At 36.9% G+C, this 67,598-nt stretch overlaps 2 protein-coding genes across 2 annotated transcripts; both read right to left on the reverse strand.

Annotated features, from left to right (window-relative positions):
* Nucleotides 1–12,945: 12,945 nt before the first annotated feature.
* On the reverse strand, nt 12,946–15,470 carry sox17 (SRY-box transcription factor 17). Its single transcript, XM_038297866.1, has 2 exons — nt 14,965–15,470; nt 12,946–14,148 (listed from the first exon to the last, which is right to left on the reverse strand). The coding sequence occupies exons 1-2, from the start codon at nt 15,266–15,268 to the stop codon at nt 13,259–13,261; spliced, it is 1,194 nt and encodes a 397-aa protein (XP_038153794.1). The 5' UTR covers nt 15,269–15,470; the 3' UTR covers nt 12,946–13,258.
* A 47,013-nt stretch (nt 15,471–62,483) lies between these two features.
* Nucleotides 62,484–64,910, reverse strand: sox32 (SRY-box transcription factor 32). Its single transcript, XM_038297978.1, has 2 exons — nt 64,569–64,910; nt 62,484–63,397 (listed from the first exon to the last, which is right to left on the reverse strand). The coding sequence occupies exons 1-2, from the start codon at nt 64,840–64,842 to the stop codon at nt 62,733–62,735; spliced, it is 939 nt and encodes a 312-aa protein (XP_038153906.1). The 5' UTR covers nt 64,843–64,910; the 3' UTR covers nt 62,484–62,732.
* Nucleotides 64,911–67,598: the final 2,688 nt, after the last annotated feature.

Below are 67,598 nucleotides of genomic sequence, written 5' to 3' on the forward strand. Positions count from 1 at the left end.
CCAAGATAAAGACTTATTGAGCTGGCCTTGACTTTCCCTGAACCTGACAACAAAAGGAAGTGGTAGATCTGAGTCGCCCACTGTTTGACGTGTCTCTGAGGGCTTTTAAAGATCAGACTTCTTAATGTTCAGGGTTCAAAAACGGGTTACTGCCTCCATCCATTTCTCATGGAAATGGTATCTATTGTAAGCATGAAAGGGAGTTCTGCAGGGGTGAAAAGTACTCCTGCTTCCTCACTTCTCCTATCAATCTGAAGTGATATTTAAAGTTGTGTATGTGTAAAGAACTGCATCTTAGAGGTCTTCAGATTATAAAACAACAGTTTTAACTAGTTCATTTTCATCATCCTGCCATGAGTGTTGATGGCCCTGCTTTTATGTAGATCTCATCATTAGTGGTGCTTAATGCGTATTTTGTTATTTTGTACCAATATACTTTGCTTTAGCCTTTTATCAAAATTGTTAATGTTTGTTTTTGTAAGGAGAAATTATTTATATTAACTTAAAATAGGGATGATTATAATGGCTTTTATCTTCCCTTGAAGTGCTCTTATTGTAATGAAAAATAGAAAAAGTATTGTCCCTACTATTCTGGATTCTTTTATAAGTCGAGTGTCTTTAATCCTTTTTAAAAAAAATATATAATATAAGCTTGTAAAACATTTTGGATTCTATCTGAATTAAAGAGTTGATTTATAAGTTAAAGTCTGGCTCCAGACTGCTGTAAAACAGTTGCTGTTCCTGCACTTTCTAAACTTTATAAGTATGTAAAAGTAAATGCTGATATCACAGTATATATCTTTAACTTGGAAAAGTTAACTTTTTAAAGAGAGTAAACTTATCAGTTATGTTTTTTTAAGATAACAATTGGAAGAAAAAAAAGTAGCAGCTACTGCCAACAGGCCTATACAGATATAAAATATGATTTTTTTTTTAATTATAAAAGCTTTTTTTCAAATAAATTTCTAACATCTGTTGTTTTGGTTAAAGTGGAGACCCCTTTTTTTTGTTCTAATCCCCAGAATATCCCAAAGAGCAATTCCTTGAAACATTGGATTAGAATAAATATTCAAAGAGACTAGCTATGGTTTTACAGTAAGAGGCACAGAGTGAAACTTCCTTTACTGGCCTACTTCTAATTAAAAAAGTTTTTTTTCTTACAGCTAATGGAAGATCATTTGAAAAACTTTTTCAAAATTAAAATATTATATAAAACCAAATTCAAAAATGGATCACAACACAAAATATGCAATTTATGGAAGAGTGCTGACAGTAGTTCAGCACCATGGATGCAAAGGGTAGTGAATAGCATAGGGAACCAGAGATCTCTTATTTATCTTATTTTGTCCTTTGTCATATGTGCTTTTTTTCATCCTCATCTCATTTATTAGCTGTAAACCTTAATCATCAAAATCAAACTAAACAGATGCTTAATATCAGTCACTCCATGTTTAATAAACTCATTAATGAGTTTGAGTTTTTGATTTGACTCGACTGAAAAGAAGTCTGGGGCCACTTTATTACAGTTAACCTATATGTCTAAAACTGGCAAATTAGCAAAAATCACACAGAAATATTATATTTTCTTTCAAATCCCAAATTTGACATTTGAAAGAAAATAAAATTGTTCACATTTTTTTCGAGCAAGAAAAAATTCCACATTACATAATACGTGCTTTAAAAATGACTAGTACCTTGTTTAAATGCACCCCCCACCCAAAAGAATTTTACATGTGTTTAAATATTTTTTTCTCTATTTTTTTCCTAGATTTATCAAAAAAACGTCTTATTTACTTCCAACTTTTTTATCTCCCTGGGGTGTAGAAATTACACATAGGTCAATTTCTCTTCAAAATGGGGAAGACAAGGAAAATATAATAATGAAAAAATAAGGTTATCGTGTGTTCTTTATTTATAAGTATGAAAAAGGCTGCAGGGAATAACCTATATAAAACATTTGTAATTGTTCCCAGCAGGATGGTAAATCTCCATAGCTCATTGTTTGCAAAGAATAGTATCTTTGGGTATCCATTGAAACCAGTTCTTTTGAATTTTTTTACACATTTCTATCAGAGATGCAAGTATGCATGACTAAGGCAGTAGATTTCTTCTTTAACATCATTTAAAAGGATTTCCATGGGATGTAGCTCAAATTTTCATCCATCCAGACAGAAAACCACCGCTGGGGAAAACTAAAATGGTTATCAGCACCGATTGAAATCGGAACAATACTCTATACAACAATCCTCTGTCTGTCCATATTTTTATGGCCTACATCTGATTTTCTGCAACACTCACGGAAACCAGACAAAACCAGGAAATGATGATGTCAGATGTAAAATAATTCAACATTTGTATTTTCTCTATTTCTATCAACTATAACATTGACCCCTAACCTCTCCTCCCCAAAAGGCTACCATTTTTACTACTGACCTCAGTTTTTTATCAAATAAAAAACCCTTCAATGACACGTACTGTTTTCTTAGGAACACTTTTTAACCACAGGAAAACAAATAAAATAAAAGCCATGCATTTTACAATGCAGTACCGCATGAACACAAGCTTAAAATACTCTGCTGTGCGTCACCGTTGCAAGATTTATGTCAGGGATTACTAACTCACCTGTATCTGGGCTCCAAGTGGACTCACGTGCCTTTTACTCTTTCATGCTGAATGACTGCAAGGATCACTATCCATGGAGTAAAAGGTACTGCTCAGAACATCAGGACAGGGTCTCAACCTACCTGACATGCATCCACTTACAGTGTAAGCCTTAAAATAATTTCATGCTACTGAGGCAGCTGCACAGCGCAGGTCACAACAATAAAACGTGAACTACTGGTGAACAGTTCACTCTTATTTAAGATGGTTAAAAACAAATCAATGTTTTTCAATAAAAAAACAGATCATTATCTCTAAAGTTAAGGGATACTTGCTCAAAAAGTATATTCTTCATCAAATTAAGATCTTTTTTATTTATTTAATATCATTTCCATTTTCTCTCTTAACCAGTATGGCATGAAGAAACAATTTTAATTGATTGATTAATAACTTCCTTAAAATAATTTGAAGCATGCATCAAAAAAGATTGTTGCAATAAATTATTTTGTACGAAGTCCAAAAATAATCTGTTCCCTTTAAAAAACGAGAAACTTTAGATTTTTTGTTTTGTTTTTTAAGTCAGCTGGTTTCCAGATTGTTTAACATTTGTTCAAAGGGTTTTAATTGAACACTACAAGGTGCAATTCCTACTGGGGCAAAGCTGACCCCTGGTGGCTACAATTGTCATTACAAATAAAACTTTACTCTTTTTAACAAATGTCCCTTTCAGAAAAAGTTAAAAGTAGCCAACTTTTATTTAATTTTTGTAAAAATAATTCCCTTTTAAAATGACTTGTGTCTGTTATTTCTGAAGAAATGGATTGCTTCCAGATCAGAGAGGCAGGAGGAAATCACTGTCTGTTACTGAGGAACACGAGGTAAGTGGTTTGCTATTTTAGTAAAAAAAAATGTGTTTGATATTTCTTTGAAGTTTATAATCCAGGGTCATGAGTGGAAATACTCTTCCTGTGGAAGAGACAGCCTTTTAAATCAAAAGTGTTTCTGTAAGAAGGGAAACATCAAAGAGCCTCAGGACATTGTTGTCCTGATTTTTAGCAAAACATGTATACAAAAAATTCATGTTTGGACTTTAAAAAAGAATTGCACATCAGTGTTGCTGTATTTTGGCTGTAAATTATCATTTTAAAGCTTTAACACAAATTCCAGCAGTATTTCTGAAGTTGTAACTATTATAAGAAGCAAAATGCCGGTTTAAGTGGAATTTAAGTCATAGTTTATCTATTTGGTTGACATCACAGCATAAGCTGAATGTGTTGATTTTTATCAAAGTTCTGCAAATAATATATTTTATTGAGTTTAAAATGGTGGACATTTGGATTTCTATTTAATACAAAAGATAGTACCTAAATATTAATGTCAACTTTCAAGCTTTACACAATCAAAAGTTTGGATAAAGTGGTGGCAAATCAAAATTTTGCCCCAATGATAAAAAGAGACATTGTGATGATCCCCTAAAGAGCAGAGAAAAGAGTTTTATCAGCAAAAAAAACCTAACATGTCAGCTGCTAAAGAAACGCATGCACACAGAGACACATTAATTCACAAAGAGGTACAATGAGACAACAAAAGCTGTTGACCCAGGTCATGACATGCTGCCCTCTCCCTGCTTTATTTAGAACATATATTTATGTATTTTTATTTTTTAGGAAGTCCTACCGGTGATTCCCAAAATGGGGCTGAGTGGCGTGAATTTCACAGAGCATGACTTCCTGTCGGATAGAGGATGTTCCCAGCCAATCTTTCATGGATGTAGCAAACAGGAGTCATCCGAACAAGGAAGTGGAGACAGGTGCTCTCTGGAAGATTCAGAGATTGACAGAAAGAGAAAAACAACAACAGACAATGGTCCACATTTATCTCTGGCTGAGCTGCAGCTGAGCTTTCTGCTGTTATATCATATGACCTCAGGGGTAGCTATTACATGCAAACTCTTTGACAGGATCCCTGTTTTCAAGAGCTTTTGCACGTCAACTTAGTACCCATTTCTATTCCAATGGCTTCTGCTTTTACTGTTTATCATTACTTTCTTTCATTATCTAATCCATATCTGTTGTTTGCTTGTGTTTACAATCAGCTGTGTTTAAGTCATAGCTAAGTTAACTTAAATTTTGTTTATTCATTGAATTTTTATCTAAAGTGATTCATATGACCTTCCTAATCATTCGATTTATAAGATATTTAGAATCCAACTATCTCTCTTTTGTTTAGAAGCCTTTTGCAAAATATTTAGCTTGATATAACTATTCCCAAAAGTACTAGCTAAATCTTTTTTAACATCCTTGAGAAGTTAAGTCAGATAAGAGAAGTTTTAATCGTATATTTATACCTATTTTCATGTATGATATAAAATCAAACTTATTTGCTTGTAGCTATTTCAAAGGCTAAACATTGAAGCTACCATTTTAGTCTTTGTGGCATTAGAAAAAGAACAGAAATATCCCTTTATTCACCCACAGTGGGAAAATACAGGCGTACGTAAATTAACATTTACAACATATGAAAAATAATAACGTACAGCTATTAAAACAACAAACTCAGATCAAAGAAATGTGCAGCTTTGTAGGGTGATTCAACCCTTTGTCGCCCATTGTTGCAGATATGTAACAGACCCTTTGTATGATGTACAAACCCAGAAAGCATTTGCATTCCCTATGTGCCAGTTTTAACACATTCAGTGTGGAACTAGGAACCTTTGGCAAGCTCTCGTTTCGATTAGAACTAGTTCCTAATGGTTATAATTTACCATTATTAATTTTGTCACAAATTAGTAAAATAACTACTTTTCTATTTATGTTCAAAGTAGATAGAAAGTTTAGAAATTTCAAATTGTAGGCTAGCTTAAGGCAAAAAAACAAACAAACAAAAAATATAGATATTTATATACAATTATTTACAGCATGGGCTGTGCAAAAACAGCAATGAGATAAACATTGTGAGTGGTGGTGTTTAAAAAGTTCTGGTGAGGAAGGATCTGTGATACTGCTCCTTTGTGCACCTGGGATGAATTAGCCCGTTACTAAAGAAGCTATCCAGCACTGAGCACGGTGAAGCAGATATGTCTAACAGCTCCCCTACTGGTTAGGAGGCATCCTAGCACACCACTGACCTTTCTGATTATCTCATCTGTCATATGAGCTTATATCCCAGTTACATTTAGCTAGTTTTAAAAAGCTGTCTTCCTATTAACAAACATTCTTAAGAAAACATTACGTACTAATCAACTAGGTATTAACTTGTTAAACAAGATTTTTCTATTTTTTTTTATTTCATTGCTACTTATTTCACCACAATAGGGTAGAAACATATTTGCATATTTAACTTTTTTTCATATATCATATATTACAGGATAAATCATCTGTATATGTTGGCTAGTTCTAGATATATCAACAATCGGGCACCAGGTTGCTCATCATGAATACATGTAAGCTATTTTAAGCTGTTAATCATTTATATTTTAATATATTTTAGAGAGCATTTAAAAGTTTTACCCACTCTAACTTGGTGGTCGATATATGCTTCTCTAAATAAACGTTATGAATGTGATATCTTCAGTGATTTAGTTTAAACCCCTTTTTGTAGGTCTTTACTTAGCTTTTGGTTATTTCAGAAGACAATTTCTTTGCTTTAATCACATAATCTTTATATACTTTATGATTTTAACATCCATTATAGCGAAGTGTAGTCATGTATTGTAATTGTCTATCGATTGTCTTTGAGGAAGCACTTACTAGATATTTTTATCTACACCACTTTGCTGGCTTTTGAACAATTTTGCATTCTATACCTGCACTTTGTTTATTGTTTATTTCAGCTGTATGACTGTATCTTATAACAGCTGTGTAATAAGGTGATGAATTCCTGTGGATTTTTTTCTGACTGAGGTTTTCGGTGATGTTAGTGATTAATGCTGCCAAGTTAGTCATTGGGTAATGCTCTGCATTGCTTTGAATTGCTCACTTTCCTTCCTTGGCTCTTAGGAAGGGAGGTCCAAAGGTGACTGGGAATCTTGAAAGAAGATTTTAGGACCTAAAGAGAGCAAAGTTTGGGCACAGTCTGCCAACATACTTTAGCCTCCTGAAGAAAAGCATAGCAAAGAGGAAGCTGTCTGCTGATGTAATCATCTTATACCCACTACCCGCTTGAGTACGAGCTAAAAATTGTCCCAAGTACCACTGGGGGATTCAAACAAAAGAACAGAGAGTGCAGAACTGATCAGGAGTGGCCCGGAGTTGATTCAGCTCTGTGTGTCAATTCCTGACTGAAACAAATGTACCAGTCGGCTGAAACAATGTACTCCAGCCTCAAACCAACACCTTTTATTCTGCTTTGGTGCTCAAAACTTCCTTTTCATCTAAGGGTGCAAATTTCTTCCGCACTATTGCACAATTGTATTTTTAGTGGCTAATGCATATTTGTACCTATTTCTCCTTTCAGTTACAAGTTTATACAATTTTATATTAGTTTAAAGAAATATTGCTTTAAGTGCTACAAATGAGTGTCTTAAAAATAAGTTTACTTTCCATGTATCAGGAAATCGAAATGTCTGGCAGGCAAACAATATGAAATAGTCTATAATTATATGGGAAAGGTTCACCTTATGTTACACCTTGTTCACTGTATCAGCTTTAGCAATAAAAAAAATCATTTGTGAAAATTCTTGTGTGAATTCTGACACATATGCTCACATCTTGCAAAAAAGAAAAAAAAGAAAGAGAAACAGACACATGTTAAATTGACAAATCTTTTCAGTTCATCAGCTCGCTGGTAAAACAATTATGACTTCTATGTTACAAAAAAGGAATGCAAGTATTTTTAAAACAAAACAAAACAATCTCTATCAGGGTATCTATATTTAGTGGGGGCACAAATGGACTCTGGTGAGCAGAACAGAGACCATAAAAGCGATCGGGCCGGAGGGGAACAGCATTTGCCCGGGATTATGAGCAACCAGCCCTTGCTTTAGACCAGGGACACACCCTCTCCTGCAGCTGTCTCACAGGCTGTATTTGCAATCTACTATCAATGACTTAATCAGCTGGGTGTCTGCAACCTTTTCTCGCCTCCTGTTCTCTCTGAAATATTTACAATGATTATTAGTTCAATGTTTCTAATAAAAAAACAAAAAACAAATACACAATCTTCAGTAAGATTTCTTTGCATGTGCATAATATTTTTAAAGGTACAAGTGTCCTTATGTGACACAAAACTGCTATCATACATCTATTTGCAGCTAAATAATGGTTTGGATAAAAAAATACCAGGCTTCGCTAAATAAATGTTTTAAATGTGCACAGATAAATGCAAGTTACCTTAACTTTTTTTAAAATAAACAATGTATTGCTATTTAAAATATTTTACAACATGAAGACAATAAAAAAGTTTTTAGCAAAGCCTTTCCTATATTTCCAAATGATGACATGAATCAAGTGCTTCTTGATTGTATTTATTCAGCAAATCTATGCTATCATGACGGAATTTTATGAAATGCTAAACCCTCTGGAAAACTTTCCTGTTTTGTGCCACAGATGGTCAAATCCGGCAGGTCCTGTAAGGTTAGACTGCAGGCCATGCACGGTGTGGGTCGATGCATCTGTGTTTGTCAGCGAGTATTTGTGAAAGGCAGCTACCTGAGATGAGATTAGGGCAGTGCAGTGATTAAGAGCTGCTGTGTTAATGTAGACGCCCGTGTTGCTGTAATCTCCTGAGCACAAACTGCCGGCAGCGAAGCCCCGGGACACACAAACACAGGCACACATTCACACACACAAAGACAAACATACAGTAGTGTTAAGGAAGTAGGTACACCTTCTAAATCCTGATTTCCTCTGAGAAGCACTTCTTTTGGTGCAGGTTATTTATTTATTTTTCCTTTAAAACATCTTATTTGCTTTAAAGAAATCAGCCTTAAACTAAACAACCAATATGAAAGAAGTACACCTTTCCCCCTTTTCCTGATACCCAAAAAAATCTATAATCTGAAAGTGGAAATAGTTTGGAACAAGTGAAAACATACCAAGACGTGGATGTTGTTCAAACCGAGAGGTCAGGTAAGGAGAGCTGCAGATGCAGCTCAGGTGAGAGTATGTTAAAAGCAAAATTATTTGTGATACACTCCATAATTAGTGGTCAGCAGAAAGCTTTGCTGAAAAAACAAAACAATGTAAGATTTTTTTGCCACAATTCTCTCTCTATCATAAAAGAAGATTCTCTTTTCAGATTTAAACTGAAACCAACCATAAATACAAAAATGGCAGCACCATGAACGCTCAGTGAAACATAGTGGGGGCAGCATCATCCTGCGGAGAGGCAGCAGAGATGAGTAAGTTTGTTCAAAACTGTTGGAAGATTGATCATACGGCTTGAACTAAATTAAAATGATTTAAATTAAAGCATGTGGTAAAACGGTCCAATCAAACTCTAAATCACAATCTAGTGGAGAATCTGTGGCAAAACGTTATAATTGATGTTCACAGATGCTCTGGAATTAACCATGACTGAGAATGGGAGTAACATCCATGTCTCTCATGTGTTTTTTTAAACTGTTGATTTATGGGAGCTGAATATAAATATTAAACACTCTTTTCCAAGTTCAACTGAAAAAAAAACAAACAAAAACAAAACCGTATATAATTTGTAGTTTGTGCCGGTCTGTCAAATAAGATTACAGTTTTGGAAATAAAAGGACGATGTGCTGAAAAAAGTAAAAGAACTGAATATGTGCTTTTAGAAAGATAAAATGGTTGTAATAATTGACAGATATATTAAAATAAATACATTGAAAACAAAATTTGTTTATCTTATCCTCACGGTGAGTTATTACTAGTCGATCCTCGTCATGAATTGGCCCAGATTGGGTAGCGGTAGGGGGATAATATCATGGCTGAAGGTGGGGGGTCTGTAAATGGCAGGTGACCCCCACACCCCACCCCACCCACTTTGCTTAAAGCCTCGGGGGATCGAGGCCTGAGCCTGTCGTTATGCACCCATTAGCTGTAACAACAGCGAGGATAAACCTGCCTCTCAGCTGTAGACTGATTTTAAACACATTCACGCCAATTACAGCAGAATCTGCAGCACACCCTGAGGAAGAATAAAGTCCATTTAGGGAAGTCAAATCACATCAGAACATCTATTACAGATTTAATCAAGAAGGTATGCTTTAATTAAAAAATAACACAAAAACACAACCAAACAATAACAGCTTGTTTGTAAAGCACTGCTTTTTTCCAGCTAAAGGATATAAATATTTAAAGATACTGTTCTTTTAAGAATTGACACTATTTAACCTGAGAGAATACTTTAAAACCCTCAGCATGAACAAAGCACATAAACATATACACCTCTGGAACATATTTCCTCTGAAGTGCTAAAAATGGATCTCTGGGTCAGGGTGATTGACCCCTGTGAGAAGAAGCTCTTCCTTTTGAAATAGGGGGAAAATCTCTATTTATAAAGCAAGTGCTCTTATGTGATTATAAATACACTGACTTATCCCTCAAGGTTTGGTCTGATGGCGTAAAGATTTTTCCCTAATAAGTTTGATTGATGTCAAAGCAACGTGCAGGCTTTAGTGGGTAAATATATCGCAGCCGTTCAGGAATACCCACGGAAATAAATCCTGATGTCACCGCCGGGTTAATAAGCACAACTGTGGAAAAGACGAGGTTAACTTTATCTCTGTAAAGGTGTAGTCAACTTTGGTTGTTTTTTTTTTTTTTTTTAATGACCCCCTGGAGCATTAATCAGATGAGACCAAATCATCTACAGGCAGGATATCCGCAGAATAAAACGCACTCTCTTGCTGGGAAAACAAGGCGCCGTGTGTAAAGCAGACATTGGGATTACCTCCATTCCCTGTAGGCCAGGAAGCCAGGTCACAGGAACTCTGTCCGCTGCCCGGCTTCCAGATGAGTAACTGTAGCTTTATGTGGAAGTGAATAAGTAAAATAAAGCAGCTGAATGAAGTGTCAGGGTTAATGCGTCTCAACATGCCTTGGTTGATATGAGATTCTTTTTTTATTTCAGAAGATGAACCAAAAATGCCTGGCCTTAAATCAACACCAAGACCCCCCAGATCACTTAGCCTAAACAACAATATTGAAATATCTATTTGGTGTATGAATGATGGCTAAACGTAGTCATTGGCAATAATGGCAGGAATATTTTTTTTATTTATTTGGCTGCATAGAGGCTTAGGCCAACCCTGGGGTAGAGAGAGAGCTGCACCATGCCTCACACTCTGCTACGTCATCCTGGCAATATAGCATAATGGAATAGAATACCAATGAGAACATTACGGTATTAATACAATAATTTTCACAAATATTTATAAGCAACCAGAATCTTATGCCTTTTATTAAAATAAAAAAAAACAACAATAAAATATTCAAACTATGTTTGCAGATTTTATATAAGATATACTGAGTATCCATTTATTTTGTTTGTTTTTGCAATAGAAAAATGTGTCACTAATGTTGTAAATGAGGAGCAAATCAAACCAGAATTATTAGTAAACCTTGCAGCTACTTGGCTCCCCAAGAAAGACTAAAAAGAGTGTTCACATCAGGAAAGTCCACTGGTCTTCTTTTTGGTCTGGACCAAATTCAGTTGGCATTTATTTTTGTTTTCTGCTGGTTAGCTTTCGCATTGCACTTTTTGTAAGCGAACTGTAGCTTGTTAAGAAAGCTACATGTGTAATGAACATTGCTCCCCTTGGAGATAAATGATTAGGAGCACCGAGGGTGGATCAGGTATGGCTGCCATATACTGACAAAGACTACAGACCTGGAAGGCTCATTATATCCTAAAAGTTGTATGTTTACTGTATTTGGGTCAGATTAAAGCCAGTTCATATTTACACCAAAAATTAAGCAAATCAGAGTCAATTTGGAAGATGAGCAAAGCCAAATAAAAAAAAATGGTTCTGTACATTTGTTTCAACCAGTGTGTATCACCAGGGTGTGTTAAGTGTATTAGCACCTCCACAAAAGGTCTGGACAAGGAGAATGACATTCAATTTTCACCGTAAAATTATTACATGAATTGTTGACAACTGCACCAGTTGAAAAACAAAAAAAGATGCCTCTTGACAAATTAGAAAGTTATCAAAAAGGAATTGGCATCAACAATTCAACTTCAAAAGAGCACCAAGCATTAATTCATGACATAGTGACGTAATATTCAAGGGCACATGATAATATTTTTTGAGTTTTCATTTCAGGTTATTAAAATCATAATGAGTTACAGCCTGTATCCTAAACAAAATCGTCACCCAAAATGATCACATTTTTTTTAACTGTTTTGTTCTTTTACAGTTTTCCCTCCACCTAGCTTTCTAGCAGTAGCTCTATAAAATATTTTATATTTTATAAGTCCAAAAGAAAAAATATGTTTATGTAGAAATGTCTTACTGAACAGTATATCATTATAATTTACAGCATATAATGATTATTTGATCCTGCCACCTCTTGCATGAATTATCACATCAATGTGGCACAGCATCCAATTAATCTGCCTGTGGCACTGTTGAGATGTTGAGGAGGTTCACGTTTTCTTGGTTCAATATTTTCCCATTTCCTCTCAGCAGTAACTTATGATGCTCTAATGATTGTGGGTCTGGTGAGTTAGCTGGGCAGTCAAGTGTATTTAACCAAACAGGGGCGCTTTTGGAAAAGTGGGTAGATGCCGAGTTTTTTTTATTTGAAATTAAACAAGTAAAATTATGCTCACTTTTTCCTTCCACCCAACTTTCCATTATTATTATCTGATAATACTCGTCTATTCTAAGTTACTTTCTTCGCAGATTATTGAAATAATTTCAGTACAATTATCAGCTGTCTTTAAAAGTATTTCTGTATTAAAATTGTGTTATTTAGCTCTTATGTAATGTCCTACGTATCAGAGAAACCCCATGATGAGTTTATATGTGTGGTAATTCATAATCTTCAAAATCCACAGAAAGAAATTAAAGCAAAACTTTCGCTTTGGTTTTTAAGAATTTCTTAAATGAGTTTCAGAATTGTGATCTGATTGTCAAACATGAGAATGCATCAGGAAGGGAAAAATGTTGCAGCCGTTTTTTTAGCCAGCTGAGTGGCAGTTTGCAGCAACACTTGGGAGTGGGGACGCCAGGGAGTATTTAAACTGTAAGTTTGAAAAGTTACAATTTTAAAACTTTTCAAATCTATGCTTAATTAGTAGCTTTAGTATAAGAAGAGGCAAAATTATTTGTGGAGTAAACACGCATAATTTTTATGTCCTCCTCTACATGCAAGCTTTAGATAATGTCACAGATTTATAACAAATACGAACAATGGAAGGTATTTTTGCAGCCATTTATTTCCTAAAAGTGCAAAAGTATAAAAAAAACAACTCAGTATATACATACATTTAAAAATAGTGACTGTACAATATTTATATACAAATTATCCCTGCAAGAGAACAAGAGAAATGTTAAAACCAGTGTTAAGATTAAAATATTTCATGGCTTTTAAACAGTTTTTTTTTATGCAGATACAGTACAAAATTCTAGGAGCTTCATTGTGCCAGGAGTAAAAAATAAAAAATACAATATTTCTATTTATTTTTTCTGTAAAGTTCTAAGATCAGGTTGTGTGTCCTTTGCAGCAAGAGAAGGTTAGGAGCTGTTGTAGCTGCAGTAATACACGGCCGTGCTGGCGTCTGATAGCACAGAGGAAATGAGGCTCTCGGGTCCCTGCATGCCGGTCTCATGCGGCCCGTACGGCATGCCCGTCATGTCCGTGCGGGCCGCTGAATGGCTCAGGTACTGCTCAAACTCACTGCGGTCTACCTCAGCCAGCAGGTCCGAGTGGTGCATCTGATCCATGCTGTCCGCTGAATGAGAGTGGGAATCAGGGGGTGGGGAGAGCTGTCCTGCCCCGCCAGGGTGCCTTTTAGGCTGACTGGGGCTGCAGTGCTGGGTGTAGTACATGGCCAAAGGGTTTGGGCAGCTCATGTAGGCGGGAGGGGGCTGCTCTGAAGCTGAGCCTGGGTGGCGGTGCATGATGGTTGGGCTGCTCTGGTGGCTGGAGAGGGGTTCATGAGGTTGAAAGTCAGCCACCTGAGAGTGGTAAGGGTATGCCGGCATCATGTGACAATCCTCCTGAGAATGTTGGGGGAAGAACATGGAGTCTGACTCTACGGCGTCCAGAGGTGACGTATCAGGCGTGGGGAGGCTGTATGGTTCGTAAGAGGGGCCCCCAAGCACCTGAGTGTCCCTGTAGTGGCTCAGGGGCTGCGGAGGAACCTGGAAGCCATGCTCATGGTAGCCCAGGCCAAGGGTATCCATGCATACCCTGCCGTCCCTGGGCATCGATTGGGCCTGGTGATCAGACACACCATGGACCAGAAATCCTGAGTCCAGCCTCTTGATCCTCTTTACCTGCTTCCGTCGTCTGGGCCTGTACTTGTAGTTGGGATGGTCCTGCATGTGCTGGACCCGCAGCCGCTCAGCCTCCTCCACAAAGGGCTGCTTTTCTGTAATAGGAAGAGCTTTCCAGGATTTCCCTGCAGGTCAAGAGGAGAAGAACGCATCACTGATATGTCAGCAGATAAATTACATGGCTCTGCTGATGCACATAAAAATAGCCTGTTGCCATTTTAGGGGGAATAGGGATGGGATTTTGAGCTGATACCTGTGTCTTAAATGACACAAAAATTTAAAAACACATCAGTGACATTTCAAAATACAACACCCACACAGTCTTATAGTTTAGTTTGTTAACGATAAGAGAGCGTGTTTCCAACAAGTCTCATAACTTATTTCAAAATATTATATATATTCTAACATTCTTTATTAATTTCCCTGTATTATTTTAGTAGATCTATGACCAAATTACATTTCTTTAATGCTAAGGCTTTAAATTTATCAGGATCTTTTTTCGTAAAGTCTATTTAGAAGAGTTTTGAAAATAAATATTTCATTAAAAACAAGCTATAGTGGGATTTTATTTTTATTCAGACCTCGTACCCTGGAACATTTTTACCTTTTATAAGATCTATAGCTCAAAGAGATGGAACTGAACCAAAAAAACAACTTAGATTGAGTTCTTGATCTGTTTTTTTTTTTTTTTTTTTTTGCTGTACCCTCTACAAGGTTATAGGACCCTCTACCCCCCCATACACACACACCCAACCCCACTAAGTAAACCGACTTAAATTAGTTTAGAGTGATAAAATTATGTGATTTTGTTTAATTCAATAAAACTAAAATTAATAATATATGTTTTAAGTTTCCAAAGTTTGATATTAGAGGAAATGTAAAGTCTAAATAATTTGTCACTAATAAGGTTTTATTTAAATAGATAAATAAATTGCACTAACCTAACATTTTGCTGAGCTCGGCGTTGTGCAGGTCCGGGTTCTGCTGCGCCAGCCTCTTGCGCTCATCCTTGGCCCAGACCATGAAGGCGTTCATCGGCCGCCGGATCCGCGGCTCGCTCTTACCGCGTCCCTGACCACCGGAGCCTCCGCCGGACGCGCACGTTTCATTTTTCATCTTGCTGTCCGCGAGAGGACTGAGCGGGTCGGCCCACTGGCAGTGTCCCATTCCAGGCATCATGACTGACATCGCGCACCTTGCCTGGGTCTGATCGTCACTGGCGTAACCCGCATCGGGACTACTCATTTCTGTCCAAACTGGTTCTGGAGGGTTTTTGGAGAGGCGCCCGGACAGCACGCACGGCAAAGATACACCAACGAGATCAAACTGGGGGGGAAAAAAATGATAACAAAAAATAAAGGCTTTGACCCTCAGAGAGTAAAGTTGGAAAGGAAAAAGTCAAATCCAGATGCAGCAAGAAGTGATAAGTTGGAGAGAAGTCAGCAGTGAAAATGAACTGTGGTGCGCTATATCCCCACAGGCAGCCAATCACCAGGAGGAGGGAGGGCCCACTACTGCAAAGGTGTAAAAAAATCTCATCAGCCCGCCTCCTACCCTTTTTGGAGCTGCAAAGCTCAGTGAAGGAACAGGCTGCCAGATTTTAAATCAAATAGAAGTATCCATTATTACCCAACAGGATGGATATTGAGATGTATCCATGACTTGTACTCAGCAAGTCTTTAGGACTTAATTAGGAATCAAACACAAGATGATCCACTTTTACATCAAACTGAGGGGGAACTCCTCCCCCCTATAAGACACTTTTCCAGTTTAAATATGCAAGACACATTAAGAAACCAACTGAGCTAATTAGCAGTCTGTGTATTGGCATGTTAACCACATTAGAGGCTTGAATCAATGGACCCAGAGGAATAAGACAGCTCTGTAGCTGCATTATACCAACGGTAAACCCTATCCCTATAAAATCAGTGGAAACTTTTACTTTAACACCTTTAAGCCTTAGATTGTAGCTGTCCTAACCATGAGGAGGTAATATGTGGACAGAGGCTGACTGATGCTTTTGGCCTTTCTATCCAAAGCTCTGGTTTCCAGATTGGATAGGGGGGCGTACTAAACATAGACATCATTTACCTAACCTCCAGAAAGAGGGAGTTTTCAAAGGGCAGATGGATGAAATATCACTTTAAGCATGATGTTAATGAATGATTAGCATTATAACATAGTTAAAAGGGCTAAAAGTTGATTTTGCAGGCATCCCCAAAGTAGAAGGAGGCCATATGTGATATATATCGCTTTAATTCAATTGGAAAAAAAGCTCAGATAAAGTAATTCAGGACAAATCACAGCATATGACATGGCTGCTAAATTGACTACAACATTTATTGTTAACAAAATTTATGGGATTTTTTTTCACTAAACAAAAGGGAGACAAACTGACAGTTCTGCTCTGTTTTTGGGGGGAGTTGATGGAATCACAAGATCCACAAGAATCAAGCTGATCAGCTGCTGCAAAGAGTGAAAGAAATGGCAACAATAGCTGCAATGCCATTGACAAGCAAATTGTAATAAAAAAAATAACTTTGCTTGATTGAAAAAATAAAAAATAGGTAGTTTTTTAAAAAGTAAAACTTTTTAGGAGCAGTGCCTCCAAATCTGAGACCATGGTCTTGACCCGGTAAAGGGTTGCGTGCCTTCTCCGGGTTGGGGAGGATGTACTGCCCCCAGTGGACGAGAATCGAATGTGGGGATGATGGAGCGGGAGGAGACATGTGGATTTCTGTGAAGCGTACACTATACCGGCCTGTTGTGGTGAAGAGAGAGCTGAGCCAAAAGGCAAAGCTCTCGATTGACCGGTTGATCTACGTTCCTACCCTCATCTATGGTCATGAGCTTTGGGTCATGACTGAAAGAAAGAGATTCCGGATAAAAGCGGCTGAAGTGAGTTTTCTCCGTGGTGTCTCTGGGTTCTCCCTTAGAGATAGGGTGAGGAGCTCAGTCATCCCTCCGACCCCGACACTGGATAAGTGGAAGAGGTTGGATGAATGGATGAACTTAAGGAACTAAGATGAGGATGTTTTTTTCCTTCATATTGAAATTGGTATATTTCTCAAAACTGTAAGGAAACACCTTTTTTAGCATTACACAAGTTATGTTATCAACAACAGGCTGCATGGTAGTGCAGTGGATAGCACTGTTGCCTTGCAGCAAGAAAGTTCTGTGTCCATTTTGTTGGACTTAAACAAAATATTCCACAGTTTGTTTAGGCTTCTTCAAAACCTCCACTTTGTTCCCTTTAAGCCATAGTCTGCAGCCCCAGACATCACGCCTCCAACACCATGTTTGACTGTGTATGTCATAGTCGATTTCATTAACGGTCAGTCCAGGAAAGCCACTGACTTGTGTTTTCTACATTGGCGAATAAATAGTGGATCCTTATAATATTTAGGGTTAAGATTAATCCCAAAATCCGAAACAAAACCCTAAAAAATGCCTTGTTTGCCTCTCAATTATTGTCAGTGACTTTGTTTCTGGTTTATTTTAATTTCTGTATTGCATTTAGGTTTTTTAAAAGTCTACTTTGTGTAGTTGGGCGGGTTCACGTCTTCACATCTGTTTTCATTCAGATTATTTTTGTTCTACATTAAAATGAGTTTCATGATCTGAACAATTTAAAAATAAGTCTTAATAAGGAAACCAAAAAAGTTCAACCTCTAAGAGGGTTCTTATACCCTTTCTGATCACTGCAGTGGTTATTCATTCCCCACAGCCACTTTCCAAAAGGACAGAATTTGAAACAAAGAATGAAATTCTGCTCAACAGACATTTAAGTGCAACTGGGTTAGTGCAATTAAATTTAGCTAAGCTTCAAAATTGAACTAACAATAAGCAGTCAGGCCTACAATACTTAGGATTATAATAAATGCAGTTTCTGGTATATTCTATTAATTTATCAGCAGTATCCATTTGGAATAAAAACAATTAAGCCATTTTCTACTTTTTTTGTTAATGTGTGCTATTTTCATTTAAGGTTATCATAGCAGGAGAATCTCATAGCCAGCAATACCTGTTTATTGTTTCCTATTGTTTCCCCTGTATTTGTTCTGAATGTTTCATTAGGTTAGGATTAATGAAGGAAAGCTTTTGTTATGCTTCTCTTTTAAATTCCAAGATGATCTAAGCCATTAGTAAAACACTTTTTTACCTTCAGTTGCACATGCTGATGCCTAAACTGTGACTGTTAGTCTAAAGCCTAAAACTCCTGTTAGTCTAAAGCACTTTCCCTACGCTAAGATAACACCAAAAGCGTAGGGCAACCTGTTGCACCTGAAATGTCTAGACTTGGAGCTATTTATGCTGCAGAGAATGAAGAGCTTGTTCGCGGGCAGAAATCCAAACATCACCCACAGGCAGTCGAGCTTCTTATCAGGGCCTGCAGACCCGGACCTGTCAGCTTCATCTTTTCTCGGACCATTCCCATCTTGTTGTGGTCTGCAGTCGTGTCAAAAGGGGCTGACAGAAATATGAGAGATGCTTATGCAACCTTTGCGTGCCCTCCAAGCAGACAACAGCATGGGACTCCGGAGTATTCCCTCTAGGGGTTAGTGGGAGGGTGTTTTAACCAACAGAGGTCCCGATAGGCGTTGAATGGGACAGGATCTTGACCATAATGCTGTCATCATCTATTTTATCAACCATGACCTGATACGGTTTCCCCCCTTCGCTCTTAAGAGAGAAGAGAAAGAGGGACCCCTTTGTGTGTGTCTGTGCGTGTGTTGACATGGGCGTGGGTATGAGTGTGCCCCGGCCTCTTCTTGCTCCGTGTGGGAGTGAAAAATCCTGGCGTATGATGGGAAAAGTCATAAAGTCTGGAGTCGAAAACTAGCTTCCGCTGCAAGGTGAGGTTTAGACTCCAGCCAAAGGAGGGGAGGAATCAGTGAGAGGCGCTGGGGGTGACGAGAGGTGACACGCCTCAGATTTCTGCTCCTCTTCCCTCCATTCCTCCCCCTTCGGCCAACTTGTACCTCCACCAAGTCCCCCACCCCGTGCCTGGGGAGTCTGGGGCTGGGTGGGGGCCAGGGCTCCCGACGCCAGCCTCTGGACTCCGCGCTGAGGGAGAGGTCACTTGGCTTGCTTACACAATGGCATTATCTCAGTTCCAGCCTCGGCTACTGCAGCGGTGAGCACTTCCTGTCACTCTGCAAGCACTTCCTGTCCTTGGCGCAGCAGCACAAATTGTGCGCCTTCCAAGCGAGCTCTGAAACATAAGTTGAGCGGCCGGTCGCCAGTCCTGCTGTATAAATGTCTGTGGGTGGCTTTCTTGGGAATTGCTGGCTCCTTTTTGCTGGGCTGCAGAGGAGGAGCAGTGTTAGTTTAAATCATAGTAACGGAAAGTGTATATATGTTAGCACTCTGCGCCAATCCCCTGAGCTGCTCCAGTTGGACAAAGACCCAGAGTTCAAACAGTGCTCAGCTCATTAGCGGCACACACAGAAGATAATGTTGCTTTATAAGAGGATCAGGCATTTAATTAATATCATGTTGATAATTTGGTAAAAAATAAAATCCATTTACTAGTCCCAAATGGTAAAGTGTACATGTTATTTGCAGTCAGCATCTAAAGCATGCACAGCCCTCTTTTAATGTCAGGCTCTTTGGCAATTGTACAAAATAAGACAGTCATAAATCATTTAATCATTTTTTTCAGTATTTTATGTCATATTCATCCTTCAGAACAAATGTGGCACAAAGTTCATCATTTCTATTATCAAACTGTAACTCATTCACCGACATGATAGGAGACTTTTTTCCCGTGTAGAAAAGAGAGGATTCTACCAAGGAACCTCAGCAGATCCTTTAGTGTTTCAACCTTGGAGAAACAAACAACGTCGTAGTAATCTCCTAATTTCATCTAATTACTCAATATTTTGTCTTTGTGTGTCAGGGTGTATATATACTATTCTCCTGATGGATATCTTTATACTTTAAGATGCTTTTAAATCTATGTAATCTCTCTACAAACTGCGTTTACAAAAGACACTAAATGCAAGAAAGACCAATCTACCCTAATTGATGATAAAGGGGAACTAAACTGAATGCTCTGACAAAATAACCTCACGTTTCGGATTATGCATACTTATCTACCCATGTGGTTGCAGCTTTTGTCTCTTTTATATTTTCCCATTTCAAACAGTTATGTCAGGTGGTTAAACTGTACAAAAAGATTGAATTGAAACTTAAATGTGTAAATCTTTTAGACACACAATATCTGTTAGTTGAATATTGGTTTCAAACCGAAACATATCACATAGAATGTTCCAAAGGGACCTTTTCACTTTATCGGATTCATCACATATGCATATTCAAAGTAGTATGAAGTAAAATAAAACTGATGTAGATGGTAAAATACTGAATAAAATACAGTTCTACAGGAGGTTTTCTTAAAATTTTTTCAGGTTACATAGAAAGTTTCCTTTAAAAAAACAGTTGTATCCATTTGCTTCTCCATAGTGCATTTAGATTAACTATAAAGCTAGATAATCATTTCAATAATAATAAAAATAATAAATAAATGAAAAAAAAAATTCTAATACTTTTTCATTTAATTGTATTGGTTTGTCAAGCATCGCCATGACAGATAAGCAGTTTAATGTTTGAAAAGTAGGGCACAAAACAGCCCAAACTGTTGAATATTTAAATCTAGAGAAGGGCGACAAGGTATCAGGTTAGACTGCAGAGAAACTCTGGTACCTTCGATCCATTGAAACACAATTTCTAGTTCTTTCACTTTTTTTTTTTGTTTTTATAAAATTGGTCAACATATTTCCCCCTGCCATTAACACATATATCCATATATGACACTTACATTTTTGACACTTTGTTCTTCTCTATTCATTTCATGTATATGCTTGTACTGTAGCTAAAGGTACCTTAAAAGGCAATCAGATCCAATTCCTGTCCCAGCAGTCTAATTTCATCCAGTTCTTCCACAGTGATATTGAATCACCTATGGAGAATTTAAAGAAGCCATTTAACCTAACAGTCATGTTTTTGGACTGTGGGAGGAAGACGGAGTACCCGGAGAGAACCCAGGCATTCTCAGGGAGAACATGCAAACTCCATACTACTCACCGCGCCACTGAGCAGCCTACTAGTGAATTTATCCCACAATGCTGATTATTTAAAAAAACGGATCAGATTACATTGGCTATCCAGCTTCATTCAGTCTCACAACTTTTTTGTGGCACTGGACGGTGAGGAGAAAGAAACCAGAGTTGAATATCCACTGAACTACAGAGGGTCAAGAAGACAGGTAGCAGTAAAACCCTTAGACAAAAAAACAAAAAAACATAGTCTTTTATCATACAATGAATTCTGCATACCAGAACAAACAATAAATAAGAAATAATTAAAAAGGGTCTTTAATAGCCCTATATTAGGGGACAGTAAAATATTTTTTGCAGTGTTCTTGTCAAGCCTTTACATTACTTTTGCAATAATAATGAAAGAACAATTAAAAAGCATTCCTCTGCAATCTTTGTGTAAACCAAGCACCAATTTTTTCATATCTATTTTAAGTTAGAGGAGTTGTTTTAAGTTCCAACCAGATCTCCAACAGGCAGTCATTGACACCCTAAACAAGCAGTTAAATGGAAGAGAAAAGTGATGCAGAAAAGGTGCATAATCCAACAAGAATAACTAGTCTTTTTTAAGAACAAATGTAATGTTTTCCTTTCTATCAATTTTACTAATCAAAATAAACACTGATGAATACTTATATTGTTTCACTTTTTGAAACTAATTACTAAAAATGTACTTTTCTGCACCCTGTCCTTCAGCCTGGCCCTGCTTTGAGTCACTGACTGCCTGCTTTACCAGGTGAAGATTGTAAGGTATTTTTTGTATTCCAATGGAAATATGGTTGTTGGAGTTGACTGAGTTTTTCCCATATCTAAATTTGGTTTGATCGTTGGTCATAATGCCTCTCATTTCACCCTCATTTACAAACCTAGAATGAAAAATGATACTTCCCCCCGTCGGCATTACATCTTTGTGTTATGATAACTTCTCCTTTCAGTCCAAGAAACAGAAGTAATTGATACTCCTGGTTTCCAGAATAGTTGAAAGAAAATGTTTACGCTGGCCAGTAGGTGGTACAAAAAAAGCTCTGACCTTTTGGGAAACAGTCTTTGCGTCATCTTGACACAGCAAACAAAGGTTACTCTGGGTTCTTTCACACTGAAAGGTTGGGGTGAGTTTATCATGACTGTTCCACTGCATCCTGAAAATACCTGATGTAATGGATGCCTGTTGCGTTCAAAAGCTGGCCTAATCAGTGTCTTAGTCTCACACTCCTCTAGCCGCTCCTGAGCTTCTGTTGCTTTCTGTGGGCAGGAACCTTGCTGGTGTACCTGAAATTAGTGTACTTCTATCAAGTTGATGCATTAGATCACTTAACAGTGGTCATTACTTTCTTTTTCTGGTTTCAATTTTTTCAATTAAACTCTCTTTTTTAATGTTTATTCTGAGCTTTACAGCTATACAGTAATAAAAAAATCTGTGTTGCAAATGAATGTTTAATCATATCTTAGATAGGCTATAGATGTAAGCATTTAAAGAACCTTCAGCTCTGAAAATAAGTCTGAAAGTGGATATATTCACACCGATGACAAGATTTTTTAAACTTTTCATTTTGGCCATTATTAGGGTTTCCAACCGTCCCTTGAAAAACAGAATAATTCTGCATTTAGAAATAGAAGTACCTGTCCCATATTTATTGGAAAAGGAACACACTTTGTCCCGTACCTTTAGCTTAGCATTTGGTCTCAGCTTCAACATTCAAATTCTACAATGACTTGGTTGGTCAGAAAATGTACTTACTTTTCCTTCCCCCCAGCAGATCCTTTGTAATGTGATTCAAAACCTTTTTTCTATTCATATAATTGTATAAAATAAATAAATAAATAAACACACCTTTACATCTATTTTGGCTTTGTGATACATTGAGATGGGATACATCTTGAAAACTGCATTAGGCCTACCTGACAACATCAAACTAGGACTGACTTAATTCAAACTGCTTGGAAATTTTTAAATAGATGATTAAAAAAGGTTATCTGTACGGTAATCTTTTATTTTACTACCTTCTAAAACATAAAGATTTTTATTAATTTGTATACATTGCTAAAACAAGCATGTGATGTGAAGGATTTAAAAAAAAAATCTTAATCCTTAGGTCAAAATCAAACTTTTGCCTCATTATACCAGTTATAGCTGAATTTAATTATTTCACTCCAACCTGATATCCTTTTAAACAGAGTTTGGCATAACCTATATTGTAAATATAAATGCAAAAGAAAGATGATTAAAATGACCTTGACCTGGATGAAAACTGCAGCAATTAGAGAAGTAATTCCTTGTATAAACTTTTCTAGACAGTTTAAACTGTTTATTGCTTGTTAAACCTTTGATCTGAGTGAAAGCACAAATAAAGGATACAATAAAGGTACGTTTTTTTAGTTAGTTGATATAGCGCAAAGGTAAGCCTGTGATACCGGTACTTGATAAAGTGCTCATAATGCATAATATCACTGAATTAATCAAATTCTTCAGTGATATTATGCAATTCAATCTATCTCTGTCAAAATAATTTGACAGAGATAGATTTGTTAAAATAATTTAGAATGTGATTAAACTTTTTTCCATGTTTGTGAATTTACAAAATAATAATAACTTTAGTGTGTAGAAAGAACCCACCAAAGTCAACATGGCGCTAGGTAAAAGTGTTGAAGGAATTCAGAATTCAGAATATTTTTTACATTTACTGTTCAAACATCTTCAATCAAACAAAAGTGAACTTGATTTGTCTACTTTGAACTGGAAAAAACTAAAACACTACTTGTGTTCTGTAGATAAATTAGACCCCATGCAATTCTGTGAACAAACAATCAAAAACAGTTATTTTACTATTATTGGTGGCATTATGATCATGCAGAGTGTCGAGGACGGCAACTGAAGAAAGCTGCTTTGGTCAATCTTGTGCTGATATTCACTGCTAATCATTCATTTGGAGCCATTGCATATTTGTAGTGAAAATTTATTTATGCAAAAATCAGCATTGGATGAGTCAGATAAAGCCACAAGTTTGGGCTCTCAGAAACTTTTAAGATATATTTAGGATCCTGCTTGAACCCAGCTGTACCTAGCTGAACCTAGCTGTGTCAAACAAACTGAATATTTCAAAAATTCTTAGTTCATATTTAAAGTGGTGTTGGAATATTGACATACATTGAATATCCCATTATTTCCTTTTTTAAAAGAAAGTTTTCATTCTGTATTAGTTATTTTAATTCAAAGTGTTTCTTGTTTTTAAATAAATCTGAAAATAAAATGGTTTTATCCTCCAAGGAACTGCAGTGCAAATCGCCTTAAAACCTCTTTAAAATAATAAAGAAATCTTAAAATCGTATGTTGTTTGACCTCTTCAGAAGCGAGTAGACACCTGTGATTATCAGCTGTTAGATAGCAGTGATTTAGATTGCCTGATAAGCCGCTGACTTCCTCTAACACCTGCTGCGGAGGTGTTCCAGGATGGGGGGATGGTGCTTTGCTGCTCCCCATTGAAGAGATTTAGGAGAAGGGAGAACAGAGCAGGTGTGTTGTTAGATGCTGATTCTTGGAATAGAAGTGACACCTTTTCCTTGAGTTTTCACACTACTTAAGTCACCTAGGATACATTTCTTTGTCTGCCATCAGCTGTCAAATCAAACTTTGCTTGGATAATCAGTTTGAGAGCTTTAACTCTAAAATATCAGAAAGACGTAGAGTTTCTACCTTAATGAATCATTACTGGTGTTAAATTTTAAGTTACCTAAAAATCACCTCACTTGAGAAATTGCAGATATGAGAGAGCTCCCACTGCCTGAAGTGGTTATATTAAGCATTAATGTAGGATATGAGACTTTGGTTGAGGGTTATGTTATTTCCAGAGGTCACAATGTAAACCTATGGCCATAAAACAATTTGGGGACTTGAAATGAGTACAGATGACAAATAAAAAAGGAGTTAACAAAAAAAAAAAACCTGTCACACTGTGTGAAACTTTGCGTCCTGCTCACATGCACACACAGATGTTTTCATGTGTTACTGCTGGTATAGCATTCCCCCTCCCTCAGGGGATTTCTGGGAAAGTTTGCTGACCCGAGAGCACACACACTAACCTTGCAAAAAGGGTAGCACTGAGATGTTGTCTGCCGTGGACGAGTGGGGACACAAAGGAAGCTGTCTCCACTCTTGTCTCATTGTTCTGGAGGCGTTAATCTGTCAGGGATCTGCTGGGAATCAGGTGGGAATCTACTCAGCCCTGTGGTGTTTATTGAACGAGTCATTCCTCGTTTAGCAATGTGGACCTTTCGATACATTCACCTCCTCGCCCTTTTGCAGCCACCATCCTGCCCCCACCTCGTGAAGATGCTCTGATGATAAAACTATTTCTTGTTTAGTTCTGCTGCTCAGTTTGGGAATGAGCACATCCGCCCTATCTTCTCCTCTTTGCATGCTTAACAAAATCTCGAGCTTGCGTCCAAGACAAATCTTAAATATTCCTTTAGTCATGCTAACATGAGGATGTTTAGAAACTATTCACTACAAGTTGTGGCGACCTCTGGGTTTGAGCATTGCCAGGGGTCAGCCAACAATACAGCGGAAGCAACAAGTAAAATAATCAAAGTCCCTTTCCTGAGTACATCTATTGAACTGTGGTTTCTACTGATATGTATAAGAAGGTGACAGAATGTATGCGTAAGATCCAAACGCTAGGATTTGTTGAACTACTGAAATTAAGACATTTTGCAGAAAATGTATTTGGAACTAAACCCATATATTTAGATACACTAAGATAACTAAGCCTTTCAACATTTTTTGAAGCCTTAATGATGATTTCATAGTTTTGTAAGCTCCTGAAAGATTAATTCATTATATAAGAGTTAAATGGAAGCATAACTGTGAATAAAGTTTTTTGGCAATGCCTAAACACCCTAAAAAACACCTAAATAAATGATTTAAGATATCAAGAAATGAAATTGTAGACCTCCAAAACTCTAGTTCCTTCTTGGAGACAATTTCCAGCTCCATTAAAATTATGTTAATCTTTTCAGATTGTATTTTCAACAATAAATATAGCAGGAACACAATTTAGAAAGAAAAAGCATCCAAAAGATGAAAATCTTTTGGCATGTAAACTACGAACGAAGCGTAAAAGAAAATCAGGAGAGCTTAAAAGATCCTGGCTGAACAGCATTAGTTCAACTTGGTCTGACAACTAAGAGAGCAGATGACTTTAAATGTGATTACGGACAAAAAGCTGAATATTTGAAGACATTTCCTGTTGTCTCATGAAAGTGAAATTATTTATTTTTTATTTTCTCTCCATAATGACCGTTAAAATATCAGTCAGGACAAATGGATCTTAAAAACGAACGTAGGAAAAAAACTACAAGCATTAGAATATGGCGACAAGTCAGATGTTTACAAACGAAGATCCTGATCCTAATCTTCTGGAAAAACTTGTAGGTTGAGCTGAAAAGGTTAAGCATGCAGGCAACAAATCACACTTAGTTATTCTACATTTCAACTTGGACAAACTCACACAGAGAAAATCTGGGGTTAGAAAAGGTTTTATTGACACGAAAAAAGTTCTTTGGAGCTCAGGCCAAGGCAGAAGACTGTGATGCTGTGAATCGACATTTGCTTGGATGAGTAACCTAGAAAAGGATTAACATAGTCTTTGGGGGCCTGGGCAATGGTAGTGGAATAAGTCGGAGGATGATTGTGACTGAGAATAGCCGGAGACTGAGGGAGGAGTTGGATGAAGGTTTGGTGGTTTGCTGGAGGGAAGCTGAGCCAGGAGCTAAATGAAGGGGACCTTGAAAGATGGTTGGCTTCAGAGGAGGTGCAGTCCTGATGTTGATTGGCTGGTGCTTGATCCTTGGACATTAGCAAGTGCTCCAGAGAAGGCTGATAAAAGTCTTCCAGATTAAATTTTTATTTATGCTACATTTATCAGGAGAAAAAGGCAAAGATACCAACACAAACCTTTAAGCCAATCAAGTTTAAAAAGTTATACCTTAAACGTCTTGATGTGGAAAAAATATCCTTAATCCCACTTGACCCAAACAGAAAACATTTTATTTAATTACAGAAAAGATTTTTATTATTTATTTTTATACATTTTAAATCTGTCTTACTGTTAAATATATGTTATATTTGTAAATCAATGACTTAACATTTTGCTGATTTTTAAACAAAAACTACATGGTTAAGATTAGTAAAAATGATCAACTCTGTGAAATTTGACATGTCTAATTTGTTTTCCAATGAAAATAACTTTCCTTTTAAAGCGTATTGGCTGACTGATAAGCACCCAAAAATAATTTAGGAGAAGGGAAAACCCAGGTTTCCTACATTAGTGAGGTCAGCCACAGCGGAGGGCAGACTCTTTTCATGTCTTCACTCTTACTTGGCCGACTTTAATCCTCCCAGCCCAGCAGAGCATCATTGTCCTGTCGGGGGCTAATTGAAGCCTGTGTTTATCATTTTTATGACTTTATCCAAGAAGACAGAGGTATGTTAGACTTCCTCTTCTCCAGGTTTCTTGACAGACCAGTGGCATTATTAGGGTCAAGCTCAGCCCCCCTCTTGCCTCGGCATTGTTTCCAGTGGTGCTATGACCATTCCCAAACTGATAAGGTCTGCCTATTCTGGGTCTTTCTTTCTTCTTTTTGTCCTTGGCACATAAGTGTAATCCCAGAATAACCACTCTGGTTGTCAAAAACTGGAGCTAAATGTCATAATTAAGAATTAGATTTTATAATTTTTTTAGCAAATAGTGACCAACTTTAAAACAATGACAGGTTGGGCTCAAGCTGCATTATTGGTTTCCTGACCACCAACAACAATATCAACTGGTCTCCACAGCCTGACCTGCTTCTGACCTTTGAGTCAAAGTCCCTCAGTACAACAATTCTGTGCTGTAGCACCATCGTCTCATTTGAAGTGTAATTAAGTTTATTTTAAACAGTAAAACTAGATATTTAAAAGTCTTATATGTTTTCACTGAATTGAAGCTGGTGCATTGCAAGGAGTTTGAAATCCTCCCCAAATAGTTTATCATGGATTGATTAAAAAACAGAAAACACATAATATAGATTTATTATTTTTAGAGTGAATGTTGAGCATTTGTTTCTGCTTATTTGATACATAACGTTTGTAACACATAAGAACTAAACTTTTGTTTCCAAAAGAAAGAAGATTATAAGACAAAATCAAATAAAAACAGCGGCTGTAAAACTTTTCCTGCCATGTTTTCCTTCCGCGTAACTTTCCATTGACATGCTTGGATTTTGTAGATGCATTATATTGCCCTAAAAATATTTCTGTAATTTAAAATCACTTTCTTTACTGACCTTATAAACTCCATGTATCTTGCCATTGTCTAGTCATGCTGACCACTAAAAGCATCCAAAAGCCACATTAATTTAGACCCATTCAGCAATATTCAGGTGGGGAAGCAACTCGGGTTAAGTGCCTTGCCCAGGGACACATGAGCGAAAAACACAACATTTCTCATTTTTAATGTCCCAATCTTAAAATGACTTGAATTTCTTCTGAGCCACTATTGCATGGAATATAAATGGAAACATTTTAACTTCTGAGGCTTTACATTCTCACTTTCAGTTTTAATTAATCAGATGAAATTAGCATTTAAAATATGATATGGATTAATGTTTTAATGAGATTATAATTGATTATGTTGCACTCCGTATGAACAACTCAAATATCTGTCAAATGTGCTTTAAAGTTGTAGGGAAGTCATATTTAAATTTCAAATCATTCTGGCTTAAACACATATATATATATATATATATATATATATATATATATATATATATATATATATATATATATATATATATATATATATATATATATATATATATATATATATAAATATATAATAATCTGTGTTTTTTTTTTTCCTGTTATTTTATGCAGGCCAGTTTTTTATATGTCAGCTTGTACACCTAAATTCGGCCAATCATATATCAACGGTCTTCTGTCAATCACATTTTTTCGATCATAGCATCTTGAATCATATGTCGCAGCTAATATGGTGGAAATAAGAAATAAGAACAACTTCCTTTGCCATCGAGTTAAGTCCCAGTGTTTACGGGGATGGACGTCTGTGTCTTTGGCAGGCCTAGAACTGCCAGCGTTGTGAGGCAAAGGCTCAAACATGTACGGCTGTAAGCCTTCTACACCAAACCAAGCTTCTGCCGCCCTGTTGTCCCCTTCCGCAGCAACCTTGTTCTGCTTTCCTCCTCTAAATAAAAAATGTATGATGTAGGAGACTCATCCACGACCTCCGACACAAAACTCTCCTCCTCTTGCATGTTTCTGCTGTCCATAGCGTTCCTTGACAGTCTCGTTTCTAAGTGCTACTTGGTCACAGTGTAATTTCCCATTGGGAACCTTCTAGCACTAAGTTGTTAAATGGGTAGCAAAATGCTTCCGAGTCGTGAACCACTCGAGAGAATTCGGAACTGCGGCCGTTGGAACAGCCGTTTCCCTGCGACTTTAAGAAATGTTTTCTCTCCTGGAACCTCCAATACCACTTTGTTTTAGAAGCTGCTTCTGAGTTTTTATTTTACAAAAAATTTTCTATAAAATAAAACTTAAAAGTGTTTAATAAAGTCAATAAATTTAGAAATACCTGCAATCTGGAAAACAGTCAAGAGCTTAGGAGAAACTCCCAAGATGTTGACTGCTGATCACATTGGTTCTTTAAGGATCCATGAGACTCAAACTAATTACTTTGCCAAAAGTACCAATATCAGGTTAAATGACCAGGCTTTCACTGCAATCTGAACTAAACCAGTAGGAATGGTCAACTTCAGGCTTCCACAATAGGCGTCCTGAAACTTTTAAATATGTCCTGCCTCAACATCCATCCATCCATCCATCCATCCATCCATCCATCCATCCATCCATCCATCCATCCATCCATCCATCCATCCATCCATCCATCCATCCATCCATCCATCCATCCATCCATCCATCCATCCAGTTTTTGCCTAACTTCATCCCTACTGGGGTCGTGAGGGGTGCTGGTGCCCCCCAGCTGTCAGTGGGCGAGATGAAGGGTACACCTGGGCAGCCAAACACTGATCATCTTCATGCCACACATTGTTGATGCAATTATTCATGTAATAGGAATCATGACCAAATATTAAATGTGCACGCTGTGTAAAACATAAATATCCAATTCAATATGCTGACACTTCAATATCAAAAGTCCTCAATCATGGTATGGCTATATGGTTTTCCCTGTTGATTTTTCTGCTACACTTTATCCTTCCATCAAACTTTTCATTAGTGCACTGTGGGAACAGGATTGAACATTTGTCAGTTTGGTAATTTTTCCCAGGACATTTAGTTCATAAGGTTTCTATAAAATAAAGCTGTATTTCTAAAAAAAAAAAAAAAAAGGGAAAAAAGATTAATGGACAAAAATACACAACTGAAATTCCTCCCTCTTTGTGTAACAAATCCTCAAAATTCATATGAAATTCACTTCCTAAAACACATTAGTGAAATGAATTAGTTTTTGAAACACTGAGATGTGCCAGTGCTTCCCTTCTTAAAGAAAATCAGTTCATTATAAAAGCATATTGGTTAATTATTTATCAAACTTTCTCAGCTTGGATCTGGTAAAGACAGACAGTGAGGCCTTTGTGTATGACGGAGTGTGAATTGATCCTGCGGTTCATTTTTTTGTGTGCAGAACCCTTTCATGTGTGGCCTTTGCCTTGTCAAGGTGCTAAAGCGTCACAGCAGAGCAAACCGCTGATACCACTGAGGGTGCTAAGAGGGCAACGCGTTGGTCTGGGGTGGCCAGTGTCGATCAATAGCGGCGAGTGTGACCAGTGGCATCGCAGCCAGCAGGAATCCGGATCAATAGAGGTGACTAAGGAAGTTTCAGAAGCACAAGATAAGAGAAAAAAAAAATCCTGAAACTCATCCTGAGGTGTGCTGGGGGGGCGGCGATCATAAGACCAGTTAGATATTGGACTTTTTACAGTTTGTCCCTCTTGCTGTGAAATAGTGCACCATGATTTCTGGAGATTACAGAACAAATACTCCCAAACTCATGGTTGGAACTTCCTCATAGGTGCTGCAACTTCTCCTTTAATGCAATGCGGTTAAAAGCTCCTTAAAACTGTTATCCCACATCAGCTTTGATCTCTAAGCATCTTTTCAAGAAGCAAAGTTTTACTGAGCAAAACTACAGCTGAAACTGCAGAGATTTTAAATGCACACACTGGATTTTGTACTTAACTGGGTTTATTTTGCATTAAAGGCTGTCGATTATTGCGCTGAAGTGAAAGATATCACTAAGGAATGCACCTTTTTGTTGTTTTCACACAGCTGTGGTTTTATTGAGGAAATGCACTGTGTGTGTGAGTGCTTCCTCCCTGAGTTGTTCCTTTTACAACAGTACAGGAACAAGAACCAACCTATCATAATTTAGATTCATACATATTTTCTTTATTTTTTTTAGGTTGAATACAAACCTTTTCAGACTCTAATCTCTGTTTTATTTGTCTCCTTGCAACGATTCACTCAAAAATGACTCTCAGGCAGATGGAAGGGTGTTGAGTTTGCAGCTCAGTTAAATTGAAGAGAAAAATTGTACTCAGGTGTGAAGATTTAGCTTTCACCTTTTAAAAAAAATAGGAACAAGATAAGGGCTGACAACTGCAGGTTTTACTCTAGAATATCTAGCGTGAAAGGGTATAGTGCTGAGAAAAACAGCTTGCCCTCTAACAGACTGTTTCAGTTTTAGGCAGGCTGAAAGGTTTTACATCAGAATTCAATATCAGACAAGGATAACCTGAATAAATCTTAAAAGATGTTTTTTAAATAATGATATAATTTATTAAAGGAAAAAAAATACATTCAAACCAATTTGATCCTACACCAAAAATATATTTTCCTCAAAATGATTTTAATTGATTAATTAATTAAATTTACAAAAGAAGCTCCAAAGCCTTTATTATGTTATTTCAAGCTTTTGTTTTTTATCCATTCAGGGTTAGATATGTTGTGGTGCTTTAGATCATTATTTCCTTAAGGATTTCTGGTAAATGGGAGATCTTATAGAAAATATCCCCTTATTTCTTGGGGATCAACAAGGTGTTTGTTAATGGAAAGCTCTATATTTATACCTTGAAGCTTTCTCTCTCTGGTTCTTTTTCCTGAAAAGAGATCACTCAGGACAAACTCTTTAAATAACACTTAGTAATGTATATGTATTAGATAACCATGAGACATGACAACAAATTTTGATAGAAATTCTAATTTTACTCAGATCAGAGAAGTTGCATAGGGTTACAGAAGGGAGCTGCTAACCAGGTGCTTTCCAACATCTCATGAAGTGGCTATGATTATCAGTTAGACAACAATTTTATATAATTCTAGTCTGACACATCATTACATCATACACATTTGCAAATGAGGAGACATCCATGGGTCATATGTTTTTCCCCCTGAAACTCTCCCTTAGATAAACATCTTTAACCCTGTCTCTAACTTGTCATCTTTAACCATGTCTCTAACTTGGGTCCATCTTTAAACCTGTCTCTAACATGGATACCATCTTTAACCCTGTCTCTAACTTGTCATCTTTAACCATGTCTCTAACTTGGGTCCATCTTTAAACCTGTCTCTAACTAAGTTATCTTTAACCATGTCTCTAACTTGAATACCATCTTTAACCATGTCTCTAACATGGATACCATCTTTAACCATGTCTCTAACTTGAATACCATCTTTAACCATGTCTCTAACATGGATACCATCTTTAACCATGTCTCTAACTTGAATACCATCTTTAACCATGTCTCTAACATGGATACCATCTTTAACCATGTCTCTAACTTGGGTCCATCTTTAAACCTGTCTCTAACTAAGTTATCTTTAACCATGTCTCTAACTTGGATACCATCTTTAACTCTGTCTCAAACTGATTCATCTTTAACCATGTCTCTAACTTGGATACCATCTTTAAACCTGTCTCTTACTGAGTTATCTTTAACCATGTCTCTAACTTGGGTCCATCTTTAAACCTGTCTCTAACTGAGTTATCGTTAACCATGTCTCTAACTTGGATACCATCTTTAACCATGTCTCTAAATTGAATACCATCTTTAACCATGTCTCTAACTTGAATACCATCTTTAACCATGTCTCTAAGTTGGGAACCATTTTACATGTTGTCTCTAACTTGGATACCATCTTTATCCGTGTCTCTAGTGATGTCTGGGATACTTTAGATGTGATTCAGGTGCTTTAACCTCCTTACTTTTTTATGATGTTCTGTAGTAATTTTGGTAAGTAAGCTTCTGCTGGAAAGAATATTTCTTGTTCTATGTCTTCTCTATTGCCTAGTGTCTGATAGTGACTTTGCAACCCTTTTCCAGACTGATTATTAGCTACACTGGTTCCTATAGCAATAATGAGGTAGTGAAACTGAACTCAGTGGTTAATCACAGTTAGATGATGATTTAACAGGCAAGTCTATAATTCTAATACAGAGCAGAGTTGGTTTGGACAGACGCTTTCCCTGAAAAAGTTTAATTAGAACGTGAAAACTTCATTTTTGTATTTACTCAGTTAACTTGTCTGATATGGAGCTGAAACATTAATGTATAACAAGAAAGGTAAAAAACAGATGAAGGGGGAAAATCTTTTTTTTTTTTTATAGCACTGCATTATTTGACGCCTTAACTTATAATTTTGTATTTGTGGCTTATAAACCTTAAGAAGTTTCTGTGTTTGTCTAAACCCCCAGGTGCCAGAGTTCACCTGATGAGATTATCTCCTCCGTTTTCATTCATTTACACACAAAGCCCTGTGTAAATGAACTATTGATAATGCTCATCAATATCTCCTCACTCCTTACCTGAGGTTATAGTGCAACGGAGGGGCAGGTTAATGGAACTTTTGACATTTTGGGAAATGTGTTTATTTGCTTTTTCACTGATGGAAAGATGAAGGAGTTGACACTCTTGTAATCGGTGAAGTAATGCTGACGCAGTGACAAACGTTTTAGTTTCGTGACAATGGAAAACAGCTCCACTGCCTCGGTCCAAAGGTAACAAAAGGAGCCCATCAGACCTTCCAAGAGCCGTTGAAATGTGGGTTATCTGTACAGTTTGGAGTGGGGGTTTGTACTGATAAAAACAAGGAGAATTTCTGTATTTAGCAGGAAATAATGTTAGTATTGTGTTCTCTTTTCAGACTTAAGTAGCTAATTAGTTACCCCACCTCTAAGAAACATCTGATCCTTTGTCAATACTTAATAATCACTTTTCCAGGCTATAAAAATGCCCACTTTTGAGTACAGTTCACGAATCACTTACAGTAGCCTGTAAAAAGCTGCCACGGATTTTGTGGACAGGCTGAAAAACTCAATGAACTGAGCGTTTCTGCGCCAAGGATCTGTCTATACTGCTACTAAATTTTATCTGTCCTTTACAGGTTTCTTGGTTGTGTTTATAATGTCATTTAAATCTTTAAGGTATACAAAATGTCCTGCAAAGATAACATAAGAAATATCAAACATCAAAATAATAGAAATGAAACATAAATAAGACATAAATAAAAGATTTTCAATGAAAATCATGTTAGTTGCATACTTTTTTTACTACCATATAGTGAGTTTTTTCTCTCTACTGATGCTGCATGGATGCTCGTTGTGAAGGATAGCTGCAAACATGCTCCTGGAGCATGCTGACCCAGGAGTAAATTCTAATGTTGATAGTTGATCAGTACATTTATATGGCAATAAAATTGGAATAAATGACCGATCGGAGTCAAAATGATTAATGTAAACATGCCACTCAAAAAAATCCTGATTGGATTCAGCAGGATTGTAATGAAACTATTATCTAAATGTAAGGGGTAATTGATGTTGATTGATAATTTAGTTTGCATGTATGCAGGTTATCCTGAATAAGCTAACCTGAGTGCACATGTTCAAACCACAACCTGCAGCTCTAGAGCCACAAGTGGCTCTTTGTTACCTTTACAATCGCTCCTAGTGGTGGCCTAAATTGATATAAATTTAGGCCACCAGCAATTTATGCAGTCTAATATAAAACACCGGTGTTAGAATCTTTTCTTTGTTTTAAAAGAACACATTATTTGATTTTCAGCTGGAGATAGGCACCAGCACCCCCTGCGACCCCAGCTGGGATAAGTGTGATGGAAAATGAATGGATGGATGGATGGACATTATTTAATTTTTGCAACAAACTTGATTAATAGTTAATAATTAATAATTAAATTATGTGTTTTTATTGTCTTTTTACATCAAATAATATCTTATGGAAGAAAATCCATGCTTCATCTTTATGAAACATTTTGTGTTCTTCCTTATTTTAAAAGCTATAAATTCAAAGTAACAGTTGGTTATTGGAAATTGCAAGATATTACCTATACCAGAATATACTGACTTAATTATTCATATGGGCCTTTTTGTTGTGATCATTTATTTTAATATAAACAGTACAATCTGTTTTGTTCTTTTTAGACAAAAGTCATTTACATTTTGTGCATGAAAACAGTTATGACTTGAAGCAATCAGCTGGGTTTTCCTAGATAGAAAACTTTAAACCAATCTATGATTTGATCCAGCGGACTCTGTAAAGGGCCTTCAGATGAGATGCTCTGTCAATCAGCGCTATATAGATATATCGAATTGAACCAAAGACGGCCAACAAAGATGCTCTCTGACTGATTTGAATTTTGCTGAAGTTCATGATTAAAGCAAACACCAACATTTTATATAGTATACCATATGTCACAGTATTTGTTCTATATTTTCTCACTGAACCATGTTTGCTATTTTATTATTGCTGTCATCTGTGTGCAAAGCTTTTCTATGTCATACCATTTAATAAATAAATTATTACATTGACGATGCTCCTGCTTAAATATCAACAGATGCATAATGATTATTTACACTCCGTCAGCTGCTTAGTATTCCTGAGATTAGTCCTTTGCAATTTCATGGGAAAAATCATATCAGGAAACACAGGGAAAGTCCCTCTTGATATAACCGCATTCATACAAAAGCCCGGCTACCTGTGCTGACATACTGCAGTGTGTGTGAAACAATGGAGACCCATGAGAATGCTACATCTGCAGCTGAAAGATGTCACCCAGATATATTCAGATCGATGGTTACGCTGTGCAGCATAATGTTGCATTCATTGCAGCAGGTTTAGCTTATTTGGCCTGATATCATCCAAAACATATGTTATCGCTGCAGGCAGTGGAGCAACGGGTCTTATCAGATGGCCTTGTGCCCTTACAATAACAGTGTCTCTATCATGCCTCAGCAGACATCTATCTGGCAGCTGTAAGAGAAAAACAACAAACATAACCTGCAAGCACCCACTCTTTCTCAAGATGTTTGTAAGTCTGGATAGACTTTTACTAATTTTGAAGTAGGGTAGATGTTCATTCATTTTTATTCTGAGGTTAAAGAAAAACAGATTTTTTTTATGACAACCTAAGCCTTACAGCCTTGGCCTTGGACTAAATTCTGCCCCTGTATCACAAGACAGAGATTTATTGAGTAAATCAAAGCAGACAATTTCCTCAGCTTAGAGGAAAACCCCTCAAAGGAGAAGGAGTGTGATAATGTCCCAACGTGCCCGCGACTTCCTCTCAGATAAATAAATACATAAATAAAAACATGCCCGGCCTCTCCAGGTTTATTGTTCCTCTGTAGGCTGTGAAGTAGTTACTCATATTGTTTATATTAAAATAAGTCCATTAACAGATTTGGCCCAGGTGCCAAAGCGTGGGCCTCTGTGACATCCCCTCTCCGCCTCTTGTAAGCACCTCGATCCCAGCGGGCCCAAACTGCTACCATTTATGGCGGTGATATTCAGGGAAAAAGAAGGACCACGGAGGTTAGTGTTGGTTTGACTGGGCTGAGGCTGTGTCACGTTTTCTGGAGTGATAAGAGCCGGAGCAGGAAGCCGTGAGAGGGCAGGAAGGAAGAGAGGCTGGGTCTGGAAGGAGAGAGGGGCGCTGCAGAGATGGTAGATCAGGGTAGGGACAGCTGTTGGAAAGGAGAGCAAAGAGGCACATGGAAGAAGGTGAAATATCCTTGTGTACATATGTGGAAAACGCATGCAATTTGTGTGCATTAGGTGCTCAGTCTCTGCAGTGTTTCATGCAGGCAGGGAGGTGGGAGGGAGCTCTGCTGGGAAGCGAAGGGGGAACCTGGGGTCCGGGGGGAAGTGAGTTACTGACTAAATTTGGTCTAAAAAGCCACGCTACACATACACCTGCTTCCCGCAATCAAACAGGCCACGCAGCAATGACAGAATCAAACATCAGTACTGCTTTTCGTAAAATCACAGCCACAGTTCAGAACTCAGATAAGTTTCAGAGACTCTACTTTTATGAAGAGTGAGTGGACCCTGCCTGCTTCCTCCTCTACCTATCATCACGTGCTCCTTATTGCAAACTGGATGAAAACACCTAAATTATAGAGTCCCACACACTAGAAAGGGCATCGTACTTTGATGTCAACTAATGTAAAACTATTAGTGTTGTAGAGAGAGCTTAACTCAGAGTATCCCTAAGCTTGGTCTTTCAATCTCTGCAAACTCCTGGACTGAAATAGTCTTTCTTGTAATCAAGGGACCTAGACTGGACAGCAATAATTTGGGGACAGGGACTTTAACTAGATCCACGCCTACTCCTTAATTGCACAATTTGTATTGTTTTTAGTTATATCATAATATCACAATTAATCCCCTGAGAATAGGCAAATGTGCTGTTTTGGTAACATGCATCCATCCATCTTCTCCCGCTTATTCCATCAGGGTTGCGGTGGCACCTGTCTCTGGCAGTCTACAGGCGAGAGGTGGGGTAAACCGTGGACAGGTCGCAACGTTTGTCGTAGGGCAACACAGAGACATACAACTGTCCACACACACACCTAAGGACAAATTAGAGATACCAATTAACCTAACAGTCAATTTTTTGGACTGTGGGAGGAAGCCGGAGTACCCAGTGGGAACTCAAGCATGCACAGGGAGAACATGCAAACTCTATGGACAAAGACCCTGGGCCAGGAATGGAAGCCATGACCTTCTTTCTGCAAAGCAACAGTGCTGCAAACTGCACCACTATGTAGCTCGTTAACACAATACACACATATTTTGCCTAAAATTGTTCATTCATAGGGCAGATTTTCATTTTGCAAAAAATTAGAAAAAAAAAAAAAAAAAAAAAAAAAAAAAAAAAAAAAATATATATATATATATATATATATATATATATATATATATATATATATATATATATAAAAGAGTAAAAATTTTAAAACAAAAACACATATTTGCCCTCTAAATTATTTTTTAGCTTTCTCCAACGATCTTTCAGATTCAAGTGTTGACTTTTCTGGGCCATCAATATCAATACCAAAATGTAAAGTGCTGCCAGTAAAGGAACTCGTCTGTAATATTAAAAATTATTAATTCTAACTTGAATCTGTCAGGATATGGCCAAATCTGAGCCTAACTATACACAGTTCAACAAATTCTCATCAATTCTTATGAAGAGATCTGTAAAAAAAAAAGCCACACTGCAAAAAAAAAAAAACTCTAAATAAGTAATTTTTCCTTAAAATAAGTGCATTTCGTCTTGAATTGAGGGCATAAGTGAGACACTTTGTCAGTGGAACAAAATAATTCACATTTAAAATAAGAAGAAACAATTTCATTGTCTTATTTCAAGACCATATTATCTAATTATCTTATTTTAAGCCTAAATAGACTAATTCCATTGGCAAATAATTTTATTTACCTACTAAAGTTAGGGTAAATTCACTTAATTTAAGATTTTTTTTACCTATTTGTAGATCATTTTTGCAGTGTAAAAGGAGTCACCATTCGCCTGAAAACAACTTTATGCCCAACTTTCATAGAGGGTCATGCAAATATTTTTTTCAACCATTGTCACATTTACATTAGGTGGTTATTTATACAGAAGCCTCTCTTTGTGGAAATACAGATTTGTTCTATAACCACGTTTCTCAAACATAGAAGGCAAGATCTTATTAGTTCTAAAATAATAATAAAAAAGTATAAACTATGGGTTAAATAACAAAAACTAATGACTGCATAAATCATGATGCAGCTCCCCACTATGGTTAGCCATTAGCTCATTTCTCTAGTTGCAGAGCTTCGTTCTGTTGCTCCTAACAGGTTTAATTCAAACTACTGTATTGCCCTTTTTAAACAGCAGGCAACTATAGTATAATAGTAACTGCTGAAAGCCACTCTACAGCACCCCACTACTTCATCATTTTGAAATGTCGCTTTAGCAAAATGTTTAGTTTATGTTAATTGCCTAATGTTGTTTTTTCCTTCTTAGCTTTTACTTCCTCATGAATTATTACTATGACATTTTTCTCCTCCAAATAGAAAATGGACATTTTATGAGACCGACCAAGACAAAGTAATGCATAGTTTTTAAATGAAAGGAAAACAGTATAGTTTTTCAAATTTTCAAATATACATTTTTAGGATTATATTTAGCCCCTGTATGTAAATAATAAGCAGCTTTGCCTCTAACTGTTTCAGCGCTATAGAGCAGCCAGACAGTCAGTTTGTTCACCGGGTTGCCTCTCTGATGAACACGTTTCTGTGTTTCTGTGTTTCACATACTTTAAGTTGTACACACTTTTTTTTTTATCAGTTCCGATAAAACTGGTTCTGATTCTGAAGAAGTAAATCCTTTGGACTATGTCTTCATTGACTGTGCATATCTACAGATATACATGATTCTGCCAACTCTATGTTTCACAGTTGCGATTGTACTTAAAACATGTGCTTTGTTTGTTTTCCGCAAAAGCGTTTTGCATGGAGGTAAAAAAAATCCTCTTTTCTACTGCATGTCTGTGGCAAACAGGCCTTCTCTTGCTTTCCTTAAAAAATGGCTTCCATCTTGTCCCTCTTAACCTAAAATAGAATGCAACTTGTGTTAACAGATTCTCCCTCCTGAGCTTTCAGTCTCTGCAGCTCCTCTGGACCATTCCATGGGCCACCCATCCATCCATCCATCCATCCTCTCCCGCTTAGTCCTGTCAGGGTCTCGGTGGGGCTGGTGCCTATCCCCATAGAAAAGAACCCATGCATGCAAGGGGAGAACATGCGAACTCCATGCAGAAAGACCCCGGGCCAGGAATCAAACCCAGAACCTTCTTACTGCAAGGCAACAGTGCAACAACTTAAGCCGCCACTTAGCCCTCTCTTGGTTGCTTCTCTGACAAATCCTTTCCTTTGCACATCTGCACTTTTTATTACTTAAGGATATAGCACATTTCTATGTTTGTATATATAATCCTTTTTAAGTCCATATCATTTGAATCCCACTTTGCAATTATACGCTACTTTGTTTTGGTCCTTCATATTGATTAAGTAAATTGCAGTTTTTTGCTGCAACATAGTCAAACGCAGAAAATTTCTGAAGCCAAAGCCTCCCAACTCATCTGGAGCCAAACTAGCTGCTCCATGAAGTGCATTACTGTATCCTGTACATCATCATCAGACATTTTTACTTTTTTATACAAATCAAGCATAATGCTCCTCTAGAGTGCTTCATAGGCAATGATCTGTGGATGATATCATGCTGCTGTTGATTTGGGTTTAATTCTTGAAATCACAACTGTCGACATCATTCAGAGGGATGGAAACAATATTTTTGTGGATTGCAGAGAAAGTCAGCAACAACTAATTTGTTAGATATACGAGATCAGCACAAAGTCTGCTAAGCTCGGTGCTGATTTTCCCAATTTGAGGTGTCTCAGGTTAGAATATCAGCTGCTTGGTTCCACCACACATTCATCCTTCACTCATGTTTTTAATCAACCTGTCCAACCAAAAAGGATTTCTCTATTTTTGAGATTTTAATCCAGTGTCGGAGATAATCTCAGCAAAACTAAGGGATTGGATGAGGGGAAGAGCACAGAGGCATCAGAACCACTGAGCATCAGCCCAGCTCTCACATTTTACACCTACAAGGCATCCAGTCCACCAATGAATCACACTGCTATAATTCCCTTTTGGAAAATTAATTTTTATTGCCTCCAGGCTCAGTGATGTAGGTCAGATAGTTGACACTGGTTGGCTTGATTCTCAGACATGTTTTTCTGTCAGGCTTAAATGCAGAAGGAGTCACTGATTGTAAACTACATACTTTGGGGATTGATTTAAGGTGGAAATGTGTGCAGGAATGAATGTTCTGCCTGTAGAGCGTCATGCAGAACAGTGTCATGTATTTAATACATATCTGCTAGACAAAAACCCCAATATATTTTCTGTTCCTCTATTTCTTTTCAGTGTGTGTTGTTTGACATGTTTTACTGATGATTTATGATCTATGTTTAATGTGAACAGTCAGCACAACTGAGGGAGTCCTCTGCTGGAAGTAAGAGGTACTACAACCCAAAAAGGGAGACTTTCAAGTTTGTGGCTCTTACTTCAGCAGTCTGCAGGAGCAACTGTTTTTATTTTAAGTATCTTCTTTCAAATTAGATGTTATAATATTATATAGAAAATTGAACTGAATTTGAGTTGTGAAAATTATGTGTATAATAAACCAGGGCATGAATGGGTATCACCAAAACAAAAAAAAAGTTTGAGATTATTTTAAAGGGATGCAAAAAAGCCCCCATTAATCTTAGACTTTTTATGACCATGTTTGATTGTGTTTTTGTCAGCCTAATAGTTTAAAAACTGTACATTTATTTGATAAAATTATCCCAAAGTCGCAGATATAAGAAAAGACAAAAAGAGTATGATCTTTTGTGAAAATATTTAGCATTAAAAGAATTCTAAAAACAATGAATATCACTTAATTTTACCAGGCGTGTCGGTCCAAAAAGAAACTAATCTTAAATCCTTTGCAAATAACTTTTTCCAGTCAGATCACATATTTATAGACCTTTACATTTTAGAAGCTCAAACCATGTTTTTCATTATATCACCATGCAATATCATTTTTGGGATCTTACCAGCCTGTTTTATGTTTATCGTTTAATCCGAAGGATTTGTGCAGTTTTCCTATCCACAGCTGCCCTCAGTGCAAGTCAGTTGAAATAGAAATCTGTTGCTTGATCAACATGTCCTATCCAAATGTGTCTGTCGCCCGTCCGCTGTGCTGCCATCTGTTTAATAAAAGATTCTCAACCAAATCTTGACAGAATAGCAGCTTTTATGCTGAGATACAAACTTCTTGACTCTGTTTACTAGAAGGCAGCTTTTCAAGAGGATTTATTTAGGGCTTTCAAAAATATGGGTTTCTATGCAAATGTGCCCCTCACTATTAATAAATGTAGCTCTAAACAACAAAAAGGCTTTTTCCTTCCACCTCACAATTATGCACTACTTTGTGTTGGACTATCCGATATAATCCCAGAAGAATGCACTGTACTTTGTAGCAACTAAAGTATAGAAATACTCTAAATACCAATTTAAAGTTGCTCCTTATTTAAGTCATTTTTTGTTTTTTATGACACTGGAAAAGCCTTGTCTTTCACCAAGATAGAAGTAGTACAATAGCTCTTATCTTTTATTTTTAATTCTTGAGTTTTTTCCAAGGTATTTGAATAGTTTCCTGCTTTATTACAGTCAGAGAGGCTAGCCTCCTCTTGCCCTCTAAGGTCTTTATTGATGTCCTGGAACTGTAGGGCTGCTATCAGCAAATAGGATGGGGGGTGGATGGCTGGGAGGGTCTCCCTCGCTGCCACTAAGCAGTAAATAAATATGAGCCCATTGTATTCCAGTAGCCTCTCTGTCCTTGCTCTCCCATGCTGAGTAAACGCCTGGGTACAATGGGAGGCCGGACTGCCTTGTCATTCTAGATCCTCCAGCTTTCAGTCTGGTGGGTCCCCCGCCTGAGAACCGGCGGCAGCTGGAGATAGGACATGGAAATAAAAAAAATAAAATAAAATAATAGAGATCAGACACTGGAGTATTACAGTATGTGTCCCTATAAAATAAAGTTGACATGTCTGTCTCTCTTGATGAAGCAACAGAATATGAATTAGCCTTCTTTGGAAAACAGACATTAATTTCTACAGCTACGTGAAGCTTTTACAAGTTTTTTTTTTATCTGCTGAAAGCAACTTAACATAGAACATATTGATTTAATATCTAAAAGAAGAGTTATCACTATCATTATTCCCAGGGATTGTTGTCTTAACAACAGTTAAAACTAACTCAAGCATGTCAATAAATATCTCTTCTCAATAAATAAAAGATACTTGAATATTAAGATAAATAATAAGATTAATGAGATTAAATTCAATTATACATTCAAATAAGATGCATCTTGTAATTCAATTCAACTTAATGAAGCAAATTCTTAACAACTTGTTGATCAAAGTGCTGTAGATATGAACAGAAAAATGTATATAAAATAAAATAAAATGAACAATGGTTGTAAAAAAAAAAAAAAACAAAGTTCAGTAAAACAACACTTCATCACAAATACATGGTTTACATCAGTGTGACTTGACTTTCAGGATGCTGCCATCAGTCTTTTATTGATAAATCTCCCAAAAGGAATCTGCATCTCAGCCTTATACATTATACACATTTCCAGTCAGTGTTTAGTGAGGTTATGAAAGCTATTTTTATATCACCCTTTGATAACTGGGCTGGCATCATGTTTTAATGCCATTCTAGTTCATTCTTTTCCCACTACGCTCAAAGAAGTTCTTCATTTTTCAACTTAGTGTTTTGCATTTAAACTAATAAGGGATGATGACTATAGTTTTGATTTTTTTTTAGATTTGCAGTTCCTTCTCTGTAGAATCTTTTTCTTGTCTTGTTATAAAAATGAGAAATAGAAAAAAAAGATGTGGATGTGTCTGGCACCCCGGGCTGCCTGGTGGAGCTCCTGCTGTAGGCTTTAGTTTTTGTATCTTTTAATGGAGTTAAACTAACCAGGCTGTTTGAACACAAGGGTTTCTTGTATGAAAACCAAACAAGGCCTTGATTCAGGCATCATTGCCCCCATGGGACTGCATTATTCTTGCCTAAGCTGGCTCCCCTGTTGCCTGGCATGACGCTGCTAGTACAAGGCACAGGCGGACGCTGCATGCCTGTAATCACCGATGACACACACAAAGTAGTTTTCCAGATAATTTTTCCTGCCTTTCCAGCTAAGTGTGGGGTAAATAGCACAGGAAGAATAACAGCACTTGCAGCCCCGCTCAGGGAATTTGCCCTTTACAAACACAGAGTATATAAAAAAAATAAAAACTGAAAAGGCCCGTCGCTCTCCTTCTGTGTGGGGAAGTGAGGCTACGTCCTGAGAGAAGGTTACACCTTCCTCAGATTCAACAATAAGCTGCCAATCAAACCAAACACTGTTTACTCTTTGCAACCTGCCAGTGCCAGAACTTGAAAAAAAAAAAAAAACTTTTCAGCAAAATTATGTTCTACATACCAGTGGGTTTTGAATCAGCTTCTTTCTATTTGCAAAGTGTGAATACTGCAGTTGAGGATTGATTGCAGTTGATTGCACAGTTTGCTTAACTGAAAAGGAACACTGAATATTCTTCAAAGCAGAAAACAAAACTCTCATTTGAATTTGCTTGTACTTCTGGGTGTGCAAAAAGCCTTTTATATCTCACAATAAAGGGATTAGCCTTATCCAACTTTTCATTTCACTGTAAATAGTCTATGGTGATAGGAATTGCTTTTTTTTCTAGCTACCAATAAAGAAAAATAATTGGCAATTCATATGGAATTTATTTTTAACTGGCACAGCATCATTTTATATCAATGCTAAAACTTATTCTGGGAACTTTTAATTAATTATCCATGATTTCTTAGGTTCTTGTTAAATTAATATGGTATGACACCATGATTCAATCTTCCCAGGCACTTTTCATAATGGGAAAGAGTTGAAAAACATGTGACAGAATTATGCATGGGTTTTTTTCAATCAAATAATGGATACCAAAAGAATCTTAACGTTTGTCATTTCTTTTATATCTAAAGTAAGAACATTGATTGAAAACTTAAAACTTCTATAATTTAGATGAACTATGCTTAATGAGGACCAGCGATCTTGTTTTCATCATGCACTGTGAGGAGGGATGGTGAAACCTTAAGACACCATCAGAGCCTGTAGCAAACAGCACATGGCAGAGTCTACAACAACATATGCACAGCAGTTACATGTAAATGTTAACTGATTGGGGCATTTCAGCTAACATCCTTTTCGGCACCACCATCACAAACGTGGGGTTGGCTCTCTATAATGAAATGCTTTATTGCATTTTATTAAGATTTATCTTCTTATTAACAAACACTCAGGGTATGTCTACCATAAGACAGGACGAACAGATGGAAAAGAACCTAATGCTCACTGATAAGCATGGTGAAGGATCTGGAATGCTGTGGACCTGTCCAAGTTAAAGACAAGGACCCAAATGTCAACCTTCTTGCAGGTTAATCTCAGTCCATACCACCAGGTCCTGTAGAAAAACTTGTTGGGTGAACAAAAGAGAAAGACGCTCAAGCAAGAACCAGTACTGTGGATGTTCTGAGGAGTTGATTAAAGAGAAATAATCAAGAAGTCCCCTGTCTGTATACTCCAAACTTGGAAACAAAGAATAAGGCTAAAATGAAACATTGATAAAATAGGGTTGAAAATTGGAAGAAAGAGTAAAGAAATAGAAAGAAATCAAAATCTTTCAGTTTTTGTCATTGGAATTGTGTATCTCTTATCAATTGTTTGTTTTCCCCCTCTTTTGACCCTTTGAGAGAAGTTCTGTCAGAAGACTGGGAGTTTTTTTTTTTGCCACCTCAACTTTAACTTATGCTCATTACCTATAGGAGCTTTACTACAGTAGCTTAGCACACAATGCGTCACTGTCAGATGCAATTTCAAAGCTCATGCACATAGTCCTCTACCTGCTGAGGCCCCAAGGGGTTATGTTAGGACCACCTGTTAAGTCAATCAGCAAAGGTGGCAAAGACGCCACATGTAGATACACACACAGGTGCTCTTAGAGTTAAGGTGGTTAAAGTGTTTGACTTGTTATTATATGCAAATGTGACAGAGTTACTGTACATAAGAAAGAGCTAAAGGAAAAGGGGCCGTTGTGTTTTGCATAAATACCAAAAACGTGGACTATTTGCATACAGACAAAACGACAAAATGCAAACATCAAAATATTGAATAGTGCCTAAAAGTGGTGGAGATATGAGCATCTGTTTGCTTTCTTTACCTTCAGGGGAAACTGTTAAGTGGTGTTTGTTTGAACATGTTAAACATGTGTAAATCATCAAAGTATTACTGATCGTTTTCTGATTTTACTTCTGTTTGTGAGACCAAAGCAGCTTAAATAACAAATAAAAAAAACTGAAATTATTAATTTTCTCTCTGACAGCTCTGCATGTTTTACACAAGTATGAGAACGAATTTGTATTTTGAATACATGGAATCTCTCTGTGAACAACAACAAATCCAAAATGGAAAATAACTTAATCATACAATGCTATAAACATGCAATACTTAAAGGTTTGGTATAAAAAACAAGATTATGTGTGAACGGCCGTTACAGTATAGGCAAAAAAATATATATTGTTTGTAGCCAAATGTCAGGATCGGGTGTTACTTTGTAAATATCCGTACATATTTATGCTCATGTCACTGTTTGAACTGTACGACCTGCCCTTGTAATTATGTAGCCTCAATTCTTTTTATTTTCTATGTTTGTTTTATACTTTTTACCCAGGTACAATAGTTGAAAACTACCTTCGTAGATAATACTGACACATTTACAGAACTGTTAATTATTGTGTACTGTTCCAGACAAATAAATGAATAAATAAATAAAATAAATGTTGTATCAGGAGAAACTCATTTTTGAATGCCCATAAAGCCACAAAAAAGGTCTCTCTAATAGTAAAAACAAAGAAATCTGCATGGAATTGTAGAAATATAAGAAGTGAAATATGGATAACAAAGCAGTCATATAATATACTCTTGCTTGTAAAACAAATGCAACCAACAGTAGACTGTTCACATCAAAGAATATTCCTAAAATATAGAGTTTTTAAACTAAATCTGCATATTTGGGAAAGCACAATAACAGTTATGTGACTGGGTAAAGTACTGTATAATAAAACATATTTTCCTGTCAATTAGTTTAACCTGATAAATAAATTTGCAGTTTACCTATTGATTTGCTTGATTAAAGGGAAACCTGAGAAAGTAATAAAAAAGATCAAATGACAGCAATATGTTATTTCTTACCCCGCCTCTCGCCCGTAGACAGCTGGAGATAGGCACAAGCACCCCTTGCGACCCCTCTTGGGATTAAGCGTGTCAGAAAATGGATGGATGCATGTTATTTCTAGTTAGGATCCTTGTTTACACTGTTTATATTTGAGCTCCAGTACAAGGAATTAGAGGACATGAAAGAATTCAGTGCGTGTGTATAGATCATTTACTTGGCACCACTTTTTCTTCCTGTTTTTGCCACAATGAAAGGGTAATTTGTACCAAAACAGAGAGTTGAGTTATTTGTTTAAACATAAGCAGGAGGGCGGCAGATGGAAATTAGCCTATTGCTATAATCTGGCATATTTACCTGGAATATTGTTCCTTAATATGCATTGTCCTTTTTTTCCGGAATTTAAACATCCAGTCATTCACTTTTAGTTGTATCCAATCAAAAACAGGCATATCAGTTAAAATATATCACACTTTAGTTTGGTTGAGTAGTGTTTTACAAATGAAGAGTTAATTTGCAAAAACAGATAACTCAATTTTTATACATTTTCAAAAAAACATACTTTTTAATAGCAGCCCCATGCAAAGAATAAATTATATGCCTCAGCTCATTTTTTTTTCAAAACTTTTTTTTATCTGTTTTTGCAAATTAACCCTTCAATTATCCTAGGCTAAAAAACTAGGCTACTGAAGACCAAGAACATAATTTCATTTTTAACTCAGTCATCACAACATTCTTACCATGTTTAAAGCTGTCTTGGCCTGAGAGTATTTAAAGCAACACTCTGTAAACCTGTGTTGCTTTAAATACTTTAACCAAAGCAATTGGTTATTTTCAGATATATTAAAGGATTTTTCAGGTCAAAAACAGATTGGTACATGCTGGAAAAACAAAACAAAACAAAAAAAAAAAACACTAAAAAGTCAAATAGTCTTTCTGGGTTTTTTGGTAGCTCGGAAATAAAAAGTTAAGCTGAAATGTTTAAGCATACTTGACGTGAGAACTTTTTACAATCACATGGCTTCATGCTAGTTAGCATAAGCTTATTTTTTGTGTTTTTTTTTTCAACTTGACTCACATTCAGTTCATGAGTTGCTTTAAAACTGTACAAAACACATACCAGTAGTTGATCACTAACCTGCAGCGGCTGCTGTGCTGTATGGAAGAGTAGGCAGTGCAGGGCAAGGTGGCGCCTGTATTTGGCCGTGCCAGCATTTCTCCAACATTGATTTTTATGATACAATTTGACTATATTATCCCTATTATTGTGAAAGTGATAACTTGGTCTCTTTCATCTGTGTCTTCTATTTTAAAAAAAAGTACTTTTTTTTTTTTTTTTTTTTTTTTATCAAAGACCTTCTAAAAGGCTGTAGCAGAACAATTAAATTGTTTTTTGAAAGAAAATCATGGATACTTTCCAATCCAGTTATAGAAAATGCCATAACCGCTTTTATTATTTGAGCAACATTTCAACATATCACCACAATGATTGACAGATAGGATTAGCAATTATTTTGATGATCCACCTGGAAATAAAAGATCCTCCTCTATACCTATATACATTTATATTTAGACAACAGTTGCTAAAGCGTGTGTTTTAAATTGTTTTTGTTCTTGTTGTGTCAATGTCTGTTGAAGGTTTTTATTACTTACCTAATATAAGTGTTCAAGTAGACCTAATCATTAAGCTTTCTGTGTTAGCTAGCAAGCTAGGCCTGTGAGCATGTCAGAGGAGATTTAGATTGTATAAATCAAGCAATTAAAATATTTAATGGGGGACTGTTTTACTTTAAATGTTTGGTGAAAACACACCTGAAAAAACCTTTTCATTTTGAAAGGCTAAGAAAATGTCACCGGTATACATCTGAACTGTACTGTAGTGTGAAAAAGTACAGATTTCTCTATTCGTTGCTTTTAATTAAAATTTCTGAGGAACACAGACCTATGTAATTATGATAAGCAGTTTTAAAGTGATTTCCTTTATTGGTGGAAAAATGTGCCCATTGATGAAACAATTAAAATGATTCATCATGATTAATCGCTTGTTGAAATAATGGTCAACAAATTTAGTAATCGATATATCCTTAACTGGACATAGAGACTATAAAACACGCCTTTAGCTGACAGAGCGAGCCACTTAGAGTAGTAATTATAATAAAATTGTACAGAATATATGTAAACATTTGTATGTGAGAAAAAAAAACTTTTCCTTCTGTCAATATGCTCTATTTAAAACTCCTCAAGCTGAAAAGTTTTAGTTTCACCTTGTTTAATTCCACAGAAAATCTTCTACTATTGCTATAAATCGATTAATCGAAATAATTGAAAGATTCATTGATCTACAACATAATAATTAGTTGTAGTCCTAGCACAAACCAATCTCTTTCATGTAAAAAAAAAACTGCATCTTGTAAGATTTTCAATTAACTGTGATAAATCTATTTTTTAAATAAATCAAGTTCACAAACCACATGCCAGCCTAATAACTGCCGGTAAAACATTGAAATACATTTTATACAGAACCCATCCGACAATATGATGGTAAAAAAAAAACAAAAAAAACAATACCTCTATCCACAGAAAAATAAATGATAAACAATCTCACTGACATCTGTCAGTCTGGTAAGGGTTACAAATACAAACAGTAGTAATCCTTAAGGGGTTGCTAGGCTACCAATGTTACCGCTAGAAAACTTAGACAATTCATCCAGATGGCCACAAAAGAAGCAAGAGCAACATCTGAAGCAGTATTAAACAATAATACGGAAGGTGCTGTGGACTTGGACAACAATATGATGCGTCCCATATGTAAATGAAGCAAAAATGAAAGATAGCACAATTTGTTTATCTTTTCTTTCAGCTTTCTTTTTCGATTCCATGGAAAAGGGCATGCGAGTTTGACAATCACAACATAGTAACGGAAAGCAATTTTGAATTGTATTAAAATCATGTACTTTATGGCCCAGAGACCTCCTAAGAATGAATGCTATCTGAAAAACAAAACAAAACAAAACAAAACAAAACAAAACAAAACAAAACAAAAATTATCTTTGACACGAATGTAGGTATTCTTGCTGAATGAGTCACAAAGCAGCAGCAGATGGTAAGGAAAAGGTGTGAGATTATTTCCATAGTTAAAATATCTAGGAGGAATGATGCAGATTAGACTAATAATGTTTTTTATGCATGAAAACACACTCCAACATAACAATTTTCACAGTTTTCTAGACTTATATACCTATAAAAATCTGTCCTTAAATAGGCCCTAAGGCTCATGCTAATGTCTTAATGATTGTCTGTTTGTTGAGAAGCACACAAACAGGCTTGTATTTAATAGAACAACGTAGCACACAGCTGTAAGTAAAGACTAGAAAAAAGTGTGGTCTTCAAATTTGTTCCCGTTTATGTACAACTACATATCTTTCAGGGTATGCCTCCAGCTGGTTTGCACAGCCAAAGATAAAAAGCTTTACCTATGCTTATTTGCATAACAGCCCAATCTCTGTCAGATTGATTGAGGTTAATTTGTGAACATACGTGTTGTCACTGATTACATTTAGTCCTGGACTTGAGTGGGGCCCTTTTGACACATGCTTTGATCTAATTCCCTCTATTGTAGCTCAGGTTGTATTTTTCGGGTGAATGCCTTGCTGGAAGGTGAATCTTGTCATAGTTAACTGTTTTTCTTTTCTTATAGGGCACTCTGCATTTGGTTCCATCCGTCCTCCATCAAGTCTGATCAGCTCTTGTCTCCCCTATGAACAACACACCTTTCACTGAGGAGATATTGTCTAGAATATTATGTGGATGAAAATGCAATCTATAGTCAGATGTGACAAGAGAACCTTCATAATTGTTTTTGTTGTTTTTTTTTGTCAATGACTTGACAAAACTAAAAAGAATACTTCAAATGCAAAGCAGTCAAGTCTCCCATTTTGGCCCAGAAACTACCATGTTCTACCCACTGTCCCTCCCGTATTAAGTTTCCCAAAAGTTCCCTGGATTATTGTATTATAAATTTGTATGAAGTAAATTTGTGCCTCTCCAAGCAGAACTGTTGTTTGCATTGCAAGAAAATTATGATAATCATATTATAGTTTGCAATTGGTTGTGTTTATTTTAGATTACTTGTGCACATGTCTTAAATGTAATGGATACTGGAGCCTGACAGGGATGATCAGAAGGCTTGCAGCAGATGTCGTCAAATTTCCTGTATGTTCAGATCTAAAACTTGACAGGTATGTTCTGATGAATCTATTGCAAAGCTGTTGTCTTTGATTCTGGGATATTGTTTCGTGTACATCTTGCTGAAATTAAAGGTTTTTGGCCAGAAAAATTACATACTTCACATAAATTGCATGCAGAATCCCTACTGTACAAAGTTTTCATAAATACCTTCCACTGCCCTGAGTGTCATGGATAGGGGGCTCACACTGTCAACAGATTCTCTAACCTGAGCTTGTCCCTGATTCATCTGTTGTTGTGTTCCTCTAACCATATATGGTGCTGTTTGCTCGTTGACATTCTCTAATAAACCTTGGATGGTCTTCAAAGAGCAGACACATTTTAGCATAATTAAACTGCACAGTGTTCGACTGTTCAGTAATTGACCTTTGAAAACAGTTAGTTCCACAAGGTTTTATCTTGGAGTTACTCCATAAAATGGGTTTATGTGAATTTTGTATACCTTTTATTGTGATTTTTGATTTATTGTGATGTATGTGATGATGGTTGGTGGTTGGTGGTAAAAAATATATATATATCCTCCTCTAGGGCATTAATACATTTTATTGTAAAGTGAGAAGGACTTAACTTTTGAACATAAACCTACTTGATTCCTCAATCAAATTGGCAACCAGCACTTGCCAACTTTACACAATAGTGGGTAACATGTGATTTCAGGTGACAGACTGCAGCCTACTAACTAACAACACCTCGTTTGTTAAATGATAATGTTTGCATCCACTAAAGTTTGTTATATGTAGCTTAACAATAAAACAAGCAAAAACTGGTACTCTAGTCTTGTAAGCATTGAATTATTGAACTTTTTCTATTCCTCTTAAGGTTTCTAAATACAGAACTACTGTTCCAAAAAGAGTTTAAGGAACCCTTTTTAAATGACTTGATCTTATCTGAAGTAATGGAGTGGTTCATGATAAAAACTTGTGAGACATTAAGGTGAAAAACACCTTCTTTTTGGGACTCGTTAAATGATGGTATAGTAATCTGATAGACCCAATTAGTGCTTGATTAGATCTAATGAAGTGACCAAACAGATGCTAGGCTCTGCTCATTAAATCCCTGTAAAGTTTCCCATGCCTCTATAATGTGCTGCTGCTGGAAAGAGGAAATAATGAAACCTTCAATTTGCTTCATAACTTCTGCAGGGTAAGAAACTGTCGAGTATCTCACTTCACCGCTTTTCCTGTTTGAGTTTCCTCCTTTGCTCCACCAACAGCAGACGTCCCTGCTGGATAATACTCGGATGGGAATTATCTGCAGACAGCAGCCTCAGCTTTACCCAAACTGCACTCAGGGCAGGAAACTATTGATGACCCTCAAGCAGACGGTAAAAGAAGAGGAACCTATAAATGGAGCACAAAATCTCAAGAATGTTTGTTGGAGCGGGGTCTTTTTTTAGGCTCTGTATAAACTCCAGATATTCCTGTATCAATACTGTGCATACAGAGTGGGATTATTTACATATTTGATCTGGAAGATGGAAAGTATTTTAGGACCGACAAATGTTTCCTCTGGATGGCGGCATGTTTGACATGTTCAGATTCCACACATTTTTTAGCAGTGATAAGCTCAGACACATTCCTGTCATCTCTCAACATGTCTTTATGACAAATGAAATAATGCCTTACCAGGGGCCTAACGTTTTAAAGATTTAAAAACAATCTAATTTTATCGGGTGTAAAACAGATTCTATTTGTTTAAAAAAATAACACCAGATGTTTTGTAAAGGTATACCCCAGCTTTTATTTCAATTGCTGTTGATGGCAATTTCACCTGCATCTCTGATGATATCATACAGTTGTTTTTCCTTCAGGAAGTTCCTGCAACTGGTCATTAAGTGTTGCTCGGGGACCAAACTTCAAGGAAAACAAGAAACAGCTTTGACTTTAAGCAAGCACAAGAGGAAGTATAAGACCCGAGAGTGGATTTTATTGTCGTTACGCAAAATCGTCAGCATCCCAGTGTTTTCTCTGCATCCCTTACTGCAGTTTGTTCTGTAACGCTGTCCTGGGAGTTGGACTGACGTCAGATTTCTTCCGCTCATTCAGGTGGTTTCAGACTGAGTCCTTCTTTTCCTAATCAGTTCCTCTGCTCTCTCATCCTTCCCTTTAGCTCTGAGTTCTTCCACTTCCTCCAAACATTTAGGCTCTGATGTCACTGACTCATGTGCAGACACATCAAAACTACTTTTGTAGCTGTCTGATTTATTATATCCCATGCCATCAAATGTTCTTCGTAAATAGATCACACGCATGCCATTATTCTAATGCTGCATTATAATACATTAATAAACCAGAATGTGAATCTAGGTCTCAGTTGCAGGTTGACACTCAAGTTTGCTAATTGTGATGCATAGTGCCCAGGATCAATATTGGTAATATAGAGAAAGCTGTTAATAAAGGATTTTTGGAGTTACATGCATTCAAATATTAAACTATGAACTGTAAGAAATGTTTAATGAATAGATTATTTTCACAGTTTTCATTAATTCTAATACAGCCTACATTCCAGGCATATTAGCTGAAATTAGTTGCAAAAGTAGGTTTTGAAACTAAAGTTTCCATGAGAACATTTGTCTCAGAAATTTTTTTTTATATCTGCATTAGCATTCTTTAGTGAGTTAGTGATAGAAATAAATAAATTTAGTACCATAAATACATTATTTTTGGAAACCCGGATGTATATCTGGTGGACAGTTAGTAATACAGTTTTTCACTGCTATTGACTAATGTTATACACATTGCAGCCACTGTCCATTTCTGAGGTTTATGATAAACTACCAAGTCTGTCTGTATGTATAGTATAAACATATACCGCCATATTTATCACGAAAAGTTTAGAAGGTAAAATAATAATTACTGATTAATTAAAACAGGAAGTGATTTTGAACCATGTAAAACTTGGCTGTATTTTTATAATGTTTACTGGCTGTTCATTGAGATCTCAAGCTTCACACAAAAGATTTAAACTACAAAGATTTAAGCTTTCAGGGAACAAAGCCCACAACTGTTTGGTCACAAAAAAAGACTGTAAATCACTACCAAAGTGTCTGTAAATAGCTTAATCATGTATATCTTAAGTCATACTTTTAATACTTGACTCAGGAGTTTAAAGACCCCCCCAAAAAAATGCAAATCAACCAAACCCTCAGAAAATATAAATCCCCCCACATATTACATAAGGTTTTGTTCTATTTTAGCTCTAGTCACATATTTTTGGTTGTAGATAAAATTCTTTTACTTGAGACATCTCAGTAATTAGATGCGATAAATCCTCCTGTGAGGTAAGAAAATGCTGATATATAAGCACAGATAAAACATTATTTTTATCACTAGGTGGGATAATCTTCCACACAACATTAGATAATATGGAGGGATGTCTTGGATTCTTACATCCATCCAGGACGCAGGTTAACCTCTATGCTCTGACACAGGGAAGTAAATATTCTCCTAAATGGGTAAACATTTGGCAGCCAAATTCTTAGAAGTGTTTTGAAATATGTTGATTTTGGGGCTTATTTTTAGAGCCTTTGTGAAATGTTTTAAAATGAAACAGGAAGTTGGAAAGTTTATGGCTTTGGCGCCCACTCAGCTTCCTTTGCTGAGCCAATAGAGTCCAGATTAGACAGGGGGGGGGGGAGAATTTGTCGAATGTAACAGATATTTTAAATGATATGATAATAAATAATAAATCTGTGCTCATTAAAATTCATCCTGCAGGATCACTTTTTGTAAAACATGAGAATGTTATTTTAGGGGTTTTATTTTTAAGAAAGTTTTTCTTAAAAAAGATATTACACATAAATGTAAAAAAAAAAAAGTTCTCCAAAAAATTCTCCATGGGTGTGTGTTATGAATGGTTGTTTGTCCTGTTTGTCTCTGTGTTGCCCTGCGATAGACTGGCGACCTGTCCAGGGTGGACCCTACCTCTCACCCATTGACAGCTGGAGAAAGGCACCATCACCCCTCATGACACTAACAGGGATAAGCATGATGGAATGGATGGATGGGCATCTTAAAGCAAACTGTGGATGAACAAGAGTGCCGATATTAATGAGTCTTAGTTATCATTTCACATTGTTGATTACTACATTTTATTAGCTTGTCAAGAAACCTGGGTCAGCCTTCCTGGTACAGCACTGGACTGTTTAAATCCTATTGGAAGTACTGGGCTTTTTTGTGTTATTTGGTTACTTTACATAATAGGCCATAAGGGGAGTGTTTGCCTAGTGCTCAGAGCACTTGTGCTCTGAGAAGGCTGCAAGTACCCAGTTCAATCCCCACAGCCTGCACTCTGGGTCCCTGGGCAAGACCCCTAACTCCACACTGCTCCCGGGGGCGCCACACAATGGCCGCCCACTGCTCCCCAAGGGGATGGGTTAAAAGCAGAGGTACATTTCTCCAATGTGAGATAAATAAAAGTTTACTTATTACTATTATAAAAAAACACATTTGGCATTCCCCAAAGGTCAACCTTAGGGTCCCTCTTATTAAATATCGTCATGCTTTCCCCAACTCAGTTCTTAATTAACAACAGCATAAGTTACCATAACTATGCAGATGACATAAAGCTGTACATAACCACAGAAGACATCAACGCATGGACATGCCAAAACTTTTGTTTTTGGAAAGAAAGGGAGAGCCTACAAAAGTTAGCAATCAGGCTCAAAATCTGGGTGCAATGATGGACTATGACCTGAACCGTTAAAGACACATACAGATAGTAACAGTCAGCCTTTTTGTATGTAAAGAACATCTCTCGGAATTAAGGACTAATATCTCAGCTTAGGCTTTAAAAAAAAATTCATTCAGACAGCTGCCATTGATCCAAAAAAGAATGCTGCTGCCAGGGTCTTCACTAAAACTAAAAAAGTGGAGCACATCAGCCCAGTAGTAAAGTCCTTACACTGGTTCCAAGTAACTTAGAGAATAGACTTTAAACTACTTCTGTTTGTCTGGAAATCACTGATTGACTTAGGTCCAAAATACAGACTTGCTGTAAGTGGATCTACTAACCATATCTCTCAGATCTTCTGGCTCAAATCTGCTTTACATACTAGAACCAGAACCAAACATGGAGCAACCACTTTTAGTTCTTATGCTGCAAACAATATGGAATAAACCAGAAGAAAACTGTAAAAGGAATGAAATCCTCAGTTCATGTATATCAAGATTAGAAGCATATTTGTTTAGAGTAGCGTTTGACTGTGCTATCTAGATATTGTAAGCGTTTTGAGTCCAGCTTCCCTTTAGTATATATTTCTATTATTATGATTTTCTTATTTATTTTAATTCTCTTTTACTTTTTGAGTTGCCTGTATCCCACTGTGGTATACTTTTTATTTTCTTTCTTGTGTTGAAGACGTTTACATTCCTTTTACAAGATTTTTTTAAGAATATTCTTGCCCACAACATTAAACCCACAACTTCATATGTACCTGTAGGGATTTTACCAAAAGCAAGTTGTTTCTTCAGCACATTCTATAGATAAACATTTGTGATGGTGGGACAGAAAGGCATGCATCACAAATAAACTACATGTAAATACAAATAGTGGTTAAAATGGAGACCTTTGGTCCCCTAAATGTCATTCTTATAGTTATAAGTGGGCTTAAGTGAATAACTATTTTTGGAAACATCCCCAGCTCTGCTTTGCTTGAGCTGTATTTTATCTGGTCTTTTTTGAAAAGGTGTTCGATTTGCTGCTTAAATCACATTAATGTCTAAGACATGGAAGAAACAGACACTGTGAAAAGCCCTGTTTTACTAATGGAAAACTTTTTTTGTCAAATGTAAAAATAAATTTTTTTCAACCTTTTTATGTTACATTATATCACGTTTCAGTGGGAAACTTTAAATATTGGTTGTTTATTAATGTGCGTCATTGCAAAGCAAGTGGTTGTTAAATAAATTAATTAAAATTTGCATAATTATAAACATGCTTTTGTATTGTTGCTGAATAGGCAACATAAAATAATTGGAATGGAAGGTTTTGTATAAAAGAGCTGGTCATTTCTCTCTCCGTTCTCACGCTGTTGTCTTGTTTTCTGTCCCACGTGTCAGTAATGAGCTGGGTAAAAAGGCCTTTGCTTACTCTGCTCCCTTTACATGGAATTTGCTGCAAAATAACATGAAACTTAGTAAATTGGTTCCTTTGAATACTTTTAAGCTGAGAATTAGATGTTTTGAGTTAGACTCCCTCACATGTCAATGTTTTAATTGAAATTTTATTGTAAGTGCATATTTGGCTTTTATGTGTGTGTCTTGTACGTATGTAATGATGTGATGTAATTTTGATGCCTATCTTGGCCAGGTCTCCCTTGCAAAAGAGATTTTTAATCTCAATGGGTATTACCTGGTTAAATAAAGGATAAATAAATAAATAAAATAAATAAAAAGTTGCATTGTAGGAAATTCAATTCAATTTCAATTCAGTTTATTTATATAGCGCCAAATTCACAACACATGTCATCTCAAGGCACTTTACAGTTCAACCAGATCATACAGTCAAATTGATACAAAGTTTTCTATCTAAGAAAAACCAGTTGATTGCATTGACTCATTGACTCAAATACAATCCCCCACACTAAGCATGCTTGTAGCGACAGTGGAGAGGAAAAACTCCCTTTTAACAGGAAGAAACCTCCAGCAGAACCAGGCTCAGTGTGAGCGGCCATCTGCCGAGGCCGACTGGGGTTCAAGGAGACAGAAGCAGAGATACAAAAAGCAGCTGTAAAAGGCGGCCCCGTCCAGGAAAAACACAGCCAGGCAGACGAGCTCCAAGGCAGCTCCCATGCCAGAGGACGAAGAGAGCACATCCACTCAGTCACGGTCAGAGAAACAGGACCACACTGGAAAACAGGCCGATCTCCAACATCTATTAACAAGGGTGTTGATAGAAGCAGCACAGCTGATGATTTTTTTCCAGGATGACGTCACAGCCAAACAGGAACAGACGAGGCAAAGCTACTCTGAGGAAAAGCAGAGAGAGCAGAAGGTTAGAGATTGAACTAACAGATTCTGCAGAATAGGAGGACAGAGAGAGAATGAAGCAGAATGATGAAATGGGGGTCCCTATGTCCTCCAAAAGTCTAAGCCTATAGCAGCATAACTATAGAGATAGCTCAGGATAACCTGAGCCACCCTAACTATAAGCTTTATCAAAAATGAAAGTTTTAAGCCTAGCCTTAAAAGTAGACAGGGTGTCTGCCTCACGGACTAAAACTGGTAGTTGGTTCCACAGGAGAGGAGCCTGATAACTAAAAGATCTGCCTCCCATTCTACTTTTAGAAATTCTAGGAACCACTAGTAAACCTGCAGATTGAGAGCGAAGTGCTCTGTTAGGAACATAAGGAACAATCAGATCTCTGATATAAGATGGAGCTTGGCCATTTAAGGCTTTATATGTGAGAAGGAGGATTTTAAATTCTATTCTTGATTTAACAGGAAGCCAATGAAGAGAAGCCAGGATAGGAGAGATATGATCTCTCTTTTTAATTTTCATTAGAACTCTGGCTGCAGCATTTTGGATCAGCTGAAGGCTTTTAACTACAGTTTGTGGACTTCCTGATAGTAAAGAATTACAATAGTCCAGCCTTGAAGTAACAAATGCATGGACTAGTTTCTCAGCATCACCCCTGGACAGGATATTTCTAATTTTTGCAATGTTCCTCAGATGAAAGAAGGAAATTCTAGAAACCTCTTTGATATGGGATTTAAATGACAGGTCCTGATCAAAAATAACACCAAGATTTTTTACTTTATTATCTGAAATCAGTTTAATCCCATCCAAATGAAGTGACTGGCTAATCAGTTTCTTTTTCAGAGACTCTGGTCCAAAGACTATAACTTCTGTTTTGTCTGCATTCAGAAGCAGAAAATTAAGAGTCATCCAGGTTTTTATGTCTTCAAGACATGCCTGTAATCTATGTAATGGGTTAGCTTCATCTGGATTTATAGACAGATATAGCTGGGTATCATCAGCATAACAGTGGAAATTAATCCCATGCTGTCTAATAATTCTACCAATTGGGAGCATGTATAAAGTAAAGAGAATTGGTCCTAGCACTGATCCCTGTGGTACTCCACAGGTAACCTTTGAGCGTGTTGAAGATCTATCATTAACATGAACAAACTGAATTCGATCAGATAGATAAGATTTAAACCAGTCTAGTGCTGTTCCTTTAATTCCAACAAAATATTCAAGTCTTTCTAAAAGAATATTATGGTCAACTGTATCAAATGCAGCACTAAGATCCAACAGGACGAGCACAGATACAAGTCCATTATCTGAGGCCATGAGAATATCATTAGTGACTTTCACCAGAGCTGTTTCAGTGCTATGATGAGCTCTAAAGCCAGACTGAAACTCTTCAAAAAGTTCATTATGGTGGAAGTGATCGCAAACGTGTTTGGCAACTACTTTCTCAAGAATTTTGGATAAGAAAGGAAGATTGGATATAGGTCTATAATTGACCAAGTCATCTGGGTCAAGAGACGGTTTCTTAAGCAGAGGTTTAATTACAGCAATCTTAAAAGCTTTAGGTACATATCCCTGTAACAGAGATAGATTAATCACATCTAAAATGGAGGAGGAGATCAAAGGGAATACCTCCTTAAATAACCTGGTTGGAACTGGATCTAACATACAAGTTGAAGGCTTAGATGAAGACAATAATTTTGCTAATTCAGAGAGTTCAACTGGATCAAAGCAGTCTAAACCCGGTTCAGATTCCATGACTACCTCAGGTACAATCGCGGATAGAGGAGTGCTTATGATCTTATTTTTAATAAGATCAATCTTATTTATAAAGAATCCCATAAAATCATTGCTGCTAAGAGCAGGTGGAATGGACGGTTCAACAGAGCTATGGCTCTGGGTGAGTTTGGCAACTGTATTAAAAAGAAATCTAGGATTATTCTTATTCTCCTCTATTAATGAGGAGAAGTATGCTGCTCTTGCTTTACAAAGGGTCCTCTTATACAGCAGTAAACCATTTTTCCAGACTAGGAAGGACTCTCGCAGGCCTGTGGAGCGATATTTTCTCTCCAGTTTCCTAGCATTTTGCTTCAAAGTACGCAGCTCTGCATTAAACCAAGGAGCAAGCTTTCTATTTTTAACGGTTTTCATTTTCAAAGGAGCTGCGTTGTCTAAGGCAATACGCAGAGAACTAGCAACCCCCTCAACAAAATCATCAACCTGTGAAGGGGAATAAGCTAAGCTTTTGCACTCTGCAGCACTGCTCAGTGACACAGAGCAGAGAGAAAGTGAAGCAGATTCTTTAAAATTTATAACTGCACTATCTGATAAAGATCTACTAAAATTGAACCTTCTTTTGGGGGAGGAGAACTCTGTTAAAGTAATCCTGAAGGTTATTAGAAAGTGGTCAGAGAGGACAGGGTTGTGAGGAAATACTGTTATTTCTTCACATTCTATGCCGTATGTCAGCACAAGATCCAAAGTATGAAGATGAGAATGCGTGGGACTATTCACATTTTGAACAAAGCCAATAGTGTCTAAGATAGCATTAAAGGCTGCTCTTAAGCTATCGCCTTCAATGTCAGCATGGATGTTAAAATCTCCCACTATGATGACCCTGTCAGTATTTAATACCAAATCAGAAAGGAACTCTGAAAACTCATCTAAAAATTCAGAGTAAGGACCTGGTGGACGATACAAAGTTACAAAAAGAAGAGGTTTTCTTGCCTTGAAATTTGGATCAGGGAAATTAAGGGTTAAATGTTCAAAAGAGTTGTAGGAATTAATTGTTTTGGGAGTAATCAGTAAGTCAGACTCGAAGATTGTTGCTACTCCTCCTCCTCGCCCAGAACTTCTGGGGATGTGAAAATTTAAATAGCTTGAAGGAGTTGCCTCATTTATGCTCACATAATCCTCTTGCTGCAGCCAGGTTTCTGTAAGGCAAAACAAGTCAATGTGATTATCACAAATCAAGTCATTAACTAGTAGACTTTTAGAGGAAAGCGATCTTATGTTAAACAGACCGCATTTAATTGTTTTAACTTTTTCCCCAATTGGAGTTATTTTGATTTTAATTAGATTATCATGATTTACTCCTTTGGGAATCTTTGCTAATTTATTAGATTTTGGTCGTGGGCAAGACACTGTCTGGATGGAGTAAAGAGTGGGTAACAGTAGAGAAGCTGCAGAGATGTGTGTTAAACTACAACTCTGCTTCCTGGTCTGCACCCTGGGTGGTCAGGGTTTTGGAGGACTAATAAATGTGGCCAGATTCCTAGAAAGAAGAGCTGCACCATCCAAAGTGGGATGGATGCCGTCTCTCCGAATCAGACCAGGCTTTCCCCAAAAGGATTGCCAATTATTAATGTAGCCCACGTTGTTTTCAGGACACCACCTAGACAACCAGCGATTGAATGACGACATGCGGCTAAACATGTCATCACTGGTCAGATCAGGGAGGGGACCAGAGAAAATTACGGAGTCCGACATTTTTTTGGCAAACTTACACACCGAAGCAACACTAATTTTAGTGACCTCCGATCGGCGTAACCGGGTGTCATTACCACCAGCGTGAATAACAATCTTACTGTATTTAACCTTATCCTTAGCCAGTAGTTTCAGGTAGGATTTGATGTCGCCCGTTCTGGCCCCCGGCAAACATTTGACTATGGTCCCTGGTGTCTCTAATGCCACGTTTCTGACTATGGAGCTGCCAATCACCAGAGTGGGCTTCTCAGTGGGTGTGTCACTGAGTGGGGAAAACCGGTTAGAAACGTGAACGGGTTGGTGGTGACCAGTGGGCAGAGATCCACGACTACGAAATGTAGTATTAAATACCTTTACAACTTAATCAATTAAATTAGGTTCTTGTGGCATTTGGTTCTAGATCGTAGACATTTATTGAGTACTTTTTTTTTTTTTTATCAAATTGACAAGAAATCGATTAACTGAATTAAAGTTATTTATTGATTCATTATTATAAAATCTTAACACTGTCAAACAACAAACTTATCTTGTAGGAACATGAGCGGTTTAAACACATACATCCATTATGCAATAATATCAATTAATATAAGGAGGACTGATGATACAGTTTAAATAAATACACCATATTTAGTGTCTTTCTTACACAGAGTGTTCTCCTCTATAGCAGCTTTGCTCTACTGGCTCCGACCCATGCTGCTGTGGACCGAGGTACTGCTCAAACTCACTGCGGTCCAAATCATACAGCATGTCCAGTTGAATCTGCTCTAAATAAAACTCCAAGGAGGGCGCTGTTGGGCACTGCTGTAGCCCAAAGGCCTTCCCTCTAGTTCCCTCAGATTCTCTCTGGTCCATAAGAGAACCTGCAGAAGAGGAAAAACCATGCAGCATATGTCTGTGAGAACGAAAGTATGCTTGGGCATCTGCCTGGTATGCAGGAGGGTTTGAGTACACAGCTGGGTTGCTTGAGAAAGTGTCTGCTGCTCTGGCGACTTCAGAGTGAGCGACTGCTGGGTTTATGTATCTGTTAGACTGTAGGGATGCATGTGGGAATGGTGGTGAGTTCTGGAAGGCTTGCTGCTGGTGGTTCTGAAGCAGATAGGTGAGGTTGTAGGGAACACTGAATCCAGAGCTGCAATGTTGAGAGGATTCTGCTGATTGGGGCTTGGGGCTCTTCTTTAGCTGCTTCCGCCTACGAGGCCTGTACTTGTAGTTGGGATAATCAATGGTGTGCTGGACCCTCAGACGTTCGGCTTCCTGCATGTATGGACGTTTCTCTGCCAGGGGCATAGCCTTCCATGTTTTTCCTGCAAGAAGAGAATCATCTGGTGTGAATAATCTGTATACGCTCAATGATTTGGTTAAAGCAATGGCCTCCTACTCAAAACTGTGAAACACATTATTATGCAACTTTTAGAGATGTCCCATGCCCTTCACAACTGAGCCAAATGACTAAACAACATCACCAGCATGTAACCAAACTATGCAGATCTAAATATGCTCATATTAGCTTCATGTATTTTGAGGCAAAGATGATTGGAGTTTGAGACCACTGGGTTAAAGTGATCTCTAGGAGGACAATTGTGAGGTTTCCAGAATGTTTTCTACCCTAACTATGACAATCGATTCAGAAAGTCAGGCTACAGTTCCTTACTTGCAAAGGGATATATTAGAGCTTGCAGCTGGTGAAAATTCAAAACTCTGTTCTCTGTAAATAAATGTATGAATACAGAAAAGTTGAATCCAGAAATGTAATGTTATGGCCACATATTAGTCATTGCTAAACAAGTTGTTAATTAGAGTGTTGTATATAAGCATATGAGAGTTATAGACTAGGCCTACTGGTGTGTCTCAATAAATGGGAAAATCTTAAATGGGTTAATCAATTTCAGCACCTAATTGAAAATAAAAATGTATATGTTAAGTTGATTGGTACAGTGATGTATTCCAATTGCTATTTTCCTGTATTTCTATCAATAATGCATAATTGTTCACAAGTAACGAAACATCAAAATTCTTCGTTCAGGGAATAAAAAATATATTAGCTTTTGCACCATTCTCTATCATCTTTCCATCCAATTAGCTTTTTAATAATATGGGATACAGCATTGCATCACTAGGCAACCATTCCTCGACTTATAAAATGTGTGTCTTATGCAAAAAATTCAACATTTGTGGCAAACTCAATTTGTTTGTTTTTTTAGAATTAATAGAAATAACGGATTATCTCCGTTTTTTTCATTGAATCAAATCAATAACCCATTTTTTATTTTGTTATATTTCCTCATCTAGATGGAGTTTCACATTTATACATTTAGAGCATTTTTCATGTATTTTAATAGTTTTAATCAGTTTAAATTTAGAATATATGTTAGGTTGGATGCTGTTCTGAGCAACCAAAAAAAAAAAAAAAAAAAGGTATAGGTAGTGGTATAAGCTCTGCATTGATTTTAAGAAATATTAAATCAACAGTATTACCAAGGATTTTGCTGAGATCCGTGTTCTCCAGTTCTGGGTTGAGCTGCGCCAGCCGCCTGCGCTCCTCTTTGGTCCAGATGATGAAGGCGTTTAGCGGCCTCCTGACCCTCTGCTGCGCCGGGGTGGCCTTCGCTTCTGGACTGGCGCAGCTGGACTCCGAGTGGACTGACAGAGGACTGGATGGCCTGGAACCGGGGGAGCGCACCTCGCTCATCTGCTCTCCGTCCTCACTCTCCACGCATTGCTGCAAACGAGGGGCCGCATTAAAACGCATGGTTTGTTTTGATGCTTTATGCTCTGGTTGCAGGCCGCTGTCATCCTCCAGGTGATGACGAGTGACGGGATATAAGAGGCCGCTCCACCAATGGGATGCCGGGAGGAGTGGATTAAAGGTGTGAATTCTCAGGTTGGTGATGGAGCCCATCACGCCCCATTCAATCGGCCCTTAAACATTTCCCAGACTTAAAACTTTAATAAAATAAAAATAGAAAACGATTCTGACACAAATAAAAAAATTAACCAATATATGGCATTTAGCCTACCACCATAACTCAATTATATATTTACCCGTTCCCCATTTTATCTACAAAAAATAATCAAATTGCAAAAACAAAATTAATCTATTTTATTTTTATTCTACTTTTTTTTTTTATTGTGCCTTTCAAAACTAACATTAAATGCGTTTCCCCTGATCAATTTGCACATTTACTTTCTGGACATAGAATCATAGGAGCTTTTAGAGGCGGGGAGAGGAAACAAAGTTTTTCTGCACGTAGAGCTGGTTACTAATTACATTGAGCCTCTCGGTTCTTATCGGCCATTGTCAAAGTACATTTTACAGGGCTGGCACAAAAGAAGAGCGCAACATGATCAAGGCGTGTGTTTATTGCACGATTAAAGCGCACAAATATTTGCTCAGCGTTCAAGAAGAAAAAAAGAAAGATGATACTCTGTGCAAAGGGAGGGTGATTAGTTTAAAGGGAAAAAACCCCCAGAAAATTTACTTTATAAGGTTTATCAGGTTTAGAGAGTTAAGAGAAAGGTTGCAAGTTTAATTTAAGCATCGAAACTGCTGGAAAATTCTATCAAATTTTCAAAATTTCATTAGAATTTTTCTCAAATATAAATATATATATATATTTAAGTTTTGATAGTTTGTCTTCTTAATGAAGAAACAGTCAACATATTTTAGTTAAATGTTATTTTCTATGTGAAAGTAAGCATAGATGGGATTTACATCTGAAAAGTATTTGGGTATAATCAGATTAATTGTCATCATAAGATCATAATCCTACACTTTTTATTATATAAAAGAAGCGAAGATGCATATTTAACACAAACTGTTTTATTTCTGTTTTTTTTATTTATTTATTTATCATTCCTTTCCTATGATCGTGCATTTATTTTTAATGAAAAAAGGATGTAATTGCAGGTTTTTGTGTTGTGTTACTCAAATATGCACTGTCCCTCTTTTTTTTTCCACCAACAAACATAAAATGCATAGTTTTGAATCTGCAATAGGCCAACACGCACCTGCATGTTGATTCTGCAGAGGCCTGATAAAACTGTAAATCCATACTATGCATAAATTACAGAGCAAAATAAATATAATCAATCTATAGATTTTTTTTGTTCGTCACTTGCATGTAACAGAAAATTAAACAATGCATATTTTATTTTTGGCCCTGCATAAGGCGCTGATTTAGTGACAATAATTAAATACCTATCAACCTCCATTCATTAGCTGTAGCGGTTGTCTACAGTGTGTTATGGTTGTTGTGTCGCAGCTCGTTAGAATTAGAGATTGAATCCACATCCGCAGTGCTGAACATGACGCACACTCCAATGCGCAGTGAGAACAAGCGCTAATGGATTTAATCAATTAGTTTGAAACGACCCAGCATGGATACAATAACGCAAAGTTTCGACCAACCCTCAGCTTTACATAAATCTGCACTGATTTTAAAGGTTTTGATAGTTAGCACAACTTCAGATGCTGTCAAATGGTTCAATTACTGATTGAAACCGCCATGTTGGGGCACATTTGATATGTTTATCAGTAAAATAAGTAATATTTGTTCAAAATATGATGTTCTTTTATTTAACAGATTAATTTTTTTACTTGTTTTTGGATTAAATAGTGAATTCGGCAGTTTGCAAGTGAGGTGTGTTTTTCTTTTTCTTTCTTTTTTCATCATTATCTATTTGTTTTTTAATTAAATCACAAAAAAACACAGCATCATTTTATTGTATTTCTTTCTTTTTTACTTGCCGAAAAATTAATTAAACATACAAAGGAAACAAAATTTAGGAAAAAAAACAACTAATTCAAGGTTAATGTAGATCCTGTTTCTATTTAAACTCCTTGGTCCCAGTCTGAAGTGCCAGATTATTCTTGAGCCTGTGTTGTAGAGAGATTTCCAGCGTCACTTATAGTGTTCTGTTTGCCTGATCCTGGCCTGTTTTTGTCTTCAGACCTTTGAGCCTGCCTGCCCATTTTCTGATCTGTTTGCCTGACCTGTCTTCTGACTCCTGTTGGATTCTTCTGTGTACTAAGGTGTATTTTTAGCTATTACAAAGTTTTGAGTCATTTGTTTTAACAATATAGAGAAAAAAAATGCAAAATAATAAAAACTAGCAGTTAACTTGTTGTACCTTATTTGTTTTTGGTAGTAAGAGATCAGGCTGATTGTCACATGACCAACCAACCACTTTCCTAAATAAAGAGTATTTCTTCCTGGTCCAGGTCAGAAACAATAGATCTTTAAAACTCTCTTAGGGCCCTTCGGCACTGTGGGGCCTCAAGAAAGGTCACATTCTCATAGGAGATTTTGACCAATGTTTCAGCTGTGAAAAGCAGATTAATAAATCACAATACCATCAAAAGGTACATTTATTTCAGGGATTAAATTAAAAAGCTAAAACTCCTTTAAATTCATTACACACAGATTGATCGTACATATGCATGCTTGTTAATTTTAATGATTATGGCTTCAGGTAATTGAAACCCCACATCTAGGTTAAGAAATT

This window comes from Cyprinodon tularosa, unplaced genomic scaffold (assembly GCF_016077235.1).
Source record: "Cyprinodon tularosa strain WSP-4 unplaced genomic scaffold, ASM1607723v1 ctg4, whole genome shotgun sequence".
In the NCBI taxonomy this organism is placed as follows: Eukaryota; Metazoa; Chordata; class Actinopteri; order Cyprinodontiformes; family Cyprinodontidae; genus Cyprinodon; species Cyprinodon tularosa.

Bases quoted from the DNA above. Each gene is read 5' to 3' on its own strand.
- sox32 (XM_038297978.1), bottom strand. From the start codon at position 64,842: ATGCGTTTTAATGCGGCCCCTCGTTTGCAGCAATGCGTGGAGAGTGAG. The intron at 63,398-64,568 runs GTAATACTGTTG...CTCTTCTTGCAG, and splicing joins GGATCTCAGCAAAATCCTTG to GAAAAACATGGAAGGCTATG.
- sox17 (XM_038297866.1), bottom strand. From the start codon at position 15,268: ATGAGTAGTCCCGATGCGGGTTACGCCAGTGACGATCAGACCCAGGCA. The intron at 14,149-14,964 runs GTTAGTGCAATT...CTTGACCTGCAG, and splicing joins CGAGCTCAGCAAAATGTTAG to GGAAATCCTGGAAAGCTCTT.